A 67,048-nucleotide genomic window follows, 5' to 3' on the forward strand; every position below is an offset into this window, starting at 1 on the left:
GAATTCTGAGATGTGGGCTCGGGGGTCGGGTTTGGCCAATTTCGGAATTTATGTTGTAATTTGATTTCTTTCGAGTGGGCTTTGTTTCCTTAGCATATTTTGATGGTTTTGCACTGATTTTGGTTAGATGTGGAGCATCTGGAGGTCGATTTGAGAGGAAAAGGCATCACGAGCTAGAGATTTGGACCGGATAGAGGTGAGTAATGATTGTAAATATTATCCTGAGGGTATGAAACCCCGGATTGCACATCGTTGTGCTATATTGAGGTGACGCACATGCTAGATGACGAGCGTGAGATCGTGCACCGTTGGGGATTGTGACTTAGTCCATCCCGAATGACTATTTTGCCGCGTATTTGACTGAAAACTGTTTGCTATCATCATGTTTTGGGTTGAAGGCCATATTTGGGCCTCGTGCCAACTATTTGAACCCTTAGTAGATTTTTTCTGATATTTCCTCACTGTTTTGACTTTATACTTGTACTTAGTCATGTTATATTCTATTATTTGCATAACTTAGCCATGTTTACTTTGTTTTAACACATTAAATGATATTTTAAATGATAATATGGGCTAAGTATCACGTGTTATTATTGCCCGAATGGCTTATGAGATTCTGACTGAATAAGGCCGAAGGCCTGTGTTGTGAGGATACACTAATTTATGATTATGAGTCTGAGGGCCTGATATTGTACGCCACGAGGTAGCTTGTTGATATGAGGTCGAGGGCCTACTGATTATGCCACGAGATGAATTGATATTGCTCTTGGCCGTAAAGGGCCCCTCCCGGAGTCTGTACACCCCGAGTGAGCGCGGGTACCCATTGTGATATGAGATATAGCCCGAGGGGCTGGTGTTGTTCCATGATATTGCCCGAGGGGCGGATTCTGTTGACATTGTGCCCGATGGGCGGATTTTTATGTGTTTATTTGTTCTAGCTACTTTGCATTTAATTTTTTAACTTATAAAAAGGTGTTTTTAAAGAAACTTCTTCTGAACTAAGTGTGTTTACATGTTTTCACTGTTTCATTATTTTTACTGGTTTATACTGCTTCTTTATCGCATGTTGATGTGCTTTTATGTGATTTCTTATCACTTAGTCTTCATTTATTATTATTATTCACTGAGTTGGAGTACTCACTCATGCACCCTATGTGCAGATTCAGGCATTTCGGGTCCCGCTAGCGAGTGTTGACTTCTTCGAGCTCCGGCGGATTCGGAGATTCACTAGGTAGCTGCTCGGCGTCTGCAACCCAGTGTTTCTCCCCTATCTTATTTACTCTATTTTAGTTCTATAATAGACTGTGTAGACTTTTCGTGTTTTTATTTGGATAGTAGATGCTCATGACTTGTGACACCCCGATGTCGGGTTATGTCTATTATGCAATTGTACTGTTTCACCTCCTTTTGGGATTATTATTATGTTAAAGACTTAATTGGTATTATTTTAATTGCTTAAAATGAATTAGGAGTGCGTCGGCTGGCCTTGTCTTCATGAGAGGCGTCATCACGACCGAGTCTGGGTTTAGGGTCGTGACAGATACTTACAAAGTAGGGATCGTATTGCTTCTTGATTTCATATCCGAGATGTTAATCTTGTTTGAATCCCTTATAGAAAGCTTAAGGGTAAGTTTAGAGGTATTATTCTGGTCGTGATATGTGGAAAAGTGAAGGAAGAGACTACATAAGGCATATATATATATATATACATTTTTGAAAAGTCAAAGAGGTGCTAGCTTGGCACCCTAGCATTGGACCATCTTCCGACGCTTATATATTTTTATCCGGATGTCGTATAAATGAACGGTTAAGAGCTACATTCTAAGACCTTTAACTTGATATATAATATATCCCACATATAACACACGAAATGTATTACTTAAAAAGCTTCAGTGACACACCTACTTATCACTTATGCAGTCTGTGCAATTTCGCAAAACTGCAAATATATCTCTACTCCGATGTCGTATTGACGAATGGTTTAATGCGTTATAAAATAGACTCGTAGATCTTAAATTTGATATGTTATCATTCAGTAATTTAAGTATATTGGGAGAAAACTCCGCTACATTTGACCTAAGTTTCAACACATATATGAATGTAACTTGTGATGACCTTTGCCAACTTTTGTTCCACAACTTGCTTGACTTCAAAAAGTAGCACACGACTGTCATACGAATAAAATAACTCATAGCATAACCTCCTTATCATGTTAAGAATCCTAGTCTCACCCCAAAGTACATATTATAACATTCCAAACTTGTCGACTTTCGACAAAACTTTTTTTTCCAATTGGTTTAGCTTCTATGCTTTCCAATCCTCTTGGTACTCGTTATTCATAATCTTGAATAATTGTAACTTTCAAGGTAACATAATTAACTTACTTTATATACTTCCAAATATAATCTTATTTTTGAGCTTACATTAATTGACTTACGACGTACTCTCACGTACAAAAATATGGGGTGTAACAACTACTATGGTGTGTAATAATCTCGGACTTATTCTTCATCATTCCTTCTCTATCTATATTATTATAAAAGCATGAATACAATGTCGGTTTACAAAAATAATCTTATAATATTAAGCATACTAATTCATTATAAAAGGACATAACTGGAGTTCTAGATATTAAACTTATAACCATATTAGTTTTAAGACATAATACTACACGTTAAGAAACCTATATGATTATCTTTAGGAATCCTATTAATATAATTACTTTCCGGCTGTCTAATTCATATAAAATTGAATAAATAAATATCTTTAGTCATATAATCCTATTACTTTTAGGATATACTTCTTAAAAATTTCTATTACTAATTTAATTTAAAAACGTATTATAATAACCTATTACTAATTTAATTTGAGAATGTGTTATACTTTCCAAATCTATTAGTAAATGAGAGCCCATAATATTATAAAAGCATAAATACAATATTAATATATCAAAATAACCCTAAGATATTAAACCGAAGAACTCACAAGGAAAAGACATAACTGCAATGACCTATTTTTTTGGACCGCAATACCTTCTATGTAATATTTAAGATTTTAAAATTAATAAAAATTTGTCTATTAAATTCTTATTAAAAATATGTAGGAAGGTTTAATAAAATCAATTTCATAAGAGTCCTCCGTATTGGCAATACATTACCGCTCCATAATGTCCAATACGTAGAAAAAATAAAAGTAATATTAATTGGACTGCATAAAGAGTTGAAATTGAGAAAAAAATATCCCACGATAATATATTTGAACTATTTTCCTACTCAAATAATATTTTTGTATCAATGTTTTGTGTACTATTGAAAAATATCCAATTATTAAATAACAAGTAAAAAAATATTTAAGAATATAAATGTATAAGAAAGAGGAAAAAAATGGTTGGTAAGAGTCAGTACCCTAATGATTCTACAAACATAAAGATCTAAAAGTGAAATGTCATATCAATCTTTTACTCTTTAAAAATAAAATTTATGGTGGATAAAATCATAATTAAGATTAAATATTCAAAATAAGTGATAAACTAATATTAAGATCCGAATCAACATAAAATAAATTATTTTTTTATGTTAAAACCAAATAATTAAATCTTTTAATTAATTATTTAGCAAGAGAATTTAATTCAATTATTTTTTAAGTTCATCATACAAGTAAAATTCTTATTCAAGTTAAAAAAAATCTTACGGTACATAATTTTATTCCATGAAAAGAGCGTTATAACACAAAGTAAAAAGGTTAGTATATTATTAAGAATCAAAATGCTATATAAGTGTCTCAGGAAGCACAACCAAAGCTATACCCTAAACAAGAACAATCTTTCAAGACTATATTATAAAGAGTGAACTCTGGTATAGCGGGATTGTTCTTTGTAGATGTCTCCGACGGAATCGAAATAATATTTCTATGTCATGCATTACGTGCAAATATCATATCAATAGGCATGACACTGTGTCATGACCCTAAACCGAACCCGATAGTGATGGCGCCTATCGTGAAACAAGGCCCGCCGACGCAAACCCCCAATCTAGCTAAACAGTTATAATAAATCATTTAAAGTCATAAATAAGCTATAAATACCAAAATGTAGAGTAGAATAAAATAATGCGAAAACAAACACAGCCCGACATCGGGGTGTCACCAGTCATGAGCATCTAATATCCGTCTAAGAGTATGAAAATACAACATAGTCTAATACAAGGCCAGTACAAAGTGAAATAAAGATGGGAAGGAGAAGCACTAGGCTGCGAACGCCGCGCAACTACCTAGTCAACTCCGAACAGCCTACTGGAGAGCAAATAAGCACTCGCTAGCGTGACCCGAGACTCCTGAATCTGCACACAGGGTGCAGGGAGTAATATGAGTACGCCAACTCAGTAAGTAATAAAAGTAAAGGCAGCCGAGCGATAAGAAAACACGTAAAACACAGCAAAATACTACAACAAACTAGTATAAAACTAGTACAATGCAATAAAACAATAAAAGCTCGTAAAAACACCTTAGTTCAGTGAAAACCTCTTTAAAGCATCTTTTAGTAGTTCAAACGAGTGATGAAAACAGGGAGAAAAGGATAGGAACATGGATAAATACCAACAGAACAGCCCCTCGGGCTATCTCACAATCACTCGTATCATCCCCTCGGGCAATAAAATGAAACAACACGCGCTCACGGGGGGTGTACAGACTTCTGGAGGGGCTCCTTACAGCCCAAGCGCAATAACAAGTCATCTCGTGGCATAATCAAATAGGCTCTCGACCTCATATCAAGTCACCTAACTTCCAATTTTAGGCTTTAGATTCCACAAATTCCATGTTTAATTAGGTAGAAATCACATTAGGATCGAGTATTAAGTCCATAAATCTTAACTCCAAGTGTTTCCCCTTGATTACCTCTTCAATCCTCCTCAAAAAGCTCCAAAATCGCTCAACAATGGTGAAACTTAGACCCAAAATCACGGAAATGGTCTTTTAAACATTCTGCCCAGTTATTCAAGATCCTTCTTCACGAACGCGGTCAACGCCTCGCGTTCGCGAAGGACAAACTTACGTTGACCATTTTTTCCTTCATCGCGAAAGCGACACACCTAACATGAACGCGAAGCTTCAGCTCATCAAAGCATCGCGAACGCGACGACTCTCTCGCGAACGCGAAGCACAATCCTCCAGGACCCCAGGTGCTTACCTTTACTCTATGCGAACGCGGCATAACCATCGCGAACGCGATGAGTACTGAGCCCAACCCTTCGCGAACTCGGGACATCTATCGCGAACACGAAGGCCAAAAATCTGCCTCACACCCCTAACCCCTTCGCGAACACGAGGGTCCACTCGCAAACGCAAAGAACAACTGTCTGCAACACCAAAAGGAGATATTTCTGCAACTTTTTCAATTTGAAATGATCCGTTCAACCACCCGAAACTCACCTGAGGCCCTTAGGACCTTAACCAAACATGTCAACATATCCCATAACCTTATTCAAACTTGTTCCAACCTTCGGAACACTCAAAACAACATCAAAACATCAAATTAACATCGGATTCAAGCCTAAGAATTCCAAAAACTTCCAAATTCCACTTTCGATCAAAGGGTCTATCAAACCTCGTCCGAATGACCTGAAATTTTGCGCACACGTCACGAATGACACAATGGACCTACTCCAACTTCCGGAATTCCATTCTAATCCCTATATGAAAATCTCACCTACCAACCGAAAAATGTCAAAATTCCAATTTTGCCAATTCAATCCTAAATCTACTCTGGACCTCCAAAACATATTCCAATCACGCTCCTAAGTCCCAAATCACTTCCTGAAGCTAGTCGAACCATCAAAATTCATATCCGAGCCCTTTTTCATATAAGTCAATATCCAGTTGACTTTTCCAACTTAAGCTTACTTAAAAGAGACTAAGTGTCTCAAACATTATCAAAACCTTTCTGAACCCGAACCAACCAACCCGATAACACATAATACAACTGAACAAGACAATAAGAAGTAAAAATGGAGGAAACAGAGCGATAACTCATGAAACGACCGTCCGGATGATTACATAATGTTAGCAATAATAGCAAGTGGTGTACCAACAACCCTTTTATTATGAGGCCACCCACTTTAGATTTGATATACCTCTTCAAAAACTTAAATAACCATCACAAATATATCAAAGCAGAGTAATGGTGCTAAATTTATAAGTAAAACAAAATTGATAATATGGGATGAAGCACTAATGGCTAAGATTCAAACGATCGAAATAATAGTCCGAAGTTTTAGATAGATTTTGGATATTAATGAGCCGTTTGGTGAAAAATTAATGGTTTGGGAGGTGATTTCTGTCAAGTACTACTAGTAGTTCCAAAATCGATAAAAGCAGGGATTGTAAAATCTTGATTGCCAAAGTTATACTTATGGCATCAAATGAAAAAGATTCAACTGACAAGGAATATAAAGTAAGAACAAATCCAGTATTTCGTGTCTTCTTGCTTCGTGTTGGAAATGAAGAAGAGCATCAAATAAAAGATGATTTGGTTCTTACTGAACACTTGGTTATAAATCCCAATGGTAATATTAGTGCATTTAATAAGAGAAATATTTCTATGATTAGATTAAAACGCAATTTATACAAATCGCATGATATAATTAAAAAGACATCTTAGCTAACAGAAATGAATTTGTTGATCAACTAAATAAAAAGTTGATTGCAAAATGTTATAGTAAAACAAAATTTCAGTTTTTGACTCAGCAGAAAATGATACCAATAATTACTACCAAGAAGAATACTTAAATACTTTAACACCAAATATCCTTCTACCATACATGTTGTTGTCAAGTTTCTTATTACTTACGTATATTTGTTTCATCGTATATATAATAGACTAAATTAAAATTGATCTTCTATTATATATAGGTTAATTTTGAAGAAAAATATGTTCGTCATGCTACTGAAAAACATAGATACACCGAATAACTTGTGTAATAGCACACAAATGGTATATAGAAGTTTTGACAATAACGTCATACATGCAAAAATTATGATAATGGTTAATGTGCTTCTAAGTATATTCTTATTCCTGAATTCAACTTTCGTCTTTCGAAACTAAGGAATATCCTTTTAAATTTATGTGAAAATAATTTTTAGTATGTTTATATTTTACAAATATAATAGATAAAGCACAAGGATAAATATCCTAAAAATTGGACTATATTTACCGAAATATTTTTTTTTGCAAGAACAACTGTATGTTGCACTTACAAGAGGGATATCAAGATCGACAACAAGAGTTCTGGGTAAGGCAGAGCAACCAACGATTAGGAGGAAACATACACAAAAAATATATTGTCCACAAAGAAGTGTTCGTTAAGATACCATCACATTAAATATTTTTAAACTATAATATATAATTATCTAACTAATATGACAAAATTGATCTTTTGTGTAAGTTTTGATGATGTCCTTTTATTTTAAATTCATGTATTATGCTAATATAATATTATTTTCGACATTTAGATGATTGTTGTTTTATTATACGTAAAATATTTCACATTAATTAAGTTTTATTGTCCTTCATATCAATAATGTTTAAATCATCACGTGTCATTATTAACGTGCAACACACGTTCATAGATACTAGTATTATAAATATATCCTATGGAGTATTTCGTTAAAAAAAAAAAGGAGTAGGAAAAAATGACCAAAATGGTTTATATTGTCTTTGGCTTTCTCCATACATTAAGGACTATAACTGTTAAGTTGTATATACATGAAGGACAAAATATATCAATCCTAATGCATTAAGGACCATTTTGATTATTGTCACAAAATGTAGGTACCAAAATATAGTTTTGCTTTTAGGAAAAAGTTTGAGACCGTAAGCGATTGTTCCTGGCCGCCAATTAAATCGACATCACTCTCTCAAGCTCCCATTCCATCTCTTTCTCCGGCGAGCTCATCGGAATCTCCTTTTCCGCTCCATCAAAGTTGCGTTGTAAGATCCTTTCATCATGTGATTATTTTTGGATTTTGGAGGTGATAAGCCATAAATTTCAATTTATGCACTAAATTATTCTATTTATCTATACGATTCAATTCAAGTCTCTAACCATCTCATTCAATGCATTTGATGTCATTTAATTTGAAATATTAGGTTCAAGTTATGTTACAACTTGATAGTTAACTCCTCTGTCTCGAAAAGTTATAGATTTCGTAGCACGAGGGTCAAATTGTCTAATTTTCCATTATTTGATCCCGTATGTTTTTTAAAGATAATATAACATATTACAAACTAAATAAAAGTATAAGTCACAAATTCTGTTGTAGCTAAATATATTTGAAAATGTATGGGAAAGTTATAGTTAAAGAGAAAAACTGGTTGATTCCCCACATAGTAAAGAGCAAGGCGGCTCAATAAAATTAGTGACCTAAAGTCAAATTTTAATAAATTACCTTATGCTTTTTTATGCTAGAATTCATATATGTATGCACACATACATATGAAAAAAAATATTATTACTATTTTTTCATGCTTGTTGTTATAATATAATATTCTTAAATGATATCAAACCTTTAACTTTACATAATAGTAATATTATTTATATTAGTAAACAATAATTTGAATAAATAAAATAGTAGGCATATATTTACAATTTAATTCCTTTGATATTGTTGTAAAAAATTATATTTACAATATGGAAATATAAGTAGTTTAATTCAAGGTTCTAAAGTACTTTATTGTTAAATAATAGACAATCTCTTTTGCTTTCCTTTTTACAAAATTTTTATGCTTTTTAATTTATGCAAACTTTAATATTATCTAAGCTAAAATAAAATTATAAAATTCACTATTAAAATATTTTGGCCCTCAAAATATCGAGGGTCTAAATCAAGGTTTTAATAGCCTCTCTCGTGAGCCACCCATCCATTCTTGACATTCTCAATTAAATTTTATAGATTTTCAATTAAGATAAGATAACAATGACAAGAACACTAAAGACACCGAATGTCATTCAGCTAACAAATGCGAACGAAGTTGGTTGAACAATATGTACGTGCGACAATGGTCTCAATAAACTTGGTGGCTAAAATTTAAATATATCAAAAGACCCTTGAACTTTTTTTCATAAAATCCATTGAATAATAAGATTTTAAAAAGGCCTAATATGAGAGCACAACGCATACACATGATGTGTAGGATATGGCCAACATGATATTAAATTATGCTCTATACAAAAATATGGTATTAAGTGAAAATGATAAAGGAGTGAGCGTATTACTCATCGGGTTTTTTTTTTTAACATGAGACACTTGCCTTGAAAATTTTTTAGTTAAAAAAAAGAGACACAAAAGAACTTGTTTTTTGACCTATGAATTTGCCTAAAAAAAGTAGCTAATTTAGAGAATCTGAATTAAAATTAGAAAGTAAAATCGTGAGAAACACGACAAAGAAATTATACATAGAAGAAAAGTAAATTTGATAAAAAGGTAAATATATTGTTTAATTTAATGAGAGAAAAGATGTATCATATTACTCCCTCCGTCCACTTTATCTTATTTTTTGATCCTTTTTTGTGATCCAAAATATTTAATTTTTCTAGATTTTAAGAGTGAATTTTTTTTCTTCAAAATTTCCCTTGAAGTAAATAGTGTTGGAGTATGTGTTATATTTATTTTCCAATGCAATTGAATTTATCCATCTCAGATTGACGTTTCACTTCTCTAGTAATCCACTTACTACTTATAATAAAATCTGATGATCATTTCATCTCCTACAATTCATGTTAATTATTTATGTAGAATAGAACTGGAGAGGAAATGTTGAAATTTTTTGGCTCCATTTTATAGTTCGTTGACGTTTTTAAATTGAAATTACATGACAAATTGAGATTTCTTGCTGAAAATTTGAAATAATCTTGGATGCTCACAAAGTTTGCAATGAGTTCTGCGTATTGCTTCGATTTTGGGAGTTGCTAATCATCAAATCCCAAATCCCAAAATGGCATTATATCAAATATAAAATAAAATGAAAAACATGTGAAGAGTTAGTAAATGTCAATACAATCAATTTCATTGCAAGTTAATATTAAAAGATGAAGCTAGTACTATATTAAAAATACGAAGGCTCTTAGCGAAATATTGTTTGCCTTTTTTACCATTCAAAAATAGAATTTACACTAGACAAATAAGCCATTTAATTATTTTCTTAAGATTTAGGAATTTAAAGTGAACTAAAATTTTGTTTAATAAAGCTTTCCTTATCTAAACTATGTAAGAAATTTTAATATTTAGGAATTCAAATCAATTAAGATTTTACCTTTACAAATTTTTTACAAAAAACGACTAACCTTTTATAAAAAATTTCCGGAGTCGAAGAAGATTAATTATACTGCATGTATATTATTATTACCTAAAGAGTTAGGAACCATGAAACATGAATTGAAAATAATAGGGAGATTGGATAAGAAAGCGTAGCGGACCCACAGAAATGCAAATGTCTATGATCGAGTAGACAATTACATAGGACCAAATATATTAGAGTAGAATTATTCTAAAATCATTTTTTTGATAGAATTATTATACATCTTTTTCAGTGATGGAATTATTTTAATCCAATCTCTCAACCTTTGGCCTAGGGTATTTCAAAATATGTTTCAGTACATTATGTAACTTCTATATTATATTAAAAGTATAAATATTTTTAGTGAAATGTTATTTGTTTTTTTTTTGTCTTTCATAAGTATCATATATGTTGGATAAAATTGTAATTGCAACTAAAATAAAATATTTTATTTTCTTTAATTTCATTCCAAACTTGGAAACTTGAATAAATCTATATATAATTGTTTTGTCAAGCCCGAGTTAGAATTAAACATTAAATTAGCGTCACAATTAATGACAATTAATACGTCCGTCGTTAAAGTGTCACAATTAATAACAATTAATACTCAATCAATTAGATAAGGTAGCGTATCATGAGACTAGTTTCTTAATATGTGTGAAAATAACATCAAAAAATAAATAAAGTGGACCCGAGGGAATAACTCATTCAAACCTATCTTTACCAAATTTTAAAAAATATAAAATGTTGAAACTTTTTATTAACTAATATATAGTTAATAATTATATATTTTTGGGGCCTTAAACATTTGGGGGCCTAAGGCAAGGGTTTCGCCTGCCTTACCCTAGAGCCGCCCTTGCAATTTGTGTTAGTTTTGAAGGCTATTCAAAGGGTAACTTCAAAATTTTCTCTTAAAAGTTTTATCTTTTTGTGTTTATCTGCGCTTTAAGTATCTCATGGTAAAGTGTAAATGCTTTAGCTCTCTGTATTTTCTGAATAATGTTGTATTGGTAAAAATGTGTTGCTCGAAACTTGGGCCTAATTGGCTTGACTTGCTGTTCTCCTCAAATTTTGGAGTAAATGACTCCATGTAATTTTGTGTTAAAATGATATATACCTTCATGTGAAGTTGTTAATTGTTACAAATCATGTGATACTGTTTTCAGGACTTGATTTCCGAGTGTAATCAGATCCTAAGATGACAATTTCTTACTCTCCTTGCTTTCGGCCCCTGAAAGTTTTCCCTAGAAGCAATCTTATTCATTCAAGCAGCACTCAGACCTTCAAACGATATAATGTAGTGGCATGTATGAAAAAATCACATGAAGATATCAGTCTTGAAGCAAAGGTATGCCTGCAACAACGTGTTAATATTGTTGGTTAAAGTTCATTTTTTTTTTTTTTGCGTTTTTTCAGGAAGCAATATTTGCACTAGTTCTATTTTGATGTTCAGTAGATACAGAAGCCACAAGTTTTGTTTTTTGGTTTACCATTATCTATGTATAGCTTGTCTATGAATGATTTTGTAGTTAATTTGTAGGTAAGACATAATAAGGTGCGTATTGTGTCCATTGTGGTGGATATATGTTACATGTCTGGGAAACAAAGGCCAGGATTATAAAAATAATAGTTGAGTTCCTCGTCTATCAATCTGTTCTCTCTTCAAGTGTTCGGTGAGGCCCAATAATTCTTCATTATTGAGCAGCATTCGGATGCTAGTTGCACATCATAATTTAGCTAGAAACATTAGACAACAATATTCTTCTTTAGAACACATATCGACATAGTTAGGTGCTACAATGTGCACATATCGACATGCCTGGAAAAGAAAAGCTAGCAAAGTAGAAAAAATGATGAGCTTCTCATCTGTCACTTTGATCTCTCTTGAAGTGTGTTGTTTTTCTCTGTTGCACTTTGCCACTGATGGTGTATGCTGTACTTCTGGTGACGTACAGTGTCTAGCTCTTTGAATTATGCAAGACCTTCCCTGCAAAAGGCTAGTTGAAATGTCTTCTGTTTATTCTCCTGGAAGGATGAACATATCATATCGCCTTCCCCTTGCTGCTTGTTGTCTCTTGTCTGATAACAGTACTTCAGGTTGATTTCTTACTAGATAATGTCAAATGGGACGACAAAGGCCTGGCAGTTGCAATTGCCCAAAATGTTGATACAGGAGCGGTCTTAATGCAAGGGTTTGCCAACAGAGAAGCTCTGTCAACAACCATCTCATCACGTAAAGCAACATTTTATAGCCGGTCACGTTCATCTTTATGGACAAAAGGAGAGACCTCCAATAATTTTATCAATGTTTTTGATGTCTTTCTTGATTGTGATCGTGATTCTGTAAGTTTCTAGAATTCCTTTTGATAATTAAATTAGAATGCTTTTGATTGCATTTGCCTTTTTACTGAAAGAATAAACAAAACTTCCTACCAGATAATATATCTTGGGAAGCCTGATGGCCCAACATGCCACACGGGGTCAGAGACATGTTATTACACATCAGTTGATGGAATCCTGAAAAATCCTGAGGTTCATCGCATTCTGTGACTTCTCTGTTTTAAATATTTTCATCATCTCATGAATTATACTCAAAATAGTTCAGCTTCTTCTACCGATGGTCTATTTCCACCTGCCTAAGATGTATTAGTTGTGCTAGGTTGAGAAAAATGAGCTGGCTATGACGACTTTATACGCATTAGAATCTACAATCAATGAAAGGAAAGCAGAAACATCTAGTTCTTCAAGTGGAAAACCCTCATGGACAAAGCGATTGCTGCTTGATGACAAGCTGCTTTGCTCCAAAATCCGGTATCTTGCTTGACATACTTGATCTTATCATTGACTGATCTTCAGAAAAATAGCTTTTCCTACTCCCTTATAGCATGTATATTTGTGGTATTAAATTGGGCTTGATGGTTATTACAATTTTCTTCATTTCTTGCAGGGAGGAGGCTGACGAGTTATGCCGAACTCTGGAAGAAAATGAGGATAAAGGACGGACTGCCTCAGAGATGGCAGATGTCTTGTATCATGCCATGGTTTTGCTTTCTCTTAGAGGAGTAAAAATCGAGGAAGTTCTGCAGGTCCTTAGACAAAGGTTTTCAAAGTCGGGCATTGAAGAAAAGAATAGTCGGAAATCCTAGGACAAATGGTATTGCCAATACTTCATCCTCTATGACCTGATTGAATTTGCCTCAGTACAAATGAATTAACCTTTATGAGGTATGTCTAAATAGGTTCATCTGGCTTTAACATCATGTGAGATTCTCTAGTGTAAAAGTAGAAGGCAGAATACATCTGACAGCCTCTCAAACTTGTCGGCATATTTCATTTAGACACTCGAACTAAGGCCTGATCCAATTGAGCATCTGAAAACACGATAAAGTGCTCCTATTAGACACTTGGTTTTCTTTTTTGGGGTGATTTTGAGAAAATGGCTCTTGATTTCTTTTTTAGCGGAGCATGTCTTTTGTTTAACGAGCGGGTATTATTTTTAATTAATTGGGTTCTTTTTTAGGGTTTTGTTTTGTTTGTTATAACAAAAGTTTATATATGATATGTATAATTAAAGGAGGTGGCATATATTAAGTGGTTAACTTATCCACGTAATGGGCGTTTTAGAACACATGCAGAAGCTTTTCAAAGGATTGAGCCCCTAAAGTGTTTAATAGGAACACTTTATCATGTGTTCAGGTGCTCAACTGGAACAAGCCTTGGTTCGAGTGTCTAAATGAAATATGCTGTCAAGTTTAAGGGGTTGTCGATGTATTCCGCCAAAATAGAAATTCAGTGTTTATCTTCCGCCTTTGGCGGAAATGATACCAATGTCCCACTTCTATAACCTGAGACTTTGGTTGGGTACAGTTAATTTACCTTCTTAGCTAATTAGGTTCCATTTTTTTTTAATTTGTTATGCCTACAAAACTATCCTTCATTCCCTTTTTACCCAATCTTTATCGCTTATTAGCTCTCTTACACAATTACAACCTTCTTGACAGTGATAATAATATCATTTGTTTTTTCCTGATTTACTGAAAGTCCTTTCTTCCTTTTTATTACACTTTAAAATGGTTTCCTTTCCTGGCGTTTTATTCTTTCAACTTCTCTATCCATCCTCAGTTACTCCGAGAGTTGAGCAGAGGATTATTGAAATCAGTTCCATGGTTACCTTCTTCCTTTCCTTTATAAGAGGGGCCTACAATGCGTCAATGTTCTTTTGTTTCTGTAAAAGCCACAGTTCTGCATCTCACCCGTGTTTCATATTAGAGGATCTGCCCTCATATTTGTATTTCCCTGGTCCGATTATTTTTCCTACATTGACCACATAACTTGTAGGAGAGTGTATTCGGTTGGGTTGGTTTGGTTCATTTGAACTATTTTGGTTCAGTATTTGTTTTGAATAGGCTAGCTGATTACTGATTTGGTAGGTTTTGGTTTGGTTCAGTTTTTCAGTTCCTATTTTGGACTCTGACTTTTTTTGTGGGCTTATACGTCTTCTCCTGTTTGGGCCAATTTTTTCATACATTAAAGTGTTATATCTGCTTTTCTTTCAAAAAGGCAATGCCTCCAGCACATCTAAAAGCACAAAGCTACCTTAAACTTGTCATTATCTTCTTTACTTTTATTTGTTTCATCATCACTTTCCTATCCTGTGTCGAATAACAAACCTTCCTTGATTTGCTGGCATTTCTGTTGTAGTTCCTAACTAGCATTGAAATGTTACCCTGATCTGGTGCAGCTTTTTCTTTCTCTTCATTCTTATTCAACGATAATAACTCGTTTTTCAACATGTCCTTGCAGGGCATACAGTTGTTGAAGGCCTCATTACAGTCCACAAAGGTTCTTAGTTATGTTTTCTACAAAGGAGAGAGGCTTACTCTAGTTCTAATGTCGTAAAGGGAGATCCATGATATGATTTGAAGGGAGATCTTTGAAGTCTCCTATGTAATATATACCTTATTAACGATGTTGTGCTAAACTATGGTAACATATATGAACAACATTCCAGTAATCGGCACAGACAGGAATTGGGGTCATCCAGTGTTAATTTCTCTCTTTTTTTTTCATTAGTGTTGTTATTTTTCTAAATGTATCTGAGAAGAATGGTTTGACTATTGTTCAACTCTGTTCATTTTGCCTTGAAGGCATTTCTGCATATGATAGATAGCAAGTTAAAGTAGACTCAGAGACATGTCCAGACGACGAAACCTGTTGTAGAAATGCTGAGAAAATCGAAATATGGATTCCAATATCAATGGCAGCTCCACTGTAAGCTTGAAGCTTCTGATGGAGTGAAGATATGTAATCTCTCTGCTGAAGCATCTTAGACTCTGGATTTCTCTTCCATCTTTTATCATTGGTCATGTAGTGCCTTGGTTCATCTTTCATATTATGCAACCTGAAAAATCACTTTCATTTCTGGTTCAAATTGAGCCTTATCTAAGTAAAGCTTCGTCAGTTATTTTTACGGCCCCAAGGGAGTTTATTCGACCCATTCCCAGTCACCTACACTGCTCAAGTAAGTGTGCGACTCCGTATGAGGACCTCCTTCTCTTCTGCCCACTCTCCATCCACACGGTTCTCAAAGCAGAGGTGGAAGGTTGGGCAGTAGGTACCACGAGCCCTCAGTCCCACCCATCTATCCAGGTGTAGTTCACCCGTTCCAAAAAGTCCTAGTACTTGTTTGGAAGTCTTTAAAAGAATTGAACTTCTTTAGCACAATCAGCTCAAACAAGCACTTTGAAGAAACTCAAAAACAAGTTTGCAATTATTTTTTTTTTTTTTAAAATTTCAAATAAACATCACCGTAATTTGTTCGACAAGAAGTTGAGTCACTCAACTTATCTATGTTTGGAAGGCAACAAAAACAACAAAATATACTTACACTTAGTGTTGAATGGCTGAATGAAATCACTGGAATATAATGTACTATTCACAAGTTGAGACATCAATAACCATAATTAATATCATGCACAATTTTATGTACAAGATATCTACAGTACTGTTTCTATACAGAACAACGCAAAGATAGTGTCTGAGTAAGATCTTTGTTCAACAAAAACAAAGCTCAAATGAAATAATGTCACACCTAACTTTGAACCATCAAACTCTGTGGACCTTTCCACTATGAGTTTAACCCCCCCCCCCCCCCCCACACACACAAAACCAAACGCAAATCCAAAACTATCATATGAAAATGACTTCCTAAAAACCAAGAAACAACCTTTCAATCCACAGTCCAAATCCCACAAAAATCCTCATTCTATTATGTCTCTCTTTCTCAAACAAATCCTCCTTTTCTCTCTTGTCCCAATTTCCCTCATTTGTCTCTTCCTTCCACTTCACCACTTTCACCACCACGCCCAAACCCCTTTTCCTACTTTCTCAAACCCCTTTTCACCACCACCAAAAATAGCTTACTTCATTACTGGAACTAAAAATGATGGCCCAAGAATCTTTAGGTTACTTCAAGCAGTATACCATCCAAGAAACTACTATTTACTTCATCTTGACCAATTTGCTTCTAACAAACAAAGATTGGAACTTGCTTTAAAAGTGGGTTCTGTTGATGTGTTTGTTGCAGCTGAGAATGTGAATGTTATTGAAAAAGCTGATGCTGTGAATCAAGAGGGGTCGAGTCCTTTGGGTTTAGTGCTTCACGGTGCTGCTGCTTTGTTGAGGTGGAAGAATGATTGGGATTGGTTTGTTAATCTTGATGCTTCTGATTATCCCCTTATTCCTCAAGATGGTGAGTAAATTTTTTGCTTTTATTTGATTGTGTACAAGTTTGAAAGAGTGGGTGCTGTCTATTATCTTTGCTTGTGGTAGTTTGACTTGACACAAAATTTAGTTTAATACTAAAAAGAACAACACTTATGAAAACTTGTGGTCTTAAATACGCTGTAACATTTGTGTGACTATAAAAGTGACTATAAAAGGAAGGAAATATTGGATATGTTTTTTTTTTGGGCGGGGGCAGATGTAGCTTAGGAAAAGGGTTTCATCTCAACTCACTACTTTCACCGAGGAGTATAAATTTATATGTAAAAGTTTACTACAATTGCAATAAATAGCTGAAATGAACCCATAACTTTAAAATTACTATTAAATTCATAAAGCTTAAATCTTGGATGAGCCCCTCCTTTTTGGAAAGAACTAATTAAGAAATAGTGCCAAACAAAGTGTAATAGAGGAAGTATTAGTATACATTCAAAAACTTCTATTTCGAGCTGAGAGTAGTGGGTTTTGCTGAATCCACATAGGAACCATTCTCAACTTACAGTTGATGAGATTTTAGCATTTGTTTCAAAAGTGCAGAAAGGTAGGGGTGGGGAAAGGCATTTCAGCTATTAGATTTTGAGATAATTGAGCTAATTAGAAGCACCCAAGGGTGTGGCCTATGAAGTGTGAGTGTGTGTGTGTGGGTGGGGTGGGTGGGGGGGAACCATGAGATCTCAGTTCAAATCCCAGTGGAGGCAAACAAGCAAGCCTGGGTGGCAGAATTTGGAGATAGCAGGTACCCAGTGGAACAGTCAACCTGTGTGCAAGCTGGTGGCGGACACCACCGTCAAAAGAAAAATCAAGCTGATTAGAACCTGTTAAAGTTTAATTCAGTCACTTATTGTAGGTTTGATTAGGCCGAGCATGGGTTAGCAAACTTAATGAGCATTTTTAGAGTTTCCAAAAATTGACGGTTAATCTTGTGAGATCGAGCTGAGGTTAAGCTGCATTTATTGCATTACAAAGAGTAGATCATTAGATCATCCAAGCCTCAATTCCAAATTAGTTGGGTCCGGATTCAGCTATACAAATCCTCTTTACTCATTCTAAATGCAAAAGGTATATCCCTTTTAAGGTATAATCCATTTCTATCTTGCACTGATTCCTCTAAAGACTAATAATTTGCTCCCATATATTGTAGCACTTTCCATATTTGAAGATGGAAGAGTTAGAGTTAATTTTCTAGCACTAGCACAATTATGACTCAAGCTTGGGCCTTTATAAAAAAAGACTCAAGCTTGGGCCCAAAATCCAAATTAGACATGTTCCATACTAAAGCCTGGAGGTAGTGACGAATGACAGTTATGTCTACGTGCAACAATAAGAAAGAGTAGGGTACTGATCCGTAAGAATCAAAGAGTCTTCTAATGGTCTCATCGCTAGGCCAAGATGTCTCAAGTGTCATAATGTCACTAATCTCTTCTTTGTGGAGTCATTACTCCGTTTAAGTTTCATTGGTTACATAAAGGCCAATATATTCATCAGTAAGTAGTTTTTGGGGTCATTAACACTTCCTTGTCATTTCATGACAGATTAATCAAAGTCTAGTTCCTCAACCTTGTTTTAACTCCTGACAATATTCACAGAAAATGAAGAAAAAAAATTATAAAGTGCATGTTATTCTGGTTTCACCCCTTCTCATGGCCCATGGGATGTGGAATGGAACTCGTGCCGTTGATGTTATCTCTCAGAAGCCTGCCATTATCTCATGCCTGTGTTCTCGTTCTTTTGTTTGCCTTCCCCAAAATTCTTACTAAACTTAAACTGAGGTGTCTCATAGTGTTTTTAACTTCATTATTTACCTCAAAACTGTCTCGAGTTCATCAGTAATACCGATATGATGTCTACACACCCTGAAAATAATTGTCGATTTTTTCATCTGTAATAGAGCTGATGCATTAAATGTTACATTTCCTGCAGATTTTCTCCACATCCTGTCTTTTGTTCCAAGGAATTTGAATTTCATAGAATATAGTAAGAATACCAGCCCGGATGAGTAAGTAATATTATACTTTCGAAGTCCTTCACACTTATTTGCTGTTTTGCAATTATATAAAGATGCTAATGTTCGGGTTTTGTTTTCAGACATCAAAGGGCTGTGGAAGTTATCGTTGACTCTCGCCTCTACATTCTCTTGAAAGGAAAGATGTTTGTAGGTGACAAAAAACGGGAACTTCCTAGTGCTTTTAGATTTTTTATGGGTAAGTTTCTTGCCAGATCATTTTCGGTTTCTTGTCCTTCTCCAATGATGCTGAAGCTGAGATTGCCAATCTGCGATGCTAATCATTAATCTTCTTTTCAATATGGGAAATTCATTTGTTTTAAGAGATTATCTCGACGTTTTTGTCGGCAATGTGCCTTGGAGCTGAGATACCTCATCTGGATAAAGACAACTTCGTGTTCATGTGTGAGCTCTAGCTGTATTAAATATAACTGCTTTTGGAGTTTAAGCTAGTTAAGTAAATTTCAAGGTTAGTCTTGAAAAAGATTCATACTCCCCTCTGTTCCAATTTCTTTGATGCATTTCGAATTTCGAGAGTCAAATGAGTTTTTCTTTAACCATGATTTTTTCGTATGCCTTTTAAATATTTTGAATTCTTAATTATTGTGACTTATAGTACTTTTGAATAGTTTCCAAATATATAAATTTTATTTCAAAAAACTTAAGGATTCCATGTCCAAATTCACGGTTTGACTCTCGATGTTGGAAATGCATCAAACAAATTGGGATAGAGGGAGTGGTGCATTTTTATGGTAGCATCTACCGAGCATATGTCTTCTTGAAGTTCTTTTTTGCAGTGAGCATTATTTTAATTGCCTATTGAGGAAAATCAGTTCTGAAACTTTCTGTTTTGCTAAACAACTGTGTTGCATTCAAAATCCTAGGCTTTTGTTGCCCGTTGTACTCCACAAGTATCTATTGGTGCCTCTTTACATGTTTGTCTGGTCTTAACTCTTAATTGCTTCTTTCATTTTTCACTTCTTCAGTCAGGCTAAAATATTTTCTGATAATTTCTTTGAGCGCTTCTGAAGTCGTTTATGGATCCTCAGAGATGTTCCCTTCAAGAATAACACTTTTATTGAATGCCATTTTGTTGACCAAAGCCTGCTTGATTCGTCAGGTTCTCAACATGTAATTCTGAACAGGAAGTTTGTTGAGTACACGATCCAGGGATGGGAAAATTTGCCAAGATTGCTCCTGCTATACTTCTCGAACACTAGATCTTCTCATAAAGGATATTTTCAGACTCTTGCATGCAATACTAAGGAGTTTTCAGACGCTGTCATCAACTCCAACTTGCGATTCATTAACTCAGACAACACTAATCCTTCAAACTTCAGAGCTTCAAATTCCGATAGAATACTAAGAAGGGAGGTCGCATTCGTTGGAAACATATCAGCAGATTCTCCCTTATTGGACATGATTGATGCACACATTCTTAATCGTGGTCGGGGTATGGTCTCACCTGGAGGTTGGTGTTTAGGTAGCTCAAATTGGTTCAGTGATCCTTGCGGTGAATGGGGCGATCCCAGTGTCCTAAGACCAGGACCAGCTGCAAAAGGACTCGAAAAGCTCATCCTGAAATCGATATCAGACATGTCAATCGGGTCGAGCAGATGTCATCATCAATGACACTTGTTGCTCCTGCTTAACTCGCTCTTCCTTTTCTTTTCCTCTACCTGTATTAGAGGATTCTGTAATTTTGTCAAGTTGTAACATATAGAACATTGCCACAGAATGGCAATGTTGGAAATCACAAATCAGTGCTTCTGTATGTTGGTATGGTTCAAAAACTAGGTGATTTTTCATGTGCTAATGTCCACGTCATCTTTATGAATTGGGACGACGGGCTCCGAATCGCCTAAAATTTTGTGGGTTGATCAGAAACGACAAAATGTATCTGTATTATAGTTGTACTCGGTGAAATAGTCCAGGGGCACACAAGCCCGTTATTTTATGAAATGTATGCTAGTGTGGTGCATGTACCCAAAAGTGTGTGGAGTGCCACAAATTGAACGATTCTTATATTCAAGTGCTAAGATTACTTTTAAAGTTAAATATTATGCACCTATGTAGAAATGACACCAGGGAGTCATTCTAAAAGGTTGTTATTTAGGAATTAACCAGTGTGTATTGAATTTTAGTTCTTTAATTCAAATTTTCAGGATAAAAGTGCCCTGAAGTGTCCTAAAATTAAGATGTTTAGTTTAAAATTTCAGGACAAAATAAATACTGACTAATCTCTAAATAACATATCTGAGAATGACTATTTTTGCACTTGCCCCAAAAATTATTGCAAGATTGACAGAAATAAACCAAACTTGCATCACTCATAATTAACATTATTTGTTGGTTATTTTGATAAGACATCAACTGATGTTACTCATCTGTTTTTCTTGTTGTTTTAAAGGAAAAACCAAATTTGCATCAATCTTCATTTACGTTATTTGCTTATTATTTTGATAAGATATCAACTGATGTTTATTCATGTGTGTTTCCTCATGTCTTAAAAAGAGAAAATGCTAGTAACACTTGCGGACCCGTAAAATAAATTTAGGTTTTATTTGGCAAACACATGTTTGGCCATAGATTTTGCTACATTTTGGCAAAATTTCAAATCCCAAAACCAGCTCAATAGCTGATTTTGGGCCAAAATATTACTATTATATTTTTTAAAAAATTGCCCCAAACTTTTGTATTCTATAAAAGAGCCCACCATTTATTATTTTGTAATCTTGCTTCGTTTCTCGATCATCTGATAGTGTATCATGTAGTTCATTATAAAAATGATAATTTTGTACCAAATTTATTTATGTTCAGGACTATGGCTTGCGATAATATAATGAATGTTATTGATAATGGTATTGTTGAGTATTTGTGATAGTTTTTAGAACTTGTGGGTATAAGTCATGTTTCATATTTTTCCAAAATAAATTTGAGAAATATGTTTTAAAAACTGATGCCCAAACACATTTTCATCTTCAAACCAAACTTCACCAAAATCAGATTTTTCAAAACAAATTTGGGAATCTATGGCCAAATGCTAGCGTACTGTCCATTCCAAAGTGAAATTTAGGTAGATTGAATCATAATGTCAAAATAGCACGGACTAGGCATTTTTCGGACTGGTAATAGAAAAATAGCCAGCGTTTGCGGAGTCATTGAAACACGGAAAGTTCTAGCATAATATGCGGGATTATGGAGCTCCTGCATATAAACTTCCAGCATATTGTGATGGAACTCCAACACATTATAAAATTCCAACATAATATGCTTAAAGCTCATATGTAAAAAAGTCGAACTCCAGCATATTATGCTAGAATATTTTCGGATTTTTAACAGTGTTTTTGGCTAAATTTCAATTACTTTTGAAACTATGGTTATTTTTCAATTACCAATTATAAATCGGGCTATTTTTGAATTTCACCCAATCATAATTCGCCATTGACTCAATCTGTTTTATTCCGTCGATTTACAACAACAACAAGTAGCACAGTGAAATTCCATAAGTGGGATTTGGGGAGGATAAAGTATGCGCAGACCTTACCCCTATTATATGACGGTAGAGTATCTATTTCCGAAAGGCCCTCCGTCGATTTGATATCTCTAATTAATAGCATAACAATTTAAGCTAGTTGCCAAGTTAAAGTGAATACTACATTTCTTGAGTGAATCCAAGACCAGTTTTCTCATGTTCGTTGGCCTAATGTTTGGACAATACAAACAACTCTCCGTTTATGATTCCCTTGGCTCCATGAAAATAAGAATATATATAAAGAAAAAGAGGAAAACTAAGTAGGCGCTTGGACATAAAAATTATAATTTTTGAAAAAAATTGATATTTAGAGTTAAGTTAAAAAATAATGTTTGGAATTTAAAATTCTTTCATGAAAAAATATTAAAGTTTTGTGAGTGGGGAATTAAATTTGAAATTTTTTTGGTTTTGAAGAACTCATTTTCAAAAATTTGCAAAATTTTATGGACAAATACATTTTTTTAAAAAAGATTTTTTTTTTAAATTATGGACAAACAGATAGAATCGTAATTTTTTTGATTATTTCTAAACTCGTTATGATTAGTGATAGAATTAGGAGTACTTGCAGTTCTTTGTTTGAGTAATTGATCAAATTGGCAAAAAATGGTAAGACGTTTAAAATTTTGTCGTGTAGTCCTTTGTTCATTTGGAATAAAGCATATATATCTGTATAAAGTTTCAAATAAGTGTGATCTGCCTGTTTAGGCGGCTTCAAGTTTTTCCCAGCCATCCCACCCCACCCCTTTATTTATTTATTTATTTATTTATTATATCTATAGATCCTTCTATTTGAGAGATGGATTCTTTTTTTCCAATTTACGTAATTAAAAAGAAAAACATCCCTTTCAATCTGGATACTTTCATCGATTGAAAGGTAATTTGGACATTTAACTAAACATTAGATGATAAGAGATTAAAAAATTGGATCGCCGAATTAATTTCATGTTTATTAGATTTTTTTGAACATTAAAGTAATACAACTATCATTATTACGTTAAAAGTAGCTAAATTTTATTTACTTTAACAATTAATAAGTCATGAAACTACTTTTACCGTATTAAATTAATTAAGCTTTATTTGCTATAATAATAAAGTCATAAAATTTTATCTACTAGTATAATTATTAAATAAAAAACAGATAGGGCATTCATTACTTTGACGGGAGAGCCATGGGAATCAATTTTGCATTTGCGCTGGACACAACAAAGCACATGAACCCCCCACCCCCACCCCCACCCCCACCCACTCACCCATCAGGGTGAATGTAGCATTGAGACTACGGGTTCAATTGTTTCCATAACTTTTGATGCGGAGTAAAAATTCATATGTAAAAAATTATTAAAATTACAAAAATAATAGATATGAACCTATAAATTTAAAAATATAATGGATTCAGTGCTAAAAACCTTAAATGTTGAACCCGAAGGATTTAGATCCTAGATCCGCCTTAGCCTCATCCCCACCCCACCCCCACCCCAACCCAAAACCAAAAGCAATCATGTATACGCATTCCACTTTGCACGTTCATTTGCCCCCACCCCCATCGGCCATCACCACAAAGAAAAGGGATTTATTAACTTTCTTTTCTACATAGCTAATAAGTGAAAAGGGGTTTAATTGAATAATAATGACTACAAGGTGATTAAGATTAAAAATCGCGATTTTGTGATTCAAGTGTAATTTGTTAAGCATCAATTATTCATCCAAGAAAGACTTAACAAAGTTTTTATAATAAGCAATACCTTTCTTTTGTTCGATGACGTTTGTGCCTGTTTGAAATATCGGAAACATCAAGTTATTCCCAAAATAAAGATCTTAAAAAAATATTTAACAATCTAATTCAAATATGAATAAGTGAAATTCAGATAACCTTAAAGTTTAGAAGAACCATAATTTACTATAAAAAATAACAAATCAATTACTAGTATTCTGGTATAAATACAATGAGTCGAAATAGAGTAAAATATTTAGAAGGTTTATAGAGCAATCTTGGCACTAACACACACACATATAAAAGTATTGGTAAGAATTTCACATTTATTTTTCATGTTTCAACAAGTCTCGTGCATGAAATAAAATATTGTAAAATTAAATAATTAAAAAAATACTTTTATGAGTCAGATTAATAACACGTTTGATCAAGCTTCTAAATTTACTTATTTGGAGAAATGTTATTCTTGTGTGGCTAATAAATTTGACATGCTTTTGCAAAATTTGGGAGAAAGAATTTGTGTTTGACCAAAGTTTCAAAGTATTTTTGGGCAAAACAACTTTTTAACTTTTGAAAAACAATTTCTGTTATCTAAAAAATATATTTGGCCAAACCCCTCAATTCTTTAAAATAAGCACTTTTTAATTATGAAGAAAAAGTGTATCACACATTTACAGCTCACGTTTAATAACTCATTTACCCAAATTCCGACATTTAAAACTAGAAAATAGCACGCAGACGCCACTTTTTCTTCCACGTTAAAACTCTGAAAACTCCGACGACCGTTGTCTCCTTTAACGTCGTCGTTTTCATCGCCCCTCATAAACAAAAAAAATAACGTTACAGCTCCACCAATCAACAAAACACAAAAACTCGAATTTTCTGTTCCCAGTCAACTCTTTCTCCGCCTTCTTTGACTAAGTCAAACCGGATTCAATATACCAAAAATATCTCTACCATAACTGTCCAATTTCGAGTTGAATTTTCAAATTTTTTAGATCTGATTTGAAAACCCTAAATTCAATGCTGATTTAGGGTTTTTAGAGTTAGGGGTTTTGTTGACGTACAGGCTGTACGGGGTAGCTGAACATGATGGTATCGAGAGGATTATTTGGGTGGTCCCCACCACACATACAACCGTTAACGCCGGTATCGGAAGTATCGGAACCGCCGGAATCTCCTTCTCCGTACGCGGACACCGGAGGCGATGCTATGCAGGTTGAGTTGGAGGAGGAGATGGATGCGGAGACGGAGGAAATGGAGCCGCCGCCTACAGCGGCTCCGTTTTCTATGCTCTTCGCCTGTGCCGACCGACTCGATTGGGTGCTTATGGTTGTTGGATCAGTTGCCGCTGCTGCACACGGCACTGCTTTGGTGGTTTATTTGCATTACTTTGCCAAAATTATTCAGTTGCTCAGTCACCGTTCTGAACCGGCTGATGAGCTATTCCACCGGTTCACTGAGGTACCTACTGCTGAATTTTGTATAACAAAAGCTATTTTTCTTATCTGTAATCAGAGGGGATCTGAGATTTGAACTTTATGGGTTCTGGATTCTAGTACAATGATCTCAAGTGCTAGTAAGTAGTAACTGGGTTCTAAAATTAATTTTTGTACTTATTTTAGTCAATTTTGTTAAGTTACTGGGTTCTGCTGAACCTATATGATGAAGCCTACGTCAGCCCCTTTTCTCAACAAATCTTTATTGGATAGATTTCATGAGGTACCTAGAGCTGAATTGTGCACTGACTATCGCTCTTTTTTATTCTGTTTTGAGATTTATGTGTCAGCTAGTGTTAGTAAAACTCACATTTACGGAGTATGGAAATGAAAGGCGTTCAAAATGAAAGCAAATGGGCATTGGATAGTTGCAGTTGCAGCCATAGAAATCTCTTAGTCTGTTGTACTTTTAGTAAAGTTTGCTTGTATGTTGACAATCGAGTGGGCTATTACTGATTTGTGATTGTTGTTTAGTGAAAGCGATGAAAGATTTGCTTTTCTGGATAAGACAGGATTCTTTTTTCTCAGAGTTATAGAGGGTTTCTGGTACAAAATCAATGTTAATAATTGAATAGAATACTGTTGCGTCTATGTCGTTTTATAGGATTAAGCGTGGACTAGCAATTGCATTTGCTTCTCCCATTGTTGTCAGTGCGTTAAGCAGCCATCAATAATTAATCATTGAGATGTAATCACAATATGCAAAATCTACTTTGGAAACGAGTCTACCAAGTATTTGTAGCTATTACATAAGGTTGGAATAAGACAATCCCTATTCTAATCAAGAAAGGAAATAACTAAACAAGGAAAGGAGATAATAAAAACAATGATAGGAAAGTCCATATTCTACAAGGAAAATAACATGGAAAGTATGATATATTAAGAAATGGAATCATCCTTTGGGAAACAACGCTGAGATGATTTATCCAGATGACTTTGAAATCCATGCTTTGGTGTGGTGCTATCTCATTTCTTAATCCAGCACAATGCACTGACCTGTATTCTTCAGTAATGTTCTCCTCAATTTGTTCCTAGCAATTCCCATGCCTCAAAACATAGTATTCTTGGCATGAATCGTCAAATGGCTCTCAACACACCTTCTAACCAACTATTGAAGATCATGCAACTCTTTAGTTACGGGATCTTACGCAATCGGCTACATGCTATATGGGATCGTATCACAAGTTGTGGTAGTAAATGATTATAATACAAGTACAAACATTGAGATAGAAGGATGTCTTAGCGAGTTAAAATTGAATCATGTGGGTGTATTGAATGATCTTATAGGACCATGCAGAAGAGATATTAGAAAAGGTTACCATATTGGGTTCGTGATTGATCTGGTGCGTGACAGCTTTTATAGTCGCCAGTAAAGAAGTCAGTCTATTGACTGCACTAACAACAACAACAACAAACCCAGTGTAATCCCACAAGTGGGGTCTGGAGAGGATAGTGTGTATACAGTCAATAGACTGCACTAACAACAACAACAACAAACCCAGTGTAATCCCACAAGTGGGGTCTGGAGAGGGTAGTGTGTATGTAGACCTTACCCCTATCTCCAAGAAGGCAATCTATTGACTGCACTTATCACCAAAAAAATAAATTAATTTAAAATAGATGTAGTCTATGCCTGCTTCACCAAGGTCTATAGTAATTGTTCGGATTTGACATGGTAACAAACATTAAATGTCATTTCATTAACAGATGTGCCCTATCAAAGCTGTGTAGAATAATTACGCTTATCGTAGAAATCATGTGGATATCAGTTGGGACATAAAATGGGAATCCCCGATAAAAGAATGAAATGCTATCCGTCAGAAGAAGGAAAAGATGGTATTGTATATTAGGATATAAAGATTTATCTCATGTTACTTATATACGCATCTCATTTAAGAAATATTCTGGGGCATCTTCCTTGGTCTGACACTTTTCCCTGATGTACGAATAATTCTCAAAATGCTATTAACTGACTTGAGAGGAATCTAAATTGGTCTCTATTGATATAAATGCAATTAATTCCTTAACCATTTTGTTTATAGGAATTAAGAAATATATTTCACTAATAGCACACCAAGCAGGTGTAAAAACTATTTGCGCTCAATGTTTGTGGCTCAACTAGAATAATCTATTTAGTCCAGAGGGAACATTTTATGCGCACCTTTGCTGTGTGGAGGCAACGAATAGCATTAGGACTAAAGCAGAAACATACAACCTGATATCTGTTCCACAAGCATTAAACAGGATGAACGGTTTCTATCATTGCTGGCCGAAAGCCCTGATTGTCTTGTACTTGTCTTCTTCCGCTGTCCAGTTAGGTGAATTTAAAAGCGCCATTGGTACAGCAAATGGTGGATGCCGTTCTTTTCTCTAGGCTTCTAAATTTTCCTGTGCTGTATTTATTGATGTGCATTGACGAAGATGCTGTCATGTTTGTTCTGAGTTAATCACATTAAAACTTTTTTGGTTGTTTTGATTTCATTTGTATTAGTTTGTGCGAAAGAAGTTTTTAAAATGAATCAGGTGGTGGCCGAGCTGGAATCGTTTGTGTAGGGAAACACATACCGTCAGACTAAGTACGAAATGAATCATTTATGATAGAGGTCTGATTAGGCAAGGATTTATCAGGAGTAAAATAAATGTGTCGATAAACAGAAAGTAAGTACTTAATCTATTAATCCGTATGACCTGTTTCAAGCTGAGAAAACTCAGAAAAGAGGTATAACTTCTGTGAGCTTCCTATCACCTATCCACAGAATGATCTCCTCATTATCTATAATGTGGACCACGATCATCTGATTGACATGAAATGAGAGGTCTTACATCCTTTTTCTTTAATGATTCAATCACGTCTGGAAACCCTAGTTAGGATGACTCACTGGCCAAATGAGTTGACCGTCCTTTATTTGCCAATTGCAATCACCAATTATCCAGAATCCATTTATGTGCTTTCTGCTTGTGTATTAAATGTTTCTTCTGTCACTATAGTATTTATACATCTTTATGCAAGGATGTTCATGAAGGTACTATCAGTTCTGAAAAATAAATGGTGCCTTTGCAAGTGACATCTATATCTCTGACTTATCCAAAAAAAGTGACATCTGAATCTGTGTCCTATAAGTGCACAAGCTTGGGAAACGAGAAGTTTGGTAAAGGGAGAGGTACTGTTTTTGGTGAACTAGATATTTTTGGAGAGAGGTTGGACCTTGTGGTCTGTGAAGTGTTGCTTTCACTGAACTATGTAAAACCAAATAACACACCGTGGATTTTAACCACATCGACTAGGGAGATGCTCTCTGTCCAAAAGAACGGCATGGTTCGAAGTACAAGGGTCAAATCATCTAATTCTTGAGCAAAGTAACATACACATCTTGTACATATTCTTTGACCTTAACTTGGTGTTTATTAATCAATTTTTTTTTTTGACTTACTAAAAAGGATCTGATTTTTTATATGAATTGCTCAAGTTTTTTGATTTTTTTAAAATTTACATATTTGGAAACTATAAAAAGTGCTAGATATCACTATTTCTGTTGTTAAAAATAGGTAAAATTATTGTGAATAAACTGTTCTCTAAGAAAAGACAATTCGATTATCCATGTAGTAATAATAGTGACAAATAATTTAGGAGAGGGACCAACAATATAAGGAAAACATCAACAGTTTTAAAGATTGACTAACATGATGATGTTTTGCATTAATGGTTTACGTTTTAATGTATTAGCAATCGATGCGTGTCCACAAGTTCCAAGGCAATCTTTTCGAGATTTTTCTTTGAACCAATTCTGTCCATTAGTTTCTATTGCATGTAATTTAACAGAATTTGTTGCCCAAAATTTTTAAAGGTCCTGAAATGTTAGTCCTAGTGTTGCAAAACTGGTATGTTTCTTTGGTGTAGTTGGTTCTCGCTGACTTGTCATATAGGGCTTGGTTCCTTGGTTTTTGGTACCCGACCATCAAATGGAAAATGAGAAAGAAGATGGAGAGACAAGAAGTGTCTCTAATACTCTTCTACCCAAAAGCCCCCAAAAATGGATGGTAGAAGAGAGAGTGAAAATTTGTCGTATTTGCAAGCCACACTGGACGATGATAGTTACTTTAATTTTTTTTCTTGGTCTTTGTTATACTTGTTTGCAATGTTTAACCAAATAGTTTTTTAACAGTTCAAGTTATCTAACAAAGGTCATATTTTTCACAGCTTGCCTTGACTATCCTTTATATTGCTGGAGGTGTTTTTGTTGCTGGTTGGATTGGTAAGCTAAAATTTCTCTAGATATATTATTGTCTATCTAAAGTTTCTCTTGTGTCCATCATTTGTTCTAATTAATCTATGTGATAGAGGTATCATGTTGGATTCTTACTGGGGAACGGCAGACTGCAGTGATCAGATCAAGATATGTTCAAGTGTTACTTAATCAAGATATGAGTTTCTTTGATACCTATGGAAACAATGGGGACATTGTTAGCCAAGTTTTGAGTGATGTGCTACTCATCCAATCCGCTCTTAGTGAAAAGGTACGTCAGCTTTCTTTTACTTTTTTTGCTTTGCTTCGACAATGACTTCTCCTCATCCTTATCTTAACTGTGCTATGACAGGTTGGGAACTATATTCATAACATGGCTACTTTTTTCAGTGGTCTGGTTATTGGATTTGTCAACTGCTGGCAAATTGCGCTCATAACTTTAGCTACTGGCCCTTTCATTGTTGCAGCTGGAGGAATCTCAAACATATTTCTTCATAGACTTGCAGAGAACATTCAGGATGCATATGCTGAAGCAGCAAATATAGCTGAACAGGTTTCGTTTTCTCCAAAGGAGCCTTTTTTATTAAATAGGGTCTCAATGGAATAAAACCAAAAATAAAATGGTGATTGAGTTGGAAATGGATGTAGTTGTTGGTCTTTCCAAAGTTTGGTTTTACTATTAATTCTTCTTTAGTTTTGTTTAATATTTAGTTACCTCAAAGATAAATATTATGAGGCTTTAGTGATTGAGTATAGAGATACCATATCATCAAGATGGGATGTAGAAATATGCTCGTTGGAGTTTTACTAGTTTAAGGTCTGTAATGAGCTGTTTGTTGAGCTCAATTGAGGGCACGTCTCGATTCGTGCATCACACACATGGTGCATCTCGGCCTTTCTGTGGCTTAGGCACGGATGAATCTGAGCCGTTAGATGCACAGTGGAGAACAGTTGTCTTCACCCACTCACTCCAGAAGCTTCGGTCACGTGATGGATGTGCGTGTGTATTTCATGTAGTTGTATAGTTTGTTGAGCTGATTCCAGTCAGAACAAGACACGTGTCCCTAGGAAGTTATTTTTTCTAGTATAGATACACAATGTGCAGATATTCTCAATACAATTTTACATTTTTCCTTCCAAAATTTGCTTTCTTTTGAATTCTACAAAATACTACATTTGTGAATTTAAATGTCTATGGAGAGTTTCCTTCAACTTCCCTTTCGCGCAATGCAGGCAGTTTTGTATATTAGGACACTGTATGCATTCACAAATGAAACTTTGGCCAAGTATTCATATGCAACCTCGCTACAAGCTACACTGAGGTATGGTATATTAATAAGTCTTGTGCAAGGACTTGGACTTGGCTTCACATACGGGCTTGCTATTTGTTCCTGTGCCTTGCAACTATGGGTTGGAAGATTCCTGGTCACACATGGAAAAGCTCATGGCGGTGAAATTATTACAGCTCTTTTTGCTGTAATTTTAAGTGGCCTGTGAGTATCTCTTTCACACATCTTACCCTCCTCCCTCATTTGTTGTACTAAAGTTATGCAATTCACCAATGCTTCTATTCATACAGTGGGCTGAATCAAGCAGCGACAAACTTCTACTCTTTTGAGCAAGGGAGAATTGCAGCTTATAGGCTTTTTGAGATGATAAGCCGTTCGTCCTCCATTGCTAATAATGAAGGAAGCACCCTTGCTTCTGTACAAGGAAACATTGAATTCCGAAATGTATATTTCAGCTACCTCTCTCGCCCTGAAATTCCTATCTTGAGTGGATTTTATCTCACTGTACCTGCTAAAAAGACTGTAGCCCTTGTTGGCAGAAATGGTTCCGGAAAAAGTAGTATTATACCACTTATGGAGCGATTTTACGATCCTACATTAGGTAATATTACCATTTAAGTTCTTTTCTGCAAGTTGCAATTCCTTGAGGCAGGCCAAAAAATTCGATGATCTTTACTGATAATTACTTGCAGGTGAAGTTCTGTTAGATGGGGAAAATATTAAAAATCTGAAGCTGGATTGGCTCAGAAGCCGAATCGGCTTAGTCACCCAGGAACCTGCCTTGCTGAGTCTAAGCATCAGAGATAACATTGCTTATGGACGAGATGCTTCTTTAGATCAAATTGAAGAAGCTGCTAAAATAGCACATGCTCATACGTTTATTAGCTCACTGGAGAGAGGCTATGAAACCCAGGTATTTCTCAGTTGTCACTGTATTTTCATATGTTCAACTTTTTGGCCTTCTTCTGATATTTTTTTTTTCCTGCTTCATAATTCTTTTAGGTGGGCAGGGCTGGTCTAGCTTTGACAGAAGAGCAAAAAATTAAACTCTCTGTTGCTAGGGCTGTTCTTTCAAATCCTTCTATCCTTCTTCTTGATGAGGTAACTGGTGGACTTGATTTTGAAGCTGAAAGATCTGTTCAAGGAGCGCTGGATCTCCTCATGTTGGGCAGATCAACTATAATAATAGCAAGGCGACTTAGTCTTATCAGGAATGCTGATTACATTGCCGTGATGGAGGAAGGCCAATTAGTAGAAATGGGAACGCATGATGAACTGATAGCATTAGGTGGCCTCTATGCGGAGCTCCTTAAATGCGAAGAAGCAGCAAAACTCCCTCGCAGGTGCAATACATGAGTCGACTGAGCAGTTAGATGATTATTTTGTTATAAATGTTTGTTATGCCTATAGGGCATTGCATTGAAGGTTCTTTTGATAATATACAAGCCCCCCTTTTTTTCCTCAATAATATTTCTTGGTAGTTTGTTTTCTGGTTTTAGATTATTGCACATACTTACTTACATGCCTTTGCTACTATCATTCAGGATGCCAATGAGAAACCACAAGGAGACTGCAGTGTTCCAAGTTGAAAAAGATTCTTCAGCTAGTCATAGCTTCCAAGAACCTTCTTCACCCAAGATGATGAAATCACCATCTCTTCAAAGGGTTTCTGGTGCCCATGCTTTTTGGGCAGCAGATGTTACATTTAGCTCTCAAGAATCTCCCCACAACCGTAGCCCGCCACCGGAGCAAATGGTTGAGAATGGTATGGCCTTGGATTCTGCTGACAAAGAACCATCAATAAGAAGGCAGGATAGCTTTGAAATGAGACTGCCCGAGCTTCCTAAGATTGATGTTCAATCTGCAAATAGGAAAATGTCCAACAATTCTGATCCCGAATCACCTGTGTCACCACTGTTGACATCTGATCCCAAAAATGAGCGTTCTCACTCACAAACCTTTAGTCGTCCAAACAGTGAATTTGATGACTTTCCTATTACATCCAAAGAAGCAAAGGATACAGAGAGTCGAGAACCGCCATCCTTCTGGAGACTTGTTGAGCTTAGCCTTGCAGAATGGCTTTATGCTCTACTAGGGAGCACGGGTGCTGCAATATTTGGTTCCTTTAATCCCCTTCTGGCCTACGTCATTTCACTGATTGTAACAGCGTATTACAGAACAGACGAAAGGCATCACTTGCGTCGAGATGTTGACAGGTGGTGCCTCATCATAGCCTGTATGGGTGTAGTGACTGTTTTTGCCAATTTTCTGCAGCACTTCTATTTTGGTATAATGGGAGAGAAAATGACTGAGCGAGTTCGTAGAATGATGTTTTCTGGTAAGGAGTGATTTCAATTAGTAACTGTTCCTTTCCTAGTCTGTTTTGTTTCTTTTGCACAGTGTAAATACATGTTCTATAATTTTTTTTTTGATGACCGAGAAATCCATCTGGGGCCGATCCTTTGGACCAATCGCAGCCTTCGAAACTCTGTGGATAATGGGCCCACCCCTCTACCCTTCTCCACTTAAATACCAGGCTTTGCTTTGCATGGTGTGGGGGCTTGAACCTGTGACCTAAGACACAAATCCACCACCCTTTGCCACTTAAATACATGTTCTATAAGTTTTATTACTTGATAAAAATTAAGTGCAAGTACATGTTCTGATAGTGATCATAATTAGTGGTCTCATGAATGCTGATGCTTTTTTCTGCTGTTCTCATTCTTCAACAGCAATGCTTCGCAATGAAGTTGGGTGGTTTGATGAGGAGGAGAATAGTGCTGATAATCTATCTATGCGCTTGGCAAATGATGCTACATTTGTCCGTGCTGCTTTCAGCAATCGGCTGTCCATATTCATACAAGATACTGCAGCTGTTATTGTGGCTGTTCTTATTGGGATGCTACTTCAGTGGCGGTTGGCACTTGTGGCATTAGCTACTCTTCCTGTTCTTACTGTGTCTGCTGTTGCGCAGGTTTGTTTCGGATGTAGAGTGTCACAACTTAGTCACTTACTCGTACAAAGCAGAAAACATCATATTTCATATTTTTATAGCAATCTTATCTTAAAACATCCTGATTGACTTCCCTGGATCTGTGACACTACTCGCGGGGATGCGACTAATCTATTTTGGAGAAACCAGATTGTCCCTTTGTCATCTTCTTTCCTATCTCCATAAAAACAATAAAAATGGTATTATAAAATTCCGATCCTGCAAAAAGCTAGTTGAAAAAGCAGAATCTAGTTAATGGCATTCAATTTTTCGATTTATCATCTTTTCGTGTTCTAGTGTTTAAGCACTAATCAATACTCATAGTCCTTGCTTATCCGGCCTCTCATATGGATCTGAACTTAATATGCAGAAATTGTGGCTTGCTGGGTTGTCAAAGGGTATTCAGGAGATGCATAGGAAGGCATCGTTAGTCCTCGAGGATGCAGTTAGAAATATCTATACAGTTGTAGCATTCTGTGCTGGTAATAAGGTAATGGAGCTCTACAGGTTTCAACTGCAGAAGATATTTAAGAAAAGCTTCCTCCATGGTGTGGCAATTGGTTTTGGTTTTGGCTTTTCGCAGTTTCTTCTTTTTGGTTGCAATGCTCTTCTATTATGGTATACTGCACTCTCTGTAAAGAATAACCACGTGAATGTAACTACAGCACTCAAGGAGTACATGGTGTTCTCCTTTGCAACTTTCGCACTTGTTGAGCCTTTTGGCTTGGCTCCATATATTCTCAAAAGAAGAAAATCTCTGAAATCAGTGTTCGAGATAATCGATAGAGCACCAAAGATTGATCCAGATGACAATTCAGCCTTAAAACCTCCAAATGTCTACGGAAGCATTGAGTTGAAAAACGTTGACTTCTCATATCCATCTCGTCCAGAAGTCCTGGTATTGAGCAATTTCACTCTCAAAGTCAACGGAGGGCAAACTGTAGCCGTGGTAGGTGTTTCTGGCTCGGGAAAGAGCACGATTATATCTCTGATAGAGAGGTTTTATGACCCTGTAGCTGGTCAGGTTTTACTTGATGGCCGCGATTTAAAGTCATACAACTTGAGATGGTTGAGGAACCATTTAGGTCTTGTTCAGCAGGAACCAATTATCTTCTCAACCACCATTAGGGAAAATATAATCTACGCAAGGCACAATGCTAGTGAAGCTGAGATGAAAGAAGCAGCTAGAATAGCAAATGCTCATCATTTCATAAGCAGTTTGCCTCATGGTTATGACACACATGTTGGGATGAGGGGGGTAGATCTGACTCCTGGACAGAAGCAAAGAATTGCAATAGCTCGTGTTGTTTTGAAGAATGCACCTATTCTATTGTTGGATGAAGCCAGCTCCTCCATTGAATCTGAGTCTAGTCGAGTGATACAGGAGGCTCTTGATACTCTGATCATGGGGAACAAGACAACCATTTTAATTGCCCACCGAGCTGCCATGATGAGGCATGTTGACAACATAGTTGTACTTAATGGAGGGAAGATTGTTGAGGAAGGTACCCATGATACGTTGATGGCAAAAAATGGTTTGTATGTCCGCCTGATGCAACCTCACTTTGGGAAGGGATTGCGACAGCATAGACTTGTTTAAATGATGCGACTGAAGATACTATCCATCTTCCATGAAGCTGGGAGTAGTAGCAGAGTCCAATCTCCAAATCCTTGTGTAAGATGCTCTGCTTCAACTTGGAAAGATCAAACCAAGAAAGAATGACGAGGATTTCTAATAACATTGTTTGCCATTATCACCTTTGTGCAGTGAAATTTCGGAGGTAATTAGACTGATGCATTATTCAAATTGGTATTGACGATGGGCGTTTGTAGCATTTTCTTAGCCCAGGAGGGTAGGATGTCAGGACTAGAACCATATTCTTTTTGGAGGCAGGGTTCGGTAGATCAGGATTATGCTCCGTCTCCCGATGTTGGTATATTGATTTGTTAATTATAGAGTGGAATGAGTAGCCATAGCTTTGATCAGGTGGAGGTTACATCAATCTTCTGTATTCTTTTCTTTTGGGGTTGTGTTCTGTGTGCTGTAGTCTTCATTTTTCCCTATCGAAACTACCCTCTTTTCTGCTGTATATTTTTCTTACATGGAAGCTATAGAAAGCCGGGAAAGAATTGCAAAGGAATATAATGTAACATTTTGTATATATAGAGTAGAGATGATTTATGATTTCTGCTTCATTTTCTGCCTGTATAAATGCTTACCAATTTGGTTCTCAAGTACTTCGGAGTATATGGCTGGATTAGTTACTGTTGATGCACATAGGTGTTTGAGAGTTTCTTTTGTCTTTGATTTTCTTATCATCTTGCCTTGCTGATTTTATTGTTTGTTTTATTGCTTCCTTTTGTCGAGGGTTTATCTGAAACCACCTTTCTACCTTCAAAAGGTAAGGGTAAGATCTGCGTATACATTACTCTCCTCATATTTCACTTGTAGGATTTTATTGGGTTTGTTGTTATTGTTGCATGAGGTGTTAAAGAAAATCACTGAGAGGAAAAGTGAATGAGTTTTAACTTTTATATACTGACGTTGCATGTAATTTTTATATTATCAGGGTTGCATGTAATTTTTGTTAGTAAGGTTGGTGAACTTGTTACACTTGATAAAGGGTTTAACTTCTAGATAGCAAGTTATTTAAAAGCCAAATAAACTGGTAATTGTTGATAGCAAGCTCAGATTGGCAACTACATAAATGATGTAAGCGATTTGTGTTCTCATATTTGGTAAAACCATACAGATGGTGGAAAGATTACACAGTAAGTTTGTATAAGAAATCCAAAGCAGAGAGTTCAAATTCTATTCAATGGTGGTTCAAGTCGGGAAATTGGTCACTAATGCTTGCATTAGGGTGGGTTGTTTATATCATACTTCTTGGGGTGCGACCCTTTTTCGAACCTTGTGTGAATGCGAGATCTTTGTCTTTTTTACACTATTTAAATCACTAGAAAGGCTAATTACAAATAACTAGTTCTCACAGAAAATATGTATTTTATACTCGATAAAATCACATTGATAGTATAAAATTATTTATACTATTTTTGTATGTAAATTAAATTTAAAGTAAAACGATAAAGAGCATGTCAGGAAATCCAATCCCCTCCATGTACATCCTAGTCTTACTTTTTTCATTCCCACAATACCCAACAAATATTTTTCTCTCCATGTACATAATAGTCGTACAATATATATGGTGCAGAATATTGAAGACATTTGAGCAACTCACATTACTTACTCTAATAATGGAAAGTTGGTTGTTCATTATTTTCACTTTCTGTATCTCATATTTCTCTTTAATATTCATTAGCAGCCATTATTGAACTGCAAGCAATGGACTATGGCTCCACATGGCAGCTTCTTCGTCGATTCCAACAACCGGCCCTGGGGTACTAGGTAACTGTTTAATTGTGCGATCATATCATCTAAAAGTTTATGGTGTTACAGAGAGCTAGCACAATTTTAATTAGTTAGGATGACGATAAGATTTGAACCCTGCTATTATACCATGTTACTTAATCTTGTGACCCCTCTCGATCTTATATAAGAGGTTATAAATTTGTTAGCTAGAGAAAATATAATTTTAATTACTTAATTTTATTATATTTCTACAGATATCCTCATTCAAATGCTCCTTCTAGCTCATTCTGATTCTGCCACTGAAGTTATGTTACTTGTTCATTTTAGGTATGCCATCTTCTGTCTTGTTGTCCTGATGTGCTTCGGGGTAAAAATTGATGAGGGTCAAATTAGAGAAATTAAACATGTACAACATCGAACACTTATTGGTTATCGTCGATTCAAAATACTTGAGATTTTCCCAAGATTAGGCAAAATAATATTTAGAAATCTATGGAAAGAGCTAAGTCCAATTTCTTTTGCCACATAGAGTGACGGAAGAAGTTGAATTTAACGGCTATAAAATACTACAATTAATTTCTTGGTGGGAGAAATGGGTTTGGACCCAATAATCCCATGAAATTTAAGCCAAAGAGATTTTTGGTGGATGGAGATAGTGAAGAGTAGTTTGATGATGCCATTTGGTGTTGGGAGGAGAATATGTGCAGTAATTTGTAGCTAATTTGAGTTGGCATTTCGAATGGAAACTTCTGGATGGAGACGACGTCGATCTAAATGAAAAATTAGATTTCACTGTTACGATGAAGAATCCACTGAGAGCTCGCATCTGTCCTAGATAAGTGCAAATCTTTGGATTGAACAATGAAATAACTATACTGCAACTTGTGGTTCAATGACAAAATGGCTATCTTTGCTTTGATTTGGTTAATTGTTCTGTTTTTCCGGAATGTCATGAAATTTATAAAAACTAAATTCTCCTTGTATCAGCATGATGCTTACTCAAATAACAGATATTGTCAATTCTGAACTACTTTAGCACAAAATTAATAGGGATTTTTTACACTGCTAGCCACAAAATGACAGATAAGAATTTCTATATAGTTGAAGTCAATATATATGACTTTAGTACAGTGTGATTTATAGGAAAATATACATAGGTGATACAACAAGACATTCAACTATTACTGACTTTGTTATAATGTTGCCAATCAAGTTTCAAAAGAAAAGATAAACATATATAATTACTTATATAGCAAACAATCAGTTCAGCCTGGGACTAATGCAAGCTCGTAGTGGATTCTTCATGGTAAAGGTGAAATCTAACTCCTCAGTTAAATCAACGTCGTGTCCCTCCACAGGCTTCCATTCGAAATGCCAAACTAGATTAGCCACAAAGTACTCCAAGTGGAGCAGAGCAAAATCATAGCCCGGACATATTCTCCTCCCCACACCGAATGGCATCATCTTGATCTCTCTACTTCTTGTAATATCAAGCGGTTCGCCATTTCTATCAGTATTCAAGAATCTCTCCGGCTTAAATTTCATTGGATCTTCCCACACCTTTGGGTCTAAACCCATTTCTCTGACCATGAAATAGATTATAGAATTCTTTGGTATGACGTAGCCGCTCAGTTCCATTTCCTCTCCCACCCTATGTGGCAGCAAAAAGTGAGATGGCGGGTGCCTCCTAAGACCTTCTAATATCACTGCTTTTAAATATGACATTTTCTGTAAATTCTCCTCTTTTATCAACTTATTGTTATTTTCTCCCGTTGATTCTAGTGCTCCTACAATTTTACATATTTCTTTATATAGCTTTTCTTGAATGGAAGGGTACTTGACCAAATAGGCCATAATCCATTGCAAGGAGGTGGACATTGTATCGCTGGCTGCACCAAGGAACTCACCGCAGAGACTGACCATCTCTTCATAAGTGAGCTTCCTCTTTTCCTCTGGCAATTCTAAATTTAGCAATGTATCCACATAAGCTACCTTCTGCTCTTCTTTTTTATGAACTCCATCCTTAGCTTTTTCTTCTATGTATTTTACTCGAGCTTGTATTAGAGGTATGAGCATGCTATCTACCTCTTTTCGTAATGCAGTTAGCTCTTTCCAACGATTTCTAAAAATTATTTTTCCAATTCTTGGAAAAATGTTAAGTATTTTAAATTGGATCGTAGCTAAAAGTGCTCGATGTTGTAAATCTGTGATCTGCTTGATTTGAGCCTCGTCCAGCTTGTCCCCGAAGGACATGAAAACAAGAAGAGAATAGATGGCATGCTTAATATGATCAAGTACCATCACTTCCGCAGCACAATTAGATTTTTCAAGTAGCCTATGAATGAGGACACTTAGCGCCCAAGCTCGGGGTTTGGACTGGGACTTAACAAGAGAGGGATGGAGCATTTCCAATCTGAGGTTTCGACGGAGGAGCCGCCACGTGGGGCCACATGAGGCGGTGTTTATGGTTCGGTCATGGCTGCTTAAAACATGATTAGTCGGTAAAGCAATTGGACGGTCGGAGCAAAGAGCACCTTGTTGAATTAAAGCTTGGTAGGCTAAAGAATGACTGCTAATGAATATGGAAAACGAAGTACCTATTCTGAGTGTAATTATAGGACCATATTTTGACTTTAATTTCTGAAGCATAAGTTCAATATCAGCTAAGGTTTTATTTCTCAGCAATGGTAAGCTTCCAATTATTGGAAAAGTAAAGGGTCCAGGTGGGAGTTTCTTCTTGCTTTTGGAATTGGAGAAGAAAATATTAAAGAGAAATATGAGGTGGAAAGAGATACATAGAGTGATGATAATGACCAACCAGCTATCCATTTAGTCTAGTTGTGCCCTTTCTATGTTGATTCTACCTACATTTTGATTTGCAACATCTATATATAGTTGCAGTGGCAGAGCCAAGTTTTAATTGAAGACCTTTCAGTGCCCTTTCGTTTGGTCCCTTGAGTATCTTCTCCGCACTTATAGGTAAGCATGCATGTCATGTAGATAAGATTATAAAAGAAGAAATGGGAAGGATTATGCTATTATACGCTATTATTTTAATCCGAAAGTCAATCATTCCCTGCTTTGATACGAAGGTATGGGGGAGATCAAAAGATAAAGAGCATGTTACGAAATCATGTCCCTTATACGATGCCTGAATTCCTTGTAAATTATTTCACTATTAAAGTATAAAGAAAGTGAAACGATTCAGCATGGAGTGCGATTAAATGAAGTGTGACAGTATTTCAATCGATCCAAGACTACAGCTGTCATTATCTCTTTTTTTTAATTGCACCAAAAGATACTATATTAGTTAATGATGTTTCAGTTAGTGATTAAAGTACAACAAGATACCGTAAAAATAGCACGGACTAGCTAGTTTTTGGACCGATAATTGAAAAATAGCCGGCGTTTGCAAAGTTATTGAAAAATAACCACTATTTTGCTGCAACACGGAAAGTTCCAACATAATATACTAGAGATTGGTGCACCTGTGCCTGAACTCCAGCATATTATGCTTGACTGGAACTCCAGTATATTAGGCTGGAATTAGAGGTGTACAAAGGAAACCAACAAACCGCACCAACCCGATAATCCGAGTCAAACCGAGAAAAAAAATCCGACTACGGTTTGCTTTGATTTGGTTTGATGTTGGAGAAAAAAACCCGACCATAATTGGTTTGGTTTGGTTTGGTTTTAACTAAAGAAAGTCAAACCGAAACCAAACCAACCCGACATTACATATGTAGAAATTTTAGATATATTTAATATATAAATATATTTATTGTGATGTAATTTATAAATATTTCTTAAAAAATTTCATAAATTTATCTTTTAAGGTATTATTTTAAGGTTGGACTTAGAACTTTCGATAATTCAGCTGTATTGGTGAGCCCCTTTCCTCTCGGGGCCCTGCGTGGCTCATGCCGCTTTTCTTCCCGGAGTCTTATTTTGGTATTTGTGTAAGGTATGGCCGGAGCCTTGTTGCCGGCATTTCCATATTATTCTTCAGTTGTATTTAGAGGCTCCATAGACAGGTTTTGGGTAGTGTCAGGTATTGGGTTTAAATTGGAAATTTTGATGTTTGGAAATAAGGTATAAAACTTGTAATATCTTCAATATTGTGAACGAAGTTGTTAATTAATTATTTTCAAAGTTTGAAATAATGGAGTATATCTCCTCTTTATTCAAGGATGACTTTGGGTAGAATGAAATCTAGCAGACTTGCTCAATTGGGTTTACTCGGTTGAGCGCCGGTCGCGCTCCTCGCCAATAAGTTTTATAACCATTAATATTAGTAAATTAAATAACGCTAGCAAAAGCCCAAACCAAAATCAAATCAATACTAATGATAACAAAAGACATTCAATTCAATAGTCAATATTACGAACGAGAATGTATTAAATATCTATTTTTTATTTTGCAATAATTTAGATAAAAATGTATAACCTATTTTTATCTTTTCTTTAGCGTTTAGTTATGTAATTAATACTCCCATATTAGTCTACTTACTTTAGCATGACTTAGTACTTTTAGATTATGATTATTTTTATTATGGATTTTTAATTAGCAATATTTATGTCACATAATTTTATTGTCTTTATTGTTGAATATTTTAGGATAATGCCATGAAACATCTCATATTTTATATTATTTACTTGAAAAATACTTTATATAGTTGTATCTTACTAGAATTAAAGAAATATTTTGAGCACAAGTTATATATTTTGTTCTACGAAGATTTTATCGGGAAAAAACCCGAAAACCCGAAAAAACCCGAGATTGAAAAACTCGAGTTTTATTGGTTTGGTCTTTAGATTTAATAACCCGACACAATTGGTTTGGTTTGATAATTGTAAAATTAAAACCAACTCGACCTATGTACACCCCTAGCTGGAATATTTTTCAGATTTTGAACAGTATTTTCTTTCAGATTTATCTTTACATAAAAAGTGGCTAATTTCGATTACTTTTAAAATTGTGGCTATTTTTCAGTTATCACTTGTAAATTTAGTTTCACCCTAGATACCTCAACATATTATTCAGAATAAATATTTCTAAGGAGTGTCATGTGATACATTTGGTCACTACTCACTCGGTATTCACACAAAATCTACTCTTCCTAACTTCAAGGTTTTTTTTCTTAATAAATCGACTAACTTGATTAATTCATATTTGCGTGTCTTATGTAGGATATATATTCATTTAAAGAGGTAGCGCTCTTCCAACTTGAAAAAGACATCTCATTACCACACCCCTTGATGGTCGTTTCTTCAAGCTATTGATTATTTTTGTTTTTCGCTTCATGTCCGTACTCACATTGAGCCCCGATTAAATGTAATCTCATCGGAAATTCTTTCATTGAGGGTAAAGCATCCTCCAAAAAAAGAGACTTCATGCTCGCCCGACTAATAAGGAAAAACACCGGAACATTTCACTAAAGCGCTCCCCAACAAAAGAGATTCCATACTCGCCGGACTAATAAGGAATAGCACCGAAACATTTCACTAAAGCGCTCCCCAACAAAGGAGATTCCATATTCGCCCCGACTAATAAGGAATAGCACCGAAACATTTTACTAAAGCGCTCCCCAACAAAGGGGACTCCATACTCATCCGACTAATAAGGAATAGCACCGAAATATTTCACTAAAACGCTCCTAACAAAAGGGATTCCATACTCGCCCGACTAATAAGGAATAGCACCGAAACATTTCACTAAAACGCTCCCTAATAAAAGGGACTCCATACTCACCCGACTAATAAGGAATAGCACCGCTACAATTATTGGTTAATAATAAAAGATTACTCATCACTGTACCCAACCATTGTTCAAGCCATTAATTATCGTCCTTTCATCCCCATTTCCCACACTAAGGAACACATCTCTCTCTCTCTCTTCTTGCATCTGACTGCATGTACATAATTGTAGTGCAGAATATTGAAGACAATCTGAGCAAGGCACATTACTTAATGGAAAGTTGGTTCGTCATTATTTTCACTTTCTATATCTCATTCTTCCTCATATTTGTCTTTAATATTTTGTTCCATAAAAACAAAAAACTTCCACCCGGTCCCTTCATCTTCCCAATAATTGGGATTTTACCATTAAGAAAAAAAAAAGTAGCCCGATGCACTAAATTTTTGCTATGCGCAAAATTCGGGGAAGGACCGGATCATAAGGGCCTATTGTACGCAATCTTACCTTGCATCCTGTTAGACAGGGGCGAAGGCACACTTGGGTTAGGGTGGTCAACTGACCACCCTTTGTCGGAAAATTACACTGCTTATATAGGTAAAACATTAGATTTTAGAGGTACATAACATGTGTTGAACACCATTTGTCGAATTATTTTTTTACTTATTTCAAGTTTGAAGACCCTTGAGAAAATTACTGGCTTCACCACTGCTGCTAGAGATTGTTTCTACTGTTCGAACCCGTGACCTCCTGGTCAATTGACAATAACTTTACCGGTTATGCCAATGCTCCCGTTCAAGTGAGATCTTACCATGGCTGGGAAAAACTGCACACGATATCGAAGTCATTGTTCGAGACATAAAACACAAATTCGGTCCTATAATCTCCATAAAAATGGGGTCTTCTCCATTAATATTCATTAGCAGGAATTCATTAGCCAACCATGTTATAGTTCAACAAGGTGCCATTTGCTCCGATAGGCTAATCGCTACGACGACCACCAAAATATTGAACTGCAACCAAAGGACTATCAGCTCCGCCTCTTATGGCCCCACATGGCGGCTCCTTCGTCGAAACCTCCTCTCACAAATGTTCCATCCTTCTCGTATCAGGTCCCACTCCAACAACCGTGCGTGGCACTAGGTATGGTTTAATTCTGTGATCATATTATCTAAAAATTTAAGCTATTACAGAGAGAGCTAGCACAATTTTAATTTGTTAGGATGGCGAGAAGATTTGAACCCTACTATCATACCATGTTAAATCTTATGACCGCCTAATATAAAAGTTTAATTTATTAAAGAAAATATCATTTTTCATACATATATCCTCGTTCAAAGGCTCCTTCTAACTCATTCTGATTCTGCCACTGAAGTGATGTTAATTACTTGATCATTTTAAGTATGCCATCTTTGTCTTCTTGTCGTGATGTGCTTCAGGGTAAAGCTTGATGAGGGTCAAATTAGGGAAACTGAACACGTACAACATCGAACACTTGTAATTGGTTATCATAGATTCGAAATACTTGAGATTTTCCCAAGATTAGGAAAAATAATATTGAGAAATCTATGGAAAGAGCTAAGTGATCTACGAAAAGAGTTCAATGGGGTCTTTATCTCTTTGATCCAAGATCGAATAAAATACAAATTAGAAGAAAGGGTTAAGGCTGATGAGGCGATCACTTATATTGATACGCTGGTGAAATTTGGAATTACCAGAAGAAAAGAGGAAGCTGGATTATGAAGAGATAGCCACTATTATCATTGGCCACCATACCCTTCAATTCACAAAAATGCCACTATTAATTTCTTGGTGGGAGAAATGGGTTTGGACCCAAATGTATGGGATGATCCAATGGTATTTAATTTAAGCCAGAGAGATTTTTTGTGAATGGAGATAGTGAAGAGTAGTTTGAATATAATAGGGAGCAGAGAGATTAAGATGATGCCATTTGGTGTTGGGAGGAGAACATGTCCAGGCTATGGTTTCGCCTGCTCCATTTGCAGCTAATTTGATTTGGCATTTCGAATGGAAACCTATGGATAGAGACGACGTTGATCTAACTGAAAAATTTGAATCCACTGAGAGCTCGCATCAGTCCTAGATAAGTGCTGATCTTCGGATTGAACAATGAAATAACTGCACTGCAACTTGTGGTCGAATAACAAAATGGCTATCTTTGTGTTCATTTGGTTAATTTTTCTGTTTTTGCGTAATGACATGAAATTTATAGAAACTAAAATTCTCCTTGTATTAGCATGATGCTTACTCAATTAACACATATTGTCAATTCTGAACTACTTTAGAACAAAATTAATAGGGATTTTTTATTTTGCCAGTCAGGGTTCTTCTGGTTGTTGTTTAGTGCTTTTCATTTATTCTCTGGTCTTACGTTGCCGTCATTATTTTTATTATTTTAGTACTAGTATATTGTCTCTCTTTTCGTCTTCTTAAGCCGAGAGTCTACAAGAAACAGCCTCTCTACCCCTCGGGGTAGGGGTAAGACGTACAAGGAGGTGGACGTTGTATCGCTGGCTGCACCAAGGAACTCACCGCATAGACCGACTATCTCTTCATAAATGAGCTTCCTCTTTTCCTCTGGTAATTCTAAATTTAGCAGCGTATCCACATAAACTACCATCTGCTCTTCTTTTTGATGAAATCCAGCTTTACCTTTTTCTTCTATGTATTTTACTCGAGCTTGTATTAGAGGTATGTGTTAGGATCGTAAAATATCAGGTGTCATACGGAAGCTAGCAAAGTAAACCTTGAACGACGATAAATCATACAACAAAGGAAAAATATACCAAACGAGACACAAACATTTAACGTGGTTCGGTCAACTGACCTACGTCGACCGCGGAGATGAACAATCCACTATATAAAAAGAGAGTATAAAATATCGAGAGAATAACCTCACGAAGAGGCAAACACAAGTGACACACTAACACTTGTCCCGTAAAGTTCTTCCCCTAAACACTACTCTCAAGCCCCATATGGCTACATTGTAAATGCTGCTGAATGAGAAGGAAAGATCCTCAATTTATAGAAGTCAAAACATTTTCCTACAAGAAAAATGACTAGCCAAGTATAGGAGAATTATAATTTCCTTCTACAAAAAGGAAAACCCAATTAAGGTAATTATATTGCCCTTTACTTCAACAAATAGGAAAACCAAATATGACAAGAAAATTATGGCAAACGCCTAACAATATGAACATGCTATCTATCTCTTTTCGTAAAGTAATTAGCTCTTTCCAGCAATTTCTGAAAATTATTTTTCCAACTCTGGGAAAAATATTAAGTATTTTAAATTGGATCGTAGCTAAAAGTGCTTGATGTTGTAAATTTGTGATCTGCTTGATTTGAGCCTCGTCCAGCTTGTCTCCGAAGCACATGAAAACAAGAAGAGAATAGATGGCATGCTTAATATGATCAAGTACCATCACTTCTGTAGTCGAATTAGATTTATCAAGTAGCCAATGAATGAGGACACTTAGCGCCCACGCTCGGGGCTTGGACTGGGACTTGACAAGAGAGGGATGGAGCATTTCCAATCTAAGGTTTCGACGGAGGAGCCGCCATGTGGGGCCACATGAGGCGGTGTTTATGGTTCGGTCATGGCTGCTTAAAACATAATTAGTCGGTAAAGCAATTGGACGGTCGGAGCAAAGAGCACCTTGTTGAATTAAAGCTTGGTAGGCTAAAGAATGACTGCTAATGAATATGGAAAACGAAGTACCTATTCTGAGTGTAATTATAGGACCATATTTTGACTTTAATTTCTGAAGCATAAGTTCAATATCAGCTAAGGTTTTATTTCTCAGCAATGGTAAGCTTCCAATTATTGGAAAAGTAAAGGGTCCAGGTGGGAGTTTCTTCTTGCTTTTGGAATTGGAGAAGAAAATATTAAAGAGAAATATGAGGTGGAAAGAGATACATAGAGTGATGATAATGACCAACCAGCTATCCATTTAGTCTAGTTGTGCTCTTTCTATGTTGATTCTACCTACATTTGATTTGTGACATCTATATATGGTTGCAGTGGCAGAGCCACATGAGGTGTCAACCGACACCCTTTTGTCTGAAAAATACACCGTGTAACTATGTTTATATATATTTTAATTGAAGACCTTTTAATGTCCTTTTGTTTGGTCCCGTGGGTACCTTTTCCTCACTTGCAGGTAAGCATTTTAAGTAGATAAGATTATAAAAGAAGAAATGGGAAGGAGTACTGCCATTATGCGCTATTATTTTAATTCGAAAGTCAACCATTCCCAGCTTTAATATGAAGATATGGGGGAGATAAAAAGGGAGGATGTTAGTCAAATAGATGGCTCTCACAGGATTGTAGTTTGCGGCTTTAGCCTTAAGCTAGGTTAGTATATACAGAAAAAATTAATAATGAAAGCATGCATTACCAAATTGTAGGGTAGATAAGGGTTTCTCAAATAAATTTAAATTCACGTCCTGTAGATGCAACACTTGTCCTCACTGCCAAACATTCTGACCTGATCATTGATTTTCTTTAAATGTCTCTTTGTTTCAAGTAATGTCAAATATCTTTTACTTAGTTTTATGGTGAAAACTTACCCGAATTCAATATTCAGATCAAATTAATAAATATGTGAGATGTCTTTACAGATAATTTTTTTTTTTTATCTGTACTCGATATTTAGATCAAACCAATAAATACATCACACATGTCTTCACAAGTAAAAACTTATCCGCATTCGATGTTTATACCGAACAATACTATTTTCTATTGTTAAAATTATAAAGTAAGGTGAAAAGCATATTGAGTAAAAAAAGGTTTTAAAGTAAGCAAACGAAATGAATATCTAGTAAGGACTTTAAAAGGCTTAAACCATTTCCAACTAAGCTAAAGGAAAATTGTGGGCTAAATGTTAGAGTAGCTGATGCAAAAACTTGAAGGCATATTTACAGGACATAGTGGTTTAGATTTATTTTTTATTTTTTCTATTTGATATTACATAAAAGATAAGTTATTTTGCATATTGAATATATATATATATATATATATATATATATATATATATATATATATATATCGATTATTTTTAATTTAAGTAGTTGGGTGAGCGGCTATTCGAATAATTCTTCAAACTTGATCTGCTTTTATGATCTAACAAAGAATAGCAACCAAATGAAAGTATAGTATGCGTACTTATAATATAGTAATATTATAAGTACTTTTGGTGTGTATATTATTAAGCATCTAGGAAAGTAATTCTGCACAAAGTATAAATAAAGAAGGGGATAGAGGGTCTTCCTGTTTGAGGCCTCTTCCTGATTTGAAGAAGCCATGTCTTCCACCATTCTTAATGATGGAATACCAATTGTTATAAATGAATCTATGGATTAGTTCAATCCATACTTTTGCAAATCCTAATTTACTCAGCATGAAACATAGGAAAGGTCAAGAGACTCTGTCATAGGCTTTATCCATATCCAGTTTGATGACCATATTAGCTCCTTTCCTTGGCTTGCCAACATCATTGATAAGCTCCTATGCTAGTAGAATATTTTTAGTTATGGCTCTTCTTTTAACAAAGCCACTTTGGTTTTGAGTGATGATCTTGGGCAATATTTTGCTTAATCTTGCATTGAAAATTTTAGCAATAATTTTGCTAGAAACATTGGATAGTCTGATTGGCCTGATATTAGAGAAGCTTTGGGGAGCCTCCACTTTAGGAAGCATAATGATACATGTGTGAGTGAAGAATTTAGGCAATGTAGCTCCTGAAAGAAGGAAATCACAATTTCCAGGAGATCTTCATGAATAATAAACAAACATGATTGATAAAATTTACATGACAAACCATATGGACCAAGGGAGCAATCAGGGTCAATAGAGAACACATCGTCTTTCAATTTGCCAGATTAGGAATGATAGTAAGATCATCATTGTCTTCATTGGTAACAACTTTTTTATTACACTTAGGATATTACTATCCTTAATAATGTTGTCACTATAAAATAAGTGATCAAAATAATTGAGAGCTGTATCTGCAATTTTGCTTCCTTCAACCCAGTTGCCTTCCATGTACTTAATCTAGATAATTAATCTTTTTCTCATGTTCTTAATGATACTATGAAAGAAAGCAGTATTGACATCCACCTCTTTCAACTATTTGACTCCGGCTTTTTGCCTCAAAATATTATCCTGAAGCTTAAGATACCGAGTAAAATCAACTATGGCCTTAGAAAGATTCATTCTGTTAGTAGGAGAGTTGTTGGTCAAGAAAGCTTCTTCAAGGCTTATAATGAGGATTTTCAATTTCTTAGGTTACTCATAGATATCCCTAAATGCCTCTCTTGACCATGAACTGAGATAGTTGCAAGTGTTCTTGATTTTCTGATGTAGAGTATATAAGGAATTTCCTATCACATTGATATCCCATGCATGTTATACCACATCCAGAAAGTCTTTATGCTCAGCCCAAATATTAAGAAATTTGAAGTATCTTGTGAAATCAACATTATTAGCTTTGCAAGTGATAAGTAGAGGGGGCATGGTCTGAGCATGATCTAGACAAGTGAGTAATAGAGTTCCTTCCAAAGCTATCAAACCATTCAGAGTTATATGACAACCTATCAAGCCTTTTCCATATAGTGTTAGGAGGGTCCTTATTATCACACCATGTATACATGGAGCCAAAAAAACCTACATCCTGAAGATTGCAATCAGTTAGGCAGGAGATGAAGTCAAAGCCTTTTTCTAATCTGTAAGGCCTTCTACTTATCTTTTCTTCAACATTGGTGATCACATTGAAATCACATACTAATCCCCATGGTCTATTGACTCGATTGGCAATGTTCTTGAGTTCATCTCAGAGAGTACATCTTCTTTGTTCATCACATTTAGCAAGACAATAGACATATATAACGTGATTAGACTCTGAGATTGAGTAACGTGGACAAGTACATGTTGTTCCTTATCTTCCACAATATCAAATGTGAACTCAGAAGATTAGAAGATCCATATCTTGTTGGAATAGTTGTGGAAGCATGAATGATAACCTAGCTTCCTTTTAAATTTGTCAATTTTCCTAGCTCCCACCATAGGTTCTTGAAGAAACATATAAGGAATTTTGTATTCATTCTTAAGAAAACAGAGTCTTTCAGCAGCACCTTGAGACACTATCCCTCTAATATTCCATGAACGTGTGCTAATTATTAGAAACATTAGAGGATTGGTTTTGTTCCAGAGGAGTAAAAATTTGTTCTTCCATGGGTGGAGGCACAAATTTCCTAGTATAAGGCATGGATCCACCTCTTGGGGATAGGTTGTTGAAGTAAGTAATATTTTGTTATATTTATGTAGGAGTACATTCCACTGATTTCTCTTAGAAGAATTCCCGATGTTTTTAACAAATTTATCATCAGACTTAGAGGAGTCATAGTCTTCTGAGGAATTGTCCATCACTATATCTGCTTCATAATTTTTGTAGGCAGTATCTTCAAAGTCAGCACCATCACCCTAGTTAACAGGTATTGATACATTAATATTTGGTGTTGGTTCTATATTAGCACCAAATTCGTGTTCTTTTTCCTTGGCCCTATTACCATGTGATTTATCTATTAGCATGGGTTTTAAACCAAATATAGGAGTGATTTGAGTGCACAGTTGCTGAACTAGTGAGTTTTCATTTTCAAGTGAGATATTCTCACGAATGAAGACTTTGGAGGAAAATTTCCTTGCCTTCCTGATTACTTTGGAATTTTTACCTTCTTGAACTTGTAATAGAGAGAGGTCCAGGTGTGGGTGATCTTCATCAAACTTTGAGAGCTAGAATATCCTGTCTTGGATTGTTGCCATTGGTCTTGATCTTTTGGGTGTGGTGTTTTGTTTTCTTTGCTTCACCTCTGCTTCTTTGTCCATTCTGGTGTACTTTGTAACATCAATGATATGGTGCTAAAGTTTGTAGGCATTGGATGGTCCTACGATATCCATATTTTCTATTTGACCAGTAGAATTGTGAGAGATTACCACGGAGTTCTTGGGAATTATATGCTTAGGAGGCGGATTTGCTCCTTTGTCATTGGCTGCATTAGTTCTGTTCCCTTTGGCTTGGTCTTGTATACTTTTGTCAATGTTTTTGTTGGTGTTGTTATTCCCCTTTTTTCTTTGGTACATGTTTCCATCCCTCGTCTTTGGATCCTTCTTCCTGTTAAACTTCAGCATTCGCCTCTTGTCTGATCATGGTTTTCTTAAGGAAGATTGTGACTCCTGTCTTTCCTTGGTTGAACTCGCTGTTATTTCTCTTTTCCCTAGCTTTATTGTTGTAGGTACAATTAATTTGCTCTCTATTATTTGCAAATAGCTCACTTTTCCTTCCTTCATTTCTTAGCTCAGGATGTAGCACTCAACAAGCAGAATTATAGTGGCCCTTAATTTTGCAATGGGAACAATATGAAGGAATTGATTCATATTCTACTTTCTGACTAAATACTTCCATATCCCCTTTTGCGTTTCTGATTTCAACATCAATTTCACTTAGTATAGCTCTGGAGAGATCCATTTCAATGCAAATTTTGGCAGTGGTAGGTCTGGATTTAGTTATAGTAGCCTTATCTATAGTGAGCGGGGTACCACTAGGCTCGACAATTCGGCAAATGACATCCTATTCATAGAAATACTAGGGGAGATCTAGTAAAGTAATCCAAATAGGAGCATGTAAGAATTCTCTATCTGGCTTAAATTTAGTAGTCCATTTCTCAAAAGTCATCACTGTATCTGGACCGATCATTATAATTTTTTTGGAGCTAACATTCAAATGATCTTCAGGTTGTTGAAGTCAATAAACACATTTTTTAGGTCGTAAGCACCAATTTTAATAGTTCCTTTTCCTGAAAATATTTTGGCGAATTCACTTCGGATAATATCAATGGAAGGTTGAATTCTAAGAAACTTACCGACAATCATTCATTTACACGTCTGAGCTAAGATCTCATTTTCTTCTTGAGTGAAAATGACAATGGGTTTTCCATTGATAACTTCATATGGCCGGTGTAAGCGCTTGATATTGTTCCTTTCCGAGATCAGGGGTCTGTTTCCTAGAGCCCCTTTATAAGAGATTTGCGATGGTTCTCCTTGAGTTGTGTCTTTTTGTGTGCCCCCATTGAGAGGTTGTACAAATAAAGGGGGGAATTCTAGATGAAAATTTGGGGTTGTTACAGAGCTGGAGTTAATGTCTCCTTTTTTGGCAGGCTGGTTTTGTTGTTGAAGTGCATTAATGAATTGGGGGAAGGGGGGGGGGGGGTAGGAGAATTGATTACAATTTTTGGCATTGGATTCGGTGGTGGTGGTGGGTCGGGGGAAGGGGGAGGGGGCGATGTTTTCACCGCTTGATGCATTTAATGTTGTCGGAACAGTGGGTGTGGAATTAACAATAATAAAATAAAACGTCTTTATTTTGGAGAGAAACCAGAGAACGTATTTTAGAGAGAGAAGTTGTTAGTATATCCATAAACATATAAAATTATTTACATTGCCTATGGATTACTTAATACTAACCTATCGAACACATTATTACTCCACAATCATCCTGATGTAGTTATCTTCACCCCCCAAACTTTATAATAAGAGAAAATTAAGGGTATTTCTATAAATATAAACCTCTTTATGGCTAAATTGTAAAGGTATCTTCGGTTCCCTACTAGAAGTCCCCAATTTTTAATATTTTTAAAGCATTTTTTCTTCCCGTGTCAACACTCTCTCGTGTTTGGCCAAGTTTCTCCAATTTTAGAAGTACTTGTGGTTTTTTTTTTTTTTTTTACCAAAGTTGAAGTGTTGGCTAAGCATTTGAAAGAAAAAAAGTATTTCTGAGGAGAAACAGAAGCAGTTTTGGAGAAAGCAGAAAAAAGTAGATTCTCTCCAAAAGCACTTTTTTGAATAGCACTTTTGAGAAAAATACACTTAGAAGCAGTTTTTAAAAGTTTGGTCAAATACTAATGGCTGCTCAGAAGTGCTTTTTAAATTAATTAGCCAAATATAAACTGTTCCTCATCAAAACTACTTTTGAGAAAAGCACTTTTGAAAAAAAAATACTTCTCAAAATAAGTTGATTTTTGCTGGCCAAACAGGCTCTGAATTTTGTTCAAATATTTTTTGCGAGGATTGTCTATATCCTCTATTTCCTCTCTGATTTGAGCTCTCAGTTGTGGTGAGTTTTTCTCTGGTTAATCTTTTCTTATTGCACTTGTTTGGGGGTAAATTTTTGCTAGACTCTTACATGCGTGTCAGTATTTTTATCTGATCTTCACACGCATGTTTAGAAATAGATACTTGACTGCGTGATTTTGGATAACTATTATTTGATGTCGTTTTTGATTAATTTTCTCATAGCGTTTGCTAGAGAAAATTACTGAACAAATTCTCTAATGGCATTTGTCAGTAGCTTCCTTTGGAACAAATTAATTATTGTAAAACTAATTCATCTTAGAGAAATTATGTAAGTATCAAATCTTTTTGCTGACAATCGATGTGTTAAATTCAGATTTTTATGTGATACCTCAAGCCTAGGTTTTTTCTCTCTTCAAGGATGAAAGTCGTTTTCCTTGAGGTAATCCTTATTCTTCGGTAGGAAATTCACCTTACAAACTCTAGTACTATATCTTAAATCTAAAAGACTAATGCGCCTAGGGTATTAGATAATATGCCTAAACTAGCTATATTTTTGTACTTGTCTCTTTTGACATGGCAACCTCTATTTGGATTTATATACTTATTGTCATTGATGTCTTGCATCTGAATGTTTTGCTAGGGTTATATAATGGGTTAGAATTTCTTAAACTAAAAATATCATCTTCGATCATTGAGGACGGACCAGACCTATTAACGCTCTCAAGGTGAGCTTCCCCTCTTCCCAATCTTAAGCTTTTGTTCCGGTGAAAATTTTTAATACACGGTTGAACTCGTGATTTTGTAAGCTATTTTTATAGAATAAATTTCAGGGCCTTACTACAAAGTCTCAAACATGAAAGACCAATGCACACTAGTCATGGGAGAAATTCAAAAATAGCCAGATCCTAACCTGTCATGATGGTGCCTATCGATGGTACTAGGCAAGCCGACAATTTCCAAAATGCTTCCAAAACTTAACAGAAAATGAATCAAGAGATTTTAATTAAGCAAGGTCTTCATAAACATGAGTGAAATCCAAAACACAAGTAAGGAAAAATAGCTCCCAATATAGGGTTTTCACTAAGCCCATGAGCATCTATACATAACCAGTCTAGAAATGAAAGATTTATAATAGTTTGGATCCAAATACAACGAAAGAAAAGATTAAAAAAGGAGAAAACAAGGACTGCGAACGCTAGGCAACTACCTCGATATCTCCAACAGTCAGCTACGTGAAATATCAACACTCTCCGCGTCAAGAAACTCCTGGATCTGCACACGAAGTTCAGGGTATAGCGTGAGTACAACCAACTAAGTAAGTAACAATAATAAATAAGGAACTGAAATACAGTGACGAGCTACACAGTTGTAGTTTAATTTTAGTAGTCCTCAACATGGAAAATAGATATGTTTTCAAATTCGACAAATTAAGTCAAATCAGTTTATACAAGCCAAGTTCAAGTAAAATCGGATAAAAATATCTCTCAGAAGTTTCCAAAATAGTGAAATGTGGCAACTATGTGCAATAACAATGAAATCATATACAACCTCTCAGGACAACAAATTACTCAGTCCTCTCATTCATTCCAACCTCACAATCACTCATTCCTCACCGTCACTCATTTTCACGGTCACTCAACACTCGCTCTTAGTAGGTACCTGCACTCACTGGAGGTATGTACACACTCCGGAGGAACTCCTATAGCCCAAGCACTATATCAAGCCAATCATGACAAAAATCAATGAAACATCATGCGGCGTGCAGCCTGATCCCATAAATATCTTCACAATCAGGCCCTCTACCTCACTCTATCATCAATCTCTCCAGTCTTTCAGGCTCTTAGAAATCATAAGAATCAGCCCAAACAACAATGATATGATGTATCAACAAGAATAATAGAGACTGAGATATGATATACGAATAGAAAATGAGACTGAGTACAAATAACATTTAGCAAGTAATTCAACATGTAACACGGCCTCTGTGGGTCTCAACAATACCAACACATAGCCTAAACATGGTTTCTAACATGATTTATAGTCAAATTTCTATAACACATGGAGAGCATATAGCTAACAACAAGTTTATTCAATTTTATAGTTTCATAGAATGGGCTAATTCACAATTCCCACGGTGCACGCCCACACGCCTGTCACCTAGCATGTATGTCACCTCCAAAACAATCACATAACACAAAATCTGAGGTTTTAATCCCTCAGGACCAGATTTAGAACTGTTATTTACCTCAATCCGAGCAAAACACTACTCTAAAATGCCTTTACCTCGCGAATCGGCCTCCAAATGTCCTGAATCTAGCCACAAGCATCACAATACAATCAATACGGGCTAAAGAAATCAATTGCACAAGAAAAATATAAAACTATAAGCCAAAATCCGAAATCAGCTCAAACCCGCCCCCGGCCCATGTCTCAAAATCCTACAAAAGTCACAGAATCAGAAAGCCCATCCATTCACGGGTCTAGTCATACCAATTTCATCAAAATCCAACATCAAATGGTCATTCAAATTCCCAAAATTAACGCTCCAAATTCCAAGCCTCAAACCCCCAAATTTCACCTCAAAAACACACCAACTAGGTTGAAAATTAGTGGGGACACAATAAAAACGAACACAATGAGCTTACCTCAAGAATCCCCTTGAAAATCCTCTCAAAAACCTCAAAAATCCTAGCTCAAAATGATAAAAATGGTGAAAAATCTCGAAACCCTCTTATTTATATGTTATGCCTAGGTCTTCCGCACCTGCGGCCAAAATCCCGCCCTTGCAGGTTCGCTTCTACGAGGAAAATTCGCTTTTGCGAAAACCACTAACCCCTAGCAGCCTTTGCACCTGCGACCCCTAGTCCGCATCTGCGCAATCACAGGTGCGGGAAAAATCATCGCACCTGCGAAGCCTGCTGACTTCCATCCTTTTTGCACCTACGCTCCATCTGCTGCACCTACGGCCAAAACCCTCGTAGGTGCGATCACACCAGTTGGGTCCAAACTTCAGTAGTCCTTCAACATCTAATTTTGATTCGTTTGCTACCCGAAATCAACCCGAGGCCCCCGGGACTTCAACCAAACATACCAACACGTCTTAAAACACCATACGAACTTAGTGGAATCCTTAAACCACGTCAAACAACATCAAAAACACGAATAACACATGGATTCAAGCCTAATGAACCTTGAAATTTCCAAATTCTACAAAACGACGCCAAGACCTATCAAATCATGCCTGATTGACCTCAAATTTTGCACACAAGTTACAAATTACCCTACAAACCTACTCCAACTTCCGAAAATCCAATTTGACCCCGATATCAAAAAGTCCATTTCCGGTCAAACTTTCCTAAAATCCAACTTTTTCCATTTCAAGCCTAATTCTACAACGGACCTCCAAATCACAATCCGGATATGCTCCTAATTCCAGAATCACCCAACGGAGCTAAAGGAACCATCAAAATCCAAATCCGAGGTCGTTTACATATAAGTCAACATCCGATTAAAAGTTTAAACTTAAGCTTTCAATTAAGAGACTAAGTGTCTCAATTTACTCTGAAATCTCTCAAGACCAGAACCAACCTACCCAGTAAGTCATATAACAGCTGTAGAGTACAAAAGGATCAGGAAATGGTGGAATGGGGCTATAACTCTCGAAATGACCGGCCGGGTCATTACATCCACCCCTCTTAAACAAACGTTCCTACTCGAATGGGTCTAGAAACATACCTAGAGTCACTAATAGGTGTGGATATCTGCTCCGCATCTCCCACTCGGTATCTCCAAGGTAGCCTCCTCCACAGGCTGACCTCTCCACTGCACCTTCACTAAAGCTATATCCTTTGACCTCAACTTTCGAACCTGCCGATCCAAAATGGCCACCGGCTCCACATCATAAGTCAAATCACCATCCAACTGAACCGTGCTAGAATCCAAAACATGAGACAGATCACCGATGTACTTCCAGAGCATAGAGACATGAAATGTTAGATGTACACTCGACAAACTAGGTGGCAAGGCAAGCTTGTAAGCTACCTCCCCAATCCTCTGAAGTACCTCAAAAGGCCTAACGAACTGAGGGCTCAACTTGCCCTTCTTCCCGAACCTCATAACACCCTTCATGGGTGAAACCTTCAATAGAACCTTCTCCGTAACCATGTAAGACACATCACAAACCTTCCTATCAGTATAGCTCTTCTGCCTAGACTGCGTCGTGCAAAACCACTCCTGAATCAATTTAACCTTGTCCAAAGAATCTTGAACTAAGTTAGTACCAATAGACTAGCCTCACCCGGCTCAAACCAACCCACCAGAGATCTACACCGCCTCCCATATAAAGCCTCATATAGAGCCATCTGAATGCTCGACTGATAGCTGTTGTTGTAAGAAAACTCCGTGAGTGGCAGAAACTGGTCCCATGAACCCCCAAAATCAATGACACACGCACGTAGCATATCCTCTAATATCTGAATAGTGTGCTCGAACTGTCCGTCTGTCTGAGGATGAAATGCTATACTCAACTCCACCTGAGTACCCAAATCTCGGTGCACGACTTTCCAAAACTGCAATTAAACTGCGGGCCTCTATCTGAAATGATGGAATCCGGCACACCGTGAAAGCAAACAATCTCTCGGATGTAAATCTCAGCCAACCAATCTGAAGAATAAGTAGTACCAACTGGTATGAAGTGCCCGGACTTGGTCAGCCGATCTACAATCACCCAAATAGCATCGAACTTCCTCGAAGTCCATAGGAGCCCAACTACGAAATTTATGGTGATCTGCTCCCACTTCCACTATAGAATCTCTATCCTCTAAAGCAATCCACCCGATCTCTAATGCTCATATTTTACCTCCTGACAGTTGAGACATTGAGCTACAAACCAAACTATATCCTTCTTCATTTTCCTCCACCAATAGTGCTGCCTCAAATCCTTATATATCTTCGCGGCACCCGGATGGATAGAATAATGTGAGCTGTGGGCCTACTCAAGAATCAACTCCTATAGCCCATCCGCATTAGGCACACAAATCCGGCCCCGCATCCTCAACACCACATCATCTCCAATAGTCACATCTCTGGCATTACTGTGCTGAACCTTGTCTTTGAGGACAAGCAAATGGGGATCATCATACTGGCACTCTCTGATGTGATCAAATAAGGAAGACCGAGAAATCACACAGGCTAGAACCTGACTGAGCTCCGAAATATCTAATCTCCTGAACTGGTTGGCCAAGGCTTTAATATCAACTGCAAGAGGTCTCTCACCAACATGAATGAATGCAAGACTACCCATACTCTCTGCCTTCCTACTCAAGGCGTCGGCCACCACATTGGCCTTCCCTAGATGATATAGAATAGTAATATCATAGTCCTTTAGCAGCTCCAATCATCTCTGCTGCCTCAAATTTAGATCCTTTTATTTGAGCAATTACTGGAGGCTCCGATGATCTATAAATACCTCACAAGATAGACCATAGAGATAGTTCCTCCAAATCTTTAATGCATGAAGAATGGTAGCCAAATCCAATTCATGGACAAGTTAGCTCTTCTCATGGGGCTTCAACTGATGCGAAGCATAAGTAATTACTATACTCTCTTGCATTAAAGCACACCCAATACTGAATCGAGAAGCATCACAATACACTATATAAGAATCAGAAGCTCGCGGTAGGACTAGAACTAGAGTTGTGGTCAAGGCAGTCTTGAGCTTCTGAAAGCTCTCTTCACACTCATCCGACCACCTGAAAGAGCACCCTTTTGGGTTAATTTAGTCACGGGCGATGTAATAGACGAGAAACCTTACATGAAGCGACAGTAATAACCATCCAACCCTAGAAAGCTCTGAATCTTCATAGCCGAGGACGGTCTAAGCTAACTCTGAACCGCCTCTATCTTCTTTAGATCCACCTAAATCCCCTCGCTGGACACCACGTGCCCCATGAATGCCACTGAACTAAGCCAAAACTCACACTTGGATAACTTGGCATAAAGTTTCTCCTCCCTCAGCCGCTACAACACAATCCTCAAATGTTGGGCATTCTCCTTCTAGCTACGAGAGTACACCAGGATATCATCAATGAATACAATGACAAGCGAGTCATGATAAGGCTGAAATACACTGTTCATCAGATGCATGAACGCTACTGGGGCATTGGTCAGCCCAAAAGACATCACAAGTAACTCATAATGACTATAACAGGTCCTGAAAGCTGTATTAAGAATATCCGAGTCCCGAATCTTCAACTTGGAGAACACCCTCGCTCCCTGAAGCTTGTCAAATAGATCATCAATATGCGGCAAAGGATACTTGTTCTTGATTGTGAATTTGTTCAACTGTCTATAATCAATGCATATTCTCATAGTGAAATCCTTTTCTTTACAAACAAAACCGATGCACCCCAAGGTGACATACTAGGCCTAATAAACCCCTTATCAAAGAGATCCTGAAGTTGCTCTTTCAACTCCTTCAACTCAGCCGGCGCCATACGATACAGAAGAATATAAATGGGCTGAGTTCCCAACACCAAGTCAATACCAATGTCAATATCCTTGTCAGGCGACATACCCGGCAAGTCTGCACGAAACGTATCTGGAAAATCTCGCACCACCGGAATAGAATCAATAGTAGGGGTCTTAGCACTAACATACCTCACAAAGGCTAAATAAGATAAACAACACTTCCCAACCATCTGTTGGCCTTCAAGTATGAAATCATTCTACTAGAAACATAGTCTAGAGAACCTTGCCACTCAATTTGTGGCAACCCCGGCATCGCCAATGTCACGGTCTTAGCGTGATAATCCAGAACATCATGACATGGGAAAACTAGTCCATACCCAAGATCACATCAAAATCAACCATACTAAGCAACAAAAGATCCACTCTAGTCTCCAATCCCCCAATAGTCACTACACACGACCGATATATATGGTCTACAATAATAGTATCACCCACCGGCGTAGATACATGAACAAATGAAACTAGAGACTCACGGGGCATATCTAGATAATGAGAAAAATACTATGATACATATGAATAGGTGGAACCGGGGTCAAATAATATAGAAGCATCTCAGTGACATACTGAGACAATACCTATGATCACCGTGTCTGAAGCAATAACATCTAGTTTGGCGGGAAGAGCATAGAATTGGGCCTGACCGCCACTTGATCAGCCTCTCCCTCTAGGGCGACCTCTAACTGACTAGGCCCCACCCCAAGCTGGCTAAGCGGGTGGTGTAGCAACTGGTGCAAAAGACGCAGCCTGACTCCTCAGACTGCGTTAGACCTCCCTGACGATGAGGACACTGCCTCCACATATACCCAAACTCCCTGCACTCAAAATAACTCCCTGATGCCGGTAATGGGGACTGAAGGGAGCCCTGAGCTCTGGGATAACTGGTAGAAGGACTTGGCATAGATGAGACCTGAACCGATAGAGCACGATACAAACTCTGAGCTGGAAAGGCATTGAGAGATGAGTGACCCTGATGAGAACTGTGTGAACTATGGCCAGATGATGCACCACAGTGAACTGGGTGAGCCGTCTGAGCATGCCTGTAAGGACGACCCTTGTCGTGGTAAAACTAACCTCTAGAAGGAACACCATTAAAACTACCTAATCTACGATAACTCTTAGCCTCCCTCTCAACCCGCTCCTGGCTGTGGACCATCTCTATATGTCGAGCAATGTCAACAACCTCATCGAAAGTAGCACCAGATACCCTCTCTCTAGTCATGAGCAACTACAGCTGAAATGTGAGGCCATCAATGAACCTCTTGATCCTCTCCCTATCAGTGGGGGCGAACAAACTGCATGACGGGACAATTCAGTAAACTCATCTCATACTACATCACAGACATATCATTCTGACGTAACTACTCAAACTATCTACGCAACTCCTCTCTGCGAGATTGCGGCACTAACTTCTCTAGGAGGAGAACAGAGAACTCTTGACATGTAAGTAGCGCTACACCAACCGGCCTATGCCTCTCAATAGCCTCCCACCAACTGAAGGCAGCCCCAAAGAACTAAAAAATAGTAAACAAGACCCCACTGGTCTATAGAATACCTGTTATACGGAGAATCCTCTGACACTTGTCCAAGAAACCCTTAGCATCCTCCGATTATATACTACTAAAAGATGGAGGCTGGAGTCTCCCAAACCTCTCCAATTTCCGCAACCCAACATCAGACATAATAGAAACCACATGGGCTTGAGCAGCTGCAACCGACTGGGCTGATAGTGCCCCTAGTGTTTGGAGTATGTGCGAGCATCAGGAGTCTGAGTACCTCCCATGTCCTGAGAAGTGGCTGCTGCGGCCAGAACAGAGACCGTCTGAGCAAGACTGCTACATACGGTCAAAATCTGAGCTAAGGCCTCCTGAAAGCCTAGAAGCAAAATGGGCACGGGTGGTGCCTGAGCTGGCCCCACATGCTCCTCTATAACTGGGACCTGCTCCTGAACTGGGGCAATTGGTGGATCTGTAGGTGCTGCCCTAGCTGCTGTACGAGCTGCACTTCTTCCCCTACTGCAATCTCTACCGCAACCTCGGCCTCTCGCGACCCTGACTGGTGGTACTGCTGGTTGTCAATTCTGCCCAGTAGTGCGTGTCCTCACTATCTGTGAGAGAATAGAATAACAAAAGTTTATTTACCAGAATTAACAGATTCGCACGACAAGAATTCATGAATATGAAGTTTCCTAAGGGTTCGGCAACCTTTCGAAGATAAATACAGATATCTCCGTACGATCTGCAAGACTCTACTAAACCTGCTCATGACTCGTGAAACCTATGTAACCTAGGCTCTGATACCAACTTGTCATGACCCAAATCCTAACCTGTCATGATGGCACCTATCGATGGTACTAGGCAAGCTGACAATTTCCAAAATACTTCCAAAACATAACAGAAAATGAATCAAGAGATTTTTAATTAAGCAAGGTCTTCATAAACAGGGGTGAAACCCAAAATACAAGTACGGAAAATAGCTCCCAATATCAGGGTGTCACTAAGCCCATGAGCATCTATAAATAACCAGTCTAAAAATGAAATGTCTATAATAGTTTGGATCCAAGTACAACGAAAGAAAGATAAAGAAGGAGAAAACAAGGACTGTGAATGCCAGGTAGCTACCTCGATATCTCAAACGATTAGCTACGTAAAATATCAACACCCTCCGTGTCCAGAAACTCCTAGATCTGCACACGAAGTGCAGGGTGTAGCGGGAGTACAACCAACCCAGTAAGTAACAATACTAAATAAGGAACTGAAAGATAGTGGCGAGCTACACAATTGTAGTTTAATTTCAGTAGTCTCAACACGAAAAATAGACATGCTTTCAAATTCGACAAATTAAGTCAAATCAGTTTATACAAGCCAAGTTCAAGTAAAAGCGGATAAAAATATCTCTCAGAAGTTTTCAAAATAGTGAAATATGGCAACTATATGCAACAACAATGAAATCATATACAACCTTTCAGGACAACAAATTACTCAGTCCTCCCATTCACTCTAACCTCACAATCACTCATTTCTCACAGTCACTCATTCCTCACGGTCAATCAGCACTCCCACTCAGTAGGTACCAGCGCTCACTGGGGGTATGTACAGACTCCGGAAGGGCTCCTACAACTCAAGCACTATATCAATCCAATCATGGCATAAATCAATGAAACATGATGTGGCGTGTAGCCCGATCGCATAAATATCTTCACAATCAAGCCCTCGGCCTCACTCTATCATCAATCTCTTAGTCTCTCGGGCTCTCAGAAATCATAAGAATCAGCCCAAACAATAATGATATGATGTATCAACAAGAATAATAGAGACTGAGATATGATATACGAATAGAAAATGAGACTGAGTACAAATAGCATTTAGTAGGTAATTCAACATGTAACACGGCCTCTGTGGGTCCCAACATTACCAACACATAGCCTAAATATAGTTTCTAACATAATTTATGGTCAAATTTCTATAACACATGGAGAGCATATATCTAACATCAAGTTTATTCAACTTTACAGTTTTACGGAATGGACCAATTCACAATTCCCACGGTACACGCCCACACGCCCGTCACCTAGCATGTGTGTCACCTCCAAAATAATCACATAACACAAAATCTGAGGTTTCATACCCTCGAATCATATTTAAAACTATTACTTACCTTAATTTGACCAAAACTCTACTCTAAAATGCCTTTGCCTTGCGAATTGGCCTCCAAATGTCCTGAATCTAGCCACAAGAAGTACAATACAATCAATACGGGCTAAAGGAATCAATTCCACAAGAAAATACGAAACTATAAGCCAAAATCCGAAATTGGCTCAACCCCCTTGGCCCAGATCTCTAAATCCGACAAAAGTCAAAAATCTGAAAGTCCATTCACTCACGAGTCTAGTCATACCAATTTTATCAAAATCCGATATTAAATGGTCATTCAAATCCCCAAAATTAACTCTCCAAATTCCTAGCCTCCAACCTCCAAATTTCACCTAAAAAACACACAAACTAGGTAAAAAATCAGTGGGGATACATAATTATTGAAGAAAAATGAACACAATGAGCTTACCTCAAGAATCCCCTAGAAAATCCTCTCAAAAATCTCCAATATCTGAGCTCAAAATGATAGAAATGGTGAAAAATCTCGGAACACTCGTATTTATATGATCGACCCAGGTTTTCCGCACCTGCGGCCAAAATCTCGCTCCTGCGGGCTTGCTTCTATGAGGAAAATCTGCTTCTACGGAAACTGCTAACCCCTAGTTGCCTCCGCACCTGCGACCACTGGTCCGCATCTGCACAATCGCAGGTGCGGGAAAAATCATCGCACCTGCAGAGCCTGTTGACTTCCATCTTTTCGCACCTGCGCTCCACTTGCCGCACTTGCGGCATCATACCTGCGGCCAAAACTCTCGCAGGTGAGATCATACCAGCTGAGTCCCAACTTCACCAGTCCTTCAACATCCAATTTTGATCCGTCTGCTACCCGAAATCAACCCGAGGCCCCCAGGACCTCAACCAAATATACCAACACGTCTTAAAACATCATACGAACTTAGTCGAATCCTCAAACCACCTCAAACAACATCAAAAACACGAATATCACACGAATTCAAGAATAATGAACTTTGAAATTTCCAAATTCTACAAACGATGCCGAGACCTATCAAGTCACGCGCCGATTAAACTTAAATTTTGCACACAAGTCACAAATGACCCCACGAACCTACTCCAACTTCCGAAAATCCAATCCGACCTCGATATCAAAAAGTCCACTCCCTGTCAAACTTTCCAAAATTCCAACTTTCGTCATTTCAATTCTAATTTTACTACGGACCTCCAAATCACAATCCGGACACGCTCCTATGTCCAAAATCACTTAATGGAGCTAACAGAACCATCAAAATTCAAAACCCGAGGCATTTACACATAAGTTAACATCCGACAACTTTTTCAACTTAAGCTTTCAATTAAGAGACTAAGTGTCTCAATTCACTCTGAAATCTCTCCGGATCCAAACCAACCAATCCGGTAAGTCATATAACAGTTGTAGAGCACAAAAGGAGCAGGAAATGGGGGAACAAGGCTGCAACTTTCGAAACGACCGGCTGGGTCATTACAAAAATAGCCATAATTTCAAAAGTAATTGAAATTTAGTCACTTTTCATGTAAAGATAAATCTGAACGAAAACATTGTTTAAAATTTGAAAAATATTCCAGCATAATATACTGAAGTTCCAGCATAATATACTGTTCCAACATAATATGTTGGAAGTTCATACACAAGTGCTCCAATCTCCAGTATATTATGCTGGAACTTTCCGTGTATTGGAGTTCCAACATAATATGCTGAAAGTTCATATACAGGTGCACCAATCTCCAGTATATTATGCTAATTTTCATGTTACCGTAAAATAGTAGCTATTTTTAAATGACTTTGCAAGCGCTCGCTATTTTTCAATTACCAATCCGAAAACTAGCTAGCTCGTGTTATTTTCACATTGATAATATCGTTCACTTTGGAACTAGGCCTTCACGGTTTTAAAACACGTCACTAGGATTTAATGCCTGTTTACTTACATACTCAGCCTCATGGGTGAGTTATTTATTTTTCATTATAACTTATCATTGCTTTATACATGTCGTGACTTCTCACTGACAAGTTCTGTGTGAAGTACCAATAGTTGTTCCATTCATCTTTTTTATATTTAAAAGTATAAGTGAATTAAAATTTATAGTTAACTTAATTATGCTCCTTTAATTGTTCTTGCTATTTCAAATATCAAGAAATAGAAGGCTTATGTAACAAACCTCAAGCTCATAGTCCTACAGTGACATTTATAGTTTTTAGTCTGAGAAATTTTTAGTTGGGGAGTTACTATTTCTTCCAAGTCTATGCAACATGATCATAATAAAGGAAGACTAAATTTGGTGCCAAAAGTAATATAGGAGGATAAATGTGTAGAGAGTTGAGTTAAGCTTGAATCCCGAGTTGTCAACGTAACCGCAAGGATACATTTATAATGCATTATAGGATTATTTGTTTCATCAATATATCTTGGTAAATGATAGATTTCTCAAAGAACAATTGGTTTGATAGTGTTACGATGAAAATATAGTCGCCAGAATATGTGTTTGGTAATGTATGGCTTATATTTAAGAAAGTAATGTAAAATCCCTGGAGTATGCTTCTATTTTTTTTATGCTTTGTTTCAAAGATTAATTATATCAAAAACTTTATGTGCTTCGGCAGTTTTAGAATACTATGTCCTGTACTTTTAGAACTTGAATCTAGAACTACGATTTTCGTTGTTTGCTGAGTGGCAGAATAATTGGTAGTCGCTTTTTCTAGATCACATGAAAAACTTTTACTACTTGAAATTCATGTTCACTATATCAGTGCATTGTTATTATCTCAGTATCTGGTTACATATATTTTGTATGCATCGCCAGTCCTGCTCATTCAATTTTTCTATATCTGTTGTTACATTTAATCTTGAACTTTGATTAATTGAATTTCTTTTTCAGTTTCATTTAGTGTCAAAATCCCAATGTTGGTAATACCGGAGAAAGTTGGTTCTTCTTCCTTATAAAAATGATGATGTGAAGCAATTGCTACTGTGCATGAGGAGTCATTATGTGGATGCGCTAATTCAAAAGCGGAAGAATATTTTTTATCTCAATGTGAATAAAAAAACTATAAAATTATATTACCCGAATGCAAAATTATTTATATTCCAAATACACTAACTATTGATAATTAAACAAGCTTTTTGTCACTTTTTTGTTCACTTAGATGCATTTGTTTGCACTTTCTTTGTTTGCTCTTTCTCATTACATTCTTCATGCAATATTGGTCCTACATATAAAATTATAAAATCAAAAGTTGTTTAAAGTAGTTGTTATATCGTGAAAGAAATGATGGCATTGG

At 36.6% G+C, this 67,048-nt stretch overlaps 4 protein-coding genes across 7 annotated transcripts; 3 read left to right on the forward strand and 1 right to left on the reverse strand.

Annotated features, from left to right (window-relative positions):
• The first annotated feature begins 11,101 nt into the window (after window positions 1-11,101).
• On the forward strand, window positions 11,102-15,454 carry LOC107760493 (histidine biosynthesis bifunctional protein hisIE, chloroplastic). Of its 3 annotated transcripts, none has more exons than XR_001642409.2 (7): window positions 11,102-11,222; window positions 11,497-11,678; window positions 12,428-12,673; window positions 12,767-12,862; window positions 12,990-13,141; window positions 13,278-13,555; window positions 15,134-15,454. XR_001642409.2 is itself a non-coding variant. In XM_016578544.2 (7 exons), exons 2-6 carry the CDS (start codon window positions 11,529-11,531, stop codon window positions 13,474-13,476), a joined length of 843 nt encoding a protein of 280 aa, XP_016434030.1. In that variant the 5' UTR covers window positions 11,102-11,222; window positions 11,497-11,528; the 3' UTR covers window positions 13,477-13,484; window positions 15,134-15,454. The 3 variants fall into 3 exon arrangements, 2 of the variants coding, with proteins under 2 accessions (XP_016434030.1, XP_016434031.1); XM_016578544.2 differs by having other exon boundaries at window positions 13,278-13,484; XM_016578545.2 differs by having other exon boundaries at window positions 11,189-11,289; window positions 13,278-13,484.
• Window positions 15,455-16,492: 1,038 nt separating this feature from the next.
• On the forward strand, window positions 16,493-21,121 carry LOC107760494 (beta-glucuronosyltransferase GlcAT14A). Its single transcript, XM_075233528.1, has 4 exons — window positions 16,493-17,081; window positions 19,034-19,109; window positions 19,199-19,314; window positions 20,236-21,121. The coding sequence occupies exons 1-4, from the start codon at window positions 16,601-16,603 to the stop codon at window positions 20,745-20,747; spliced, it is 1,185 nt and encodes a 394-aa protein (XP_075089629.1). The 5' UTR covers window positions 16,493-16,600; the 3' UTR covers window positions 20,748-21,121.
• Window positions 21,122-25,023: 3,902 nt separating this feature from the next.
• On the forward strand, window positions 25,024-36,661 carry LOC107760495 (ABC transporter B family member 20). Of its 2 annotated transcripts, XR_001642410.2 has the most exons (12): window positions 25,024-25,825; window positions 30,059-30,113; window positions 30,200-30,375; window positions 30,457-30,657; window positions 31,338-31,597; window positions 31,684-31,994; window positions 32,086-32,306; window positions 32,396-32,736; window positions 32,938-33,731; window positions 34,126-34,367; window positions 34,756-36,060; window positions 36,154-36,661. XR_001642410.2 is itself a non-coding variant. In XM_016578548.2 (11 exons), the coding sequence occupies exons 1-11, from the start codon at window positions 25,451-25,453 to the stop codon at window positions 35,983-35,985; spliced, it is 4,206 nt and encodes a 1,401-aa protein (XP_016434034.2). In that variant the 5' UTR covers window positions 25,024-25,450; the 3' UTR covers window positions 35,986-36,661. The 2 variants fall into 2 exon arrangements, 1 of the variants encoding a protein (XP_016434034.2); XM_016578548.2 differs by having other exon boundaries at window positions 34,756-36,661.
• A 1,431-nt stretch (window positions 36,662-38,092) lies between these two features.
• Window positions 38,093-40,901, reverse strand: LOC107760497 (cytochrome P450 89A2-like). The gene has a single exon (XM_016578552.2). The coding sequence runs from the start codon at window positions 40,582-40,584 to the stop codon at window positions 39,016-39,018; it is 1,569 nt and encodes a 522-aa protein (XP_016434038.2). The 5' UTR covers window positions 40,585-40,901; the 3' UTR covers window positions 38,093-39,015.
• Window positions 40,902-67,048: the final 26,147 nt, after the last annotated feature.

This window comes from Nicotiana tabacum, chromosome 16, assembly GCF_000715075.1.
Source record: "Nicotiana tabacum cultivar K326 chromosome 16, ASM71507v2, whole genome shotgun sequence".
In the NCBI taxonomy this organism is placed as follows: domain Eukaryota; kingdom Viridiplantae; phylum Streptophyta; class Magnoliopsida; order Solanales; family Solanaceae; genus Nicotiana; species Nicotiana tabacum.

Bases quoted from the DNA above. Each gene is read 5' to 3' on its own strand.
- LOC107760495 (XM_016578548.2), top strand. From the start codon at position 25,451: ATGATGGTATCGAGAGGATTATTTGGGTGGTCCCCACCACACATACAA. The intron at 25,826-30,058 runs GTACCTACTGCT...TATTTTTCACAG, and splicing joins TATTCCACCGGTTCACTGAG to CTTGCCTTGACTATCCTTTA. The intron at 30,658-31,337 runs GTTTCGTTTTCT...CGCGCAATGCAG, and splicing joins CAGCAAATATAGCTGAACAG to GCAGTTTTGTATATTAGGAC.
- LOC107760497 (XM_016578552.2), bottom strand. From the start codon at position 40,584: ATGGATAGCTGGTTGGTCATTATCATCACTCTATGTATCTCTTTCCAC.
- LOC107760493 (XM_016578544.2), top strand. From the start codon at position 11,529: ATGACAATTTCTTACTCTCCTTGCTTTCGGCCCCTGAAAGTTTTCCCT. The intron at 11,679-12,427 runs GTATGCCTGCAA...ACAGTACTTCAG, and splicing joins ATATCAGTCTTGAAGCAAAG to GTTGATTTCTTACTAGATAA. The intron at 13,142-13,277 runs GTATCTTGCTTG...CATTTCTTGCAG, and splicing joins CTGCTTTGCTCCAAAATCCG to GGAGGAGGCTGACGAGTTAT.
- LOC107760494 (XM_075233528.1), top strand. From the start codon at position 16,601: ATGTCTCTCTTTCTCAAACAAATCCTCCTTTTCTCTCTTGTCCCAATT. The intron at 17,082-19,033 runs GTGAGTAAATTT...CATTTCCTGCAG, and splicing joins TCCCCTTATTCCTCAAGATG to ATTTTCTCCACATCCTGTCT. The intron at 19,315-20,235 runs GTAAGTTTCTTG...TTGATTCGTCAG, and splicing joins TGCTTTTAGATTTTTTATGG to GTTCTCAACATGTAATTCTG.